At 40.3% G+C, this 61,047-nt stretch overlaps 3 protein-coding genes across 4 annotated transcripts; 2 read left to right on the forward strand and 1 right to left on the reverse strand.

Moving 5' to 3' along the window:
• Nucleotides 1–10,175: 10,175 nt before the first annotated feature.
• LOC119648360 (protein phosphatase inhibitor 2) lies at nucleotides 10,176–34,481 on the reverse strand. Of its 2 annotated transcripts, none has more exons than XM_038050075.1 (5): nucleotides 34,287–34,481; nucleotides 33,825–33,968; nucleotides 33,609–33,776; nucleotides 33,471–33,550; nucleotides 10,176–11,119 (listed from the first exon to the last, which is right to left on the reverse strand). In XM_038050075.1, exons 2-5 carry the CDS (start codon nucleotides 33,908–33,910, stop codon nucleotides 10,890–10,892), a joined length of 564 nt encoding a protein of 187 aa, XP_037906003.1. In that variant the 5' UTR covers nucleotides 33,911–33,968; nucleotides 34,287–34,481; the 3' UTR covers nucleotides 10,176–10,889. The 2 variants fall into 2 exon arrangements, with proteins under 2 accessions (XP_037906003.1, XP_037906002.1); XM_038050074.1 differs by having other exon boundaries at nucleotides 33,825–33,981.
• A 5,759-nt stretch (nucleotides 34,482–40,240) lies between these two features.
• Nucleotides 40,241–40,660, forward strand: LOC119648495. The gene has a single exon (XM_038050261.1). The coding sequence runs from the start codon at nucleotides 40,241–40,243 to the stop codon at nucleotides 40,658–40,660; it is 420 nt and encodes a 139-aa protein (XP_037906189.1).
• Nucleotides 40,661–42,038: 1,378 nt separating this feature from the next.
• On the forward strand, nucleotides 42,039–55,022 carry LOC119648310 (transmembrane protein 209). Its single transcript, XM_038049990.1, has 10 exons — nucleotides 42,039–42,150; nucleotides 42,206–42,510; nucleotides 42,566–42,667; nucleotides 53,385–53,607; nucleotides 53,681–53,829; nucleotides 53,883–54,001; nucleotides 54,068–54,199; nucleotides 54,261–54,360; nucleotides 54,424–54,521; nucleotides 54,605–55,022. Exons 1-10 carry the CDS (start codon nucleotides 42,131–42,133, stop codon nucleotides 54,959–54,961), a joined length of 1,605 nt encoding a protein of 534 aa, XP_037905918.1. The 5' UTR covers nucleotides 42,039–42,130; the 3' UTR covers nucleotides 54,962–55,022.
• Nucleotides 55,023–61,047: the final 6,025 nt, after the last annotated feature.

The following is a 61,047-nucleotide window of genomic DNA, read 5'->3' on the forward strand; positions in this document are numbered from 1 at the left end:
CCGTGTTGGCCAGGAGTGTAAAAGCTGCCATAATGATTTCAGCACCGTATACGCATCATAGTTCTGTGAAAAATATGAACGGTAAGCTCCGCATTCTTGATGATCAATAGCATATGACGTGGAAAGAACACTTGGCAATGGCTTTAGAGCAGACAACATCAGTGAAAGTCCCACCTTTTGGGGTTGGAATGGCTAGCCACCGTAACACGCAATACGGGCTGCTTCACCAAATGAAAGTGAAAACACCGCGGTTCCTTGCAGCAGCATATTTTCCTTGACTGCTGCTTCAACCAGTTCATAGATACTGTGAAGCTAAGAGCTTTTTCAATCTAACAGGATATCAAACTCTGAATAATATGATAATAAGATGATGATGATTGTTCTAATCCAAATATTGTAATATACCAACCTAAATATAAACACTAACTAATAGAAAAATTCAGCAAGTGCTGCAATTTGATTCAACACAAACACCGCGGATACGACGTTTCGTTTTAAATATGGAAATGCTGGCACCTCAATGGCAACATCAAGTTAAGCTAGCTTTACGCGAAAGTCCTTTCCAATTGGTCAGCACTTGCCCTCGCCGTATCACCAGGCTACCCCAGACTAACATAATTTCAACGTTGAGGTGTTGATAAAAAAACGGAAGCGACATGTAGCGCATACAAATTAGTGACTCTACTACTGGCTATACTATGCTGTGGAATCGAATATCCATAATGAGAAGTGGATCGCCATAGAACCACTACTTAAGCACCACGAAAAGTTGTGACTCTAGCTACATACTCGAATATATTGTCGAATCTGAAGAGCCTACGTCCCTATCGCACAATTAAAAGTTTTCCAGAAGAAGTGACTACAATGATTCCATATATGATACTCTACCGTTATCGCAAGCAACTCGGAATGACTGGAAACTAAGTCAAACGTGACCTCGAAAGTTATAGCTCCTTTATAAACTCAAAAGTATGTAAAGTACAAGTCGGAATACCGGAAGCTCGCGCTTCGAGTATAAAGGTTTTGTGTTCATCTTATGTAAGATCCAACATAATCCTTCATATTTTTCCAAACTACGAGACATACCTACATATTACAGCCATAGATATTACGCTCACCCTAAACAAACAAACTGCCTATTTCCGAATACTGTACACATATATGCACGTATATAATTTGATCGTACCCATATTTCCGATTTACTTCTTATATCTATTTGAATTAGGCACTACCCGCAAAGTTCATTAGCACGCATATATTATATACCTACAGACATGTCTGGTTGACAAATAATTAAAAAACTAAAACAAAATAATTCTCTGGGACCCAATTCATAAGTACTCATTTCGTTGTGGTATTGACGAATTGATGCATGATGATGACGTCATGCAGGTTGTAAAGTGCACGAAATTCACAAAAAAATTGTAAAGTTTTACCCCCTATAACTTTGTTAATAATAGTTGGATTTTCTTCAAACTTGATCAAACTGTGCATTATATTCTTCATTACAGGCGTGCCAAATTTTATACTTCTGGGATGAACATAAGGGGGGTGCCGGGTAAATTTCTAAAATGTGGAAATATACTATTATTAACTTTATTTGTGCAGATATCGGAGCCGGATATATTTTGAGGCCTAGATTTCGTAGAGATACACCACTGTGATTTTTTTCAGATTTTTCGGTTAGATAGGTTCTGAGAACGAGACCTGTTACACTTTTTGGGGGTCATATTTTGGGCCCTCACTCCCCTATGTTTTACCTAATATCAAATATTGAGCCAGTTTCGAAAAGTACTAACTGAAACCTTTCATTTGATACCCCACATGGCTACATTCTGTGAAAAAAGTTTACACCCTCCATTCACATGTATGGGGAGCCCCCCCTTAAACTTAACACAAGGTGGCGCCACTTACTACATGTAAAGGGAACACCAGATTACATACTCTCACCAATTTTCGTAATAATCAGTCCAGCCGTTTCCGAATAAATCGGGTGTGACAGACAGACAGACGGACAGACAGACACCGTCTCGATTCTAATAAGGTTTTGTTTCACACAAAACCTTAAAAAAGTAAAGTATGTAACAAAAAATTTCCTCCAAATAACTTTAGATGCCTCTACCATAACTGCAGCGGTTTGTGAAGCAAAATAAAGAAACTCCTTCTTGACACTAAATCTAGTCATTTTAATGAATTTTATGAGGGGATGTTCTTATCACCTTTCACAATTCTTTTCCAATTCCAATAAGATATTTGAATACAAATTTGTCATAGTTCCCTCAGGCAAATATCACCTATATATCGGTGTTATACAACCCTGCTCCAATGAAACTGCCTATAGCGATTTATGTAACAGTATTTTTTCCGTCATCCCTACTGATGAGGTGGGTGCGTTTACCCACCGATAAGCTGAAGGAAGAAGGAATCAGCCTAGGTTCTTGTACCATAAGAGCCTGAGTTCGTCTTACGTACGATACTTAACTGATGCTGTCAAATTCAGCTCCACACAATCACAATGTAAGATCACCAACCTTAACCAACACGAGAGAAGCAATCGAACTTCTGAAGCAAAGGAAATCAACACAAGAGAAACTACCGGCTCCTTGTAGCAAAAGGAAATAATCAGCACATTTTATGTTAACGATTCACAACAGTGTATTTCCACTTCTAACCGAAAGGGCAAATGGTTGAATCTAATTTTCACTAACTTTCATAACAAACTACTGGTTAGTTAGACCACCAAGAATCTTTTCCATTTGCCATTATTCCACCCTCACAGTTCAACTTATACATCTAGGAATCTTTCTTTAACTCAATCGTAAAATAACAAAATTGTATATATTTAAATGCTGACCAAGAAATCATTAAAAATTATATAAAAGTAGATTCTATAAATTGAGCTATCTACCTTTCAGCATTAAATCTGGATGATTCTGCATCTCCCTTTCACAAGACAATCTTCAACGCCATCAATGTCAAAAATGAAGAAACGCGATACGCTTACAGAGCCCTGGTCAGACAGAAAGCAAAAAGTATGAAGAGTTAGCCAAAGAATTTTCCATAAAATCCTCCAAACCATATAAGTATATGTAAATATAGTAGGAGAGAAAATCATCACCGACCCAGAAAAAATCTTCGACTTCGTTAATATGAAACGAAAAACTACTGCTTTCCTGCCCCATGTTCGAGGGACCGCTATTTACACTTTCCCTGCTGGAGATCTATGACTTTTTTACGGACCACCTTCAGAGCAACTTTTGCCCACCTATATCCTCGAACTCCTGATTTTATCCCCACATTCCTTATTAGTGAAATCTTACGCATTCGGCAAGAAATCATTGAAGCTATTTCAGACCTAACCGTCAACAAAGGACCAACTGCTCACTCCTCTGCAAATAATATTTAATAAATCGCTTTCTCGGGATGCTTTCACGCCTTTTGGAAATGCTCACATCTCCCACCTATCCATAAAAGCGGTGATTAGGGATCAATTGATAACTATCGATCCGTTGCTATTCTTTCAGTAATCCTCAAACACTTTGAGAAACTGGTTTCTGACAAATTCACCACTATCATCGACCTACTCGTGCCAATGAAAAACATGGATTTCGAAAGAGCAGGTCCACTACTACTAACCTCATAATTCTAGTTTCTGATTTAAAAAGGAAACGTGTCGTGGTTTGTACAAACTTCAGCAAAGCGTTTGAATGAGCCAATCATCAAATTTTGGTTCTCAAATTATGCAAATTTTAGATCACTTCTTAGTTCGTTCCGGTCCTACCTTCAATTTTGAACTCACTATGATTAACTACCAAGGACCAAGATTTAAAAGTTGAGTTACGTGGTACAAAGGAAAGCCATCTAGGTCTTATTTTCTTTCATATATTCATCTCTGACCTATGACGAGTGCAGCGATCGAGATGGTTGCATGTCGGCCTGTAGGCTTATCACTTGCACAGCGTATAATGTGATGATATTGAAGCTGAAGCACAGTCTCATTAAAACCTGAGACTGGATGCCCCATACTCCACAAAGGAGTGAACAGAAGTAATGCATAATTTCAAAACCGATCACGCTTTCCGTGTGTAGAATTTCAGTATTTCACGTGAATGTAAGGTTGAAACCACTCAAAATATATGGTAAAGGGTTCTAACGGTATCAAACTAACATATTAATGGCGCATCACGAGAGTCTTTCAATAAGTTTATTTTTGCATAACTGATTTGTGTTGATACCCACGCTGATCGTTTTGTGAGAGTCGCACGAGAAAGAGCAAATGGATAAAATGCACGGGAAAAAGCAACATCTAGATTTCGCACAATATGACAGAATTCTATTCATGGATAATAAGCAACTCGGTTTCATTAAGAGACGCGCTAGTTACATCCGGCGTAACAACCTAAGCCCACATCCGGCGTAAATGCCCAACTAATTTTGTCAATTTTGCAAATTACGTAAAATAACCTGAATTTAATACTGCTAAATGAAACGTTGCACTTCGTGCAACCAACCTAAATATTGCATCCGGCACATGCCGCAACGTAAACAGAAATTCTTAAATAAATTGAACGATTGACTGTAAACTTTGCGGGTAATTTTTATAACTTTGTCCAGAAATAAACGTCTTTAAAGTTTAATTCGGTTTTTTTTTTAATATTCCTATACCTGGATATCGTAATTCGCTCGTGCGGTTTCTACATGAATATGCGCACTTTGTCTGAAACCCAGCGCATGAACTACCCTGCTACAGATTCGAATCTATTCAAAAACAATCTACGCTTCTCGCATTGAGAGACTTTACGACTCACTAGACAAGCTGCATGTTTTCAATTAAATGAACCTTTCATCAAAATGGGCATTGTCCTGCGCCTGTTTCACGTTTGACATCTGACCGCAATTCACGTTGATGTTCTCTCCAATCAAATCAACCAAAGCGAAATAGACAACTTTGCTTAAGGGGTAATGCATATTACCTTGTATACATGAAATCGAGGGTCATTTTCTAATATTTTTTAATTCTATATGTTATCGTTAGATTTAAGATATAAAAGGAAATTGTTTACAAATCCCTCAAAAACCAAATAGCGGAACAATAGTTGATAAAAGAAACCCCTATTTTTTTGGGAATGATCTTCACGCGCGAAAACCTGCAGGCCGTTATTTTTTATCTAGAACTTCCTAAAATAGATATAAAAAGCTATTGAAGTACGTAAGACCGGTATACGGTTTAGGCCTGCCTTAATAAGGAACTCCAGACATCCCGGTTTTGCGCCGAGCTCCACCAATTCGATATCCCTAAAAGCTGTCTGGCATCCTGACTTACGCAGGGTCTGCCTCGTCTTCTTTTTCTACCATAGATCATCCTCATCCATACGGATAAGTTAGCCGCCCACCGTAACCTATTGAGCCGGATTTTATCCACAACCTGACGGTCATAGTATCGCTCATAGATTTCGTCATTATGTAGGCTACGGAATCGTCCATCCTCATGTAGGGGACCAAAAATTCTTCGGAGGATTCTTCTCTCGAAAGCGGCTAAGAGTTAGCAATTCTTCTTGCTAAGAACCCAAGTCTCCGAAAAATACATGAGGACTGGTAAGATCATTGTCTTATACAGTAAGAGCTTTGACCCTATGGAGAGACGTTTCGAGCGGAACAGTTTTTGTAAGCTAATATAATATTGATTTAAAAAAAGCGTCAATTTGAAATAAAAACTTGTTTTTTTTTACAAAAACAATAGTCTAAAACAGATAATCAAAAAAAATCTTAAGTGCTTCACTAAAAAATGTTACTACGAAGCTATAATTCACATTTGAATTTGATTAGTTGTAAATTGGAAGCACTAGATTTTCGCCCAAAATTTAAAAAAGAGAAAGTGTTTAAAGTTTCGTGCTGTTGAAATTTGATAGCTAAGCCATACAATAGGTCGTCGAAAGGAGCATTCTCAGGCCTCTCGCCCTTCCTTGGTGGAAAACATGTGCTACGGGCTTCTCTAGCTTCTTGAGTAAGGGAACGCTCCTACTGCACTATACGCGTGGCATCAGCTTCTGACCAAAACTTATAACAAAAACATTCCATTCCATCATTGAAATAAATTATTGCAATGTTCACAGTAACATCGAGGACAATTTTGCTGCTGAGAACAGATTTAGGACATGCTAGAGACATCTAGTGACCTATTTCAAAAGATTAATAAACACCGATAGATCTAGACTCAAATGGCGAAATTAGCTTTCAAATTATCTGCAAATCGATACCAAAACTTTACTTACAAAATCGACTTACTTATGAATATAACTTTTGAATAGTCAAGAAACCAAAAAAAAGGCTAAAAAACAACAATGTGGCTCTTAAGAAATCCCCTCCCTGACCTTCGAAAATTCAATTCAATAAATGTCAACCATTCTTCGGGTTTCTCTAAATTTTCCTTCAAACATAACCTAACCAGGGCCCTCCCGACTTCCTAGTATACTTAAATCAACCCAACCTAACACAAGTCGCGTAAAATTTAAAACAAAAACAATTAGTTAAATAAACTATCTTAAAATTCTGATTCAGAATAATTTACCAAAAAGTATTATCCTATATTTTTTGTATAAAGTATATTATATAAGATGCCTTGTTTGCTATAAATAAATAAATAATAATAACTATTAGCAAATCACAAATGAATAGAATAATCTCTGGCTGAGCGCAATCATTTAAAATGAAAACCAAAATAAATGTGATCTCACTCCTCGCTAAATTGCGAGATCATTCAAGCGAAACTGATATTAAATAAAATATACCCATAAACAAATCGTTAAAATTTCCATTCAGTATTTAGAAATCTGCATAGAAATGTGATTTCATACTTGAGTTTACGTTGCGCTTATGTGTCTAAGCTGTTTTTGACGAAATAAATTTGAATTGATATTTGGAATTGAATAAGTTAAATTCGTTTCTCATCATTAGGATGTTCAAGATAGATGGAAATGGTTGCTACGATCTAATGGATGCATGTAAAAATGGTGTGTAAAACTGTCAAACAGAATCGATCAGAAAAATACAAAACTTTTAAGCTAGCCCATCGTATTTTTAAATAAAAGAATGGTTATTGAGATTTCTTAAGGGGGTTATCCTGTGTGAAGGCCGATTTTTTTGGCTTTTTTCGAAAACTTTTTATGAAGAACTGGATAAAGATACAAACACGAATTTCTTACCATAGATTTATTGATATCTTGAGCGTGCATAGTAATTATTTCACCCCGTTAGCGTAGTTGGTTATTGAAATACAGGGCAATTTATGCACCCGTCTCTAAAAAAGGTGTTTTTCTGCTGCCACGCTGGAGGGCGCTGTGATCATCTTAAAGAAAAAAGTAAATGGCATTTTAACGTACAGACTTAACTACAGTCCGCAAACTAGGATTATTAAAAAATATTAAAAACTAAATTTTGTTTTTTACGGCTTCTTCGATGAATAAAAAAAAACTACTAAATGAATCGCAATTATCCTAGTTTGCGGACCGTAGAAATATGTTCTGAATAAGTCGTGAAAATTTCAAAGAATTGCGTTGGATAGATTTTGGGTTATGGTGGCAGTCGATTTTCAACATGCAATTTCGAGAAAAACGCATTTAAAAAGTAGAATACGATTTTTAGCCATAAAACTTTAACTGACCATTAATCTGCTATACCTAATCCATAAACCTTAGGTTTCTTGAAAAAACACATGCGCAGCCTTGGCTTCAAAGTTTGACCTTTTTGCGAAATCATTCGAACGCCATTCGGATCGATAAATACGTGCTTTATTACGGCAATCGACATAAATCTGGCGTGTGACTTATCACGTGTTTAACACTATAATTTCCAAATGACTCCGAATATCAAAAAATCACTTTGCCCATATATTCTACACTATATCTAGATACAACTGATGCCAAAAAAAAAAATTCGATTCCACGAATCCGACACACCCCTTAAGGGGGTCATCCCGTGTGTCGGGTTGGAGAAATCGATTTTTTTTTGCATGAATTGTATCTATATATAGTAGAGAATATGTGGGCAAAAGAATTTTCCGATATTCCGAGCCGTTCAGAAATTACAGTGTTAAATAGGTAAGGAGTTTGCAGCCGCGGCTAGAGTACTCGATGAGAAAGAGCACCGGATCCTTTTTTTACCTGTTAGTTTTTTACCTGAGCCTTATAAATTTGAACACAGGTATAAATACAAAAAGATGGAAAACCAATCAATTGTCTAAACTTATTTGCTGTTTGGAATAAAAAGGATAATCCAGTCTAGAGTGAGCACTGAAAGGCTTTCAAGTTATACTCAGTTATATTTTGTTGTAAGTATTGTGCTGTTTGTGTGTTCAGTGATTTTTTTAAAGGGGGGAGATCGCTTTAACGTTCAACGTCATGTTCGCACTAAAAAACGAGTGTTTCATGGGAAGCGATACTTATCAGAGAAGAAAAAGGACTTCGCATCAACATCAGCAAAGAAACTTTTAGCAAGCATGAACACGGATGTTCCAATTGCGATAAGTTTTGCATATTGTATATTGGATTTTGCTGGAGTTTTCTCCGGTAATTCTGCAAATTTCTGCAAATAATCAAATATACGTAGTAATAAAAAAGGAATGCGTAGGACATGTCGAGAAAAGAATGGGAACGCGGCTTAGAAATGCAAAGAAGAATCACAAAGGCATTGGTGGAAAAGGGACTGGAAAACTTACTGATAAGGTTATTAACGACCTCATTACACTTTTTGGGCTAGCTATTCGTCGACACGCAAATTCGATAGAAGGAATGAAGCAAGAAATTTGGGAAACTTCCATAAATGTTCTACAGACGAAAATCCCCAGCATCAAAATTGTCCAGCAGGCGAGGACAGTTGGTGCAAATGGCGCAAAGCGGAAGCTAAAGGAGAGCTGGATAGTTTCCACCACGAGAAGGCACCTTTGACTGAAGAAGTTCAAACAGTCATCAAACCAACCTACGAAGATTTGTCACGAGATGATCTCTTGAACAGATGTTTAGGAGCAGAGACCCAGAATAACAATGAGTCGTTAAATGCATTGATCTGGACTTTCGCTCCTAAACACCTTCATTCTGGGGCCAAGGTCGTAGAAATAGCCACCTTTCTGGCTGTAATTATTTTGAATTAAGGATTCAATGGCATTCTCAAAGTCGTAGTGACAATGGGATGTCAAGTTGGTCACATATGTCAGGTTTATGCCGACCGCCGTAATGAAGCGCGAATTTGGCGGTCCGAACGACGATCGACTGACCTCGCTAAAAGAGCCAGAATTGAAACCAGAGAGCAACAATCGGCCTTACAAGACTTTTTTGAAGAAACGGAGGGTGCTCTCTATGGACCAGGTATAGCATATTAATGGTGAGTTAAAATTTTACTGTTGATAATTACATTTAAATTTTCAAATGCGTTTTTCTCGAAGCTGCATAATGAAAATCGGCTGCCACCGTAGCTCAAAATCGATCCAATCAAATTCTTTGAAATTTCCATGACTTCTTTAATACATATTTCTACGGTCCGCAAACTAGGATAATTGCAATCGGACGAGTCGTTTTTTTTTTTATTCATAAAAAAAGCCGCAAAAAAACACCAAAATCCAAAAAAATAAGTTTCAAAGCCCACCAAAAATTTAACTTTTAATATTTTCTAATTAGCCTAGTTTGCGGATCGTGGAATATTGTCCACATTAAAATTCCGTTTAGTTTTTTTCCTCAGATGAACACAACGCCCTCAAGCGTGACAGCAGAAAAACACCTTTTTTTGGACATGGGTACATAAATTGCCACGTATTCCGAAAACTAGATACGACATCAAGCTCAATCAATTTATCACATATACTAGAGATATCAATAAACATATGGTGAAAAAATCACGTTTCTATCTTTATCCAGTCCTCCAAAATAATTTTTCAAAAAAAGGTAAAAAAACGGCCCTAACACGGGATGACCCCTTTAAAGCGTATTCAAGGCAATAAGAGAGTCAAAAAATTATTAGAACATCTTATTTAGACCAACATCACAAGGTTTTGAGGATGTGAAGCACGCGATTACTTTATCAGGATGAGAGCTTCCATAGAACTATTTTGATTCACTTCATATACCTTGCACCTGAGGAAAAACTCGAAGTCATCTAAGATTGGGACTACAAAAAACACGATAACATTTCTCCTTTCAAAATACACTATAATCACTAAAACAACAGTTTAACAGTTGTCAGCTAATACAATCACATTAATCAATACAGAATGCATAACTGTATCTTTTATTTTGAATAAACATAAACATCGTCGTTTCATTTGCCTTCTTTAATTGTTCAATCTGTTGCTTAGGTTTCCTTTTATTACTACAATTAATATTATCATTTACTTAACAGTCAAATCAATGAAATTGTTCTTCAACTCTGGACTGATTGTATGGAAGCATATATGTATGAGTAGAATGACGATGACTCGTTTAAATAAACGTAGAAAAGAATGAGAGATGACTGGGTTCTTTCTGCAATTTTCCCGCTCTTTTTTTAAAAAAATAAGAAATATTCTCTAGATTTCATACCGCGATGTAGAAGAAATTCAGGTCAGACAGCTTGTCTTTAAGTATTACAAATAAATTAAAAAAGTTTTATATAAATGTGGCACTATGGTAAAAATACCACAAAAATATGTTTTCAGTATTTTACTTATTAAAAAAGTTCCTTGATAAAATAAACTAATTTTAAGATTCTGATTTATATTGCTTAAAAACTGATAATTGTATTTCTTGCAATTGTTATTATTCCTTTCTTTCATCTTGGTTTCAATTAATATTTTAAGCTTATTGTTGTTTTGTTGTTGATGTTGCTGTTGTTGATTATTTTTATTGCATGATTTAAAACATAACCTAGTGTTCTGAAGATGGCGAAGTATTTTGAGCATCTTCTTTTTCCTCGGTGTCCATGTGATCCTTATCACTACCGCCATTCTCGTCATTGTCTTCTGGTAATTTATTGCTTGCCTTTTCTTCATCTTCGTCCTCGTCATCCTCCTCTTCTATAAGCTTCCGTGCGAGTTTAACCGCTTCAAATTCATTGTAGTGAGCTTTACGACGTCTTTCAAATTCTAATCGACGAGCTGAAATGATCAGATAGTGTTACTCAAGTGCATTCATACACAAAAGCTAAAAACAGAAAAAAATATTTTAAGAGAATTAAATCCTTGTAAAATTCAGAAAACTCTAATAACCCCTGCGCTGGGAACTAGGAATTGTAAATACAATACGCCAAGGGAATGGAAATTTGTCAGCTATGCATCTGCAAATTTTGACGTTGGTTTGTGAAGATTGGGATCCATTGAGCGTGGGCTTAAGAATACACCCAAAGTATCCTCAGCTTGTCATGAAAGACAACTAAAACCTGCATATTTCGATACTACCTTGCTACAGACCCGTTAACAGCTTCTCGAATAAGAGCTACCTTCAATATGATCTTGGTCTATCAAAAACAATTTTTGATTAGTTCGAGGCTATCTATTATATAACATCCGGTGAGGTTCTTCCCCTTGTTGGTGATATGGCAAGCTTAACATACGGATACTGGTTGCCTCTCCAAACACAAGTGAATTGAGCCAGAGCCGAAGCCAGTTTTTTTTGGAAATGTTCTGCAGCTCCTGCACAATTACTATTTCGCCATATGGAAAAATATATGAATGTGACAATTGAAGAAATATTTGCGTGCTTGCTGCCGTCGCAAAGATAATAAAAATAAGCAGTGACGCAAAATCAAATTTGTATTTAGCCTTCGAAACGTGTTAGAGCACTTCACTATAAAATCATAACGATACACTACGCTCGTTTGGGATTTATACCCTGATTTGACTCAGGTTTTCATTCACAGCTGAACCGACCAGTATCCGACATCCATTCATGATACAAATCCTTTTGGCTTTACATCAAGGAATACAGGTATGCCCCACTTCGCACGTACCTGCAGAAGCGAATTTGTTATAACGCAACTTTTTTTTATAAATTTTTCCTCTTATTCTTTCAGGTTAGTCAATTGAATAATATAACGTAGACGGAAATAGAAGACAGGGATCTTCTTGATGATGACTAAATAAATATTTTTTTACAACTTCATTTATTATTGTATCTTCCACTTTTCGTAAAACTAAAAATCGAATCTTATTGACCAAAAAAACATAAATTGATCCCTAGCGGTTTAGAATTTTTTGATTATCTATGGTAAAGGATAGATTAATCTTGCCATCCCAGTGAGAACTAATTAACAATTTTCTAGAAAAATATTTGAGTGATCTTTCAGTTTTTCTCCATATTTATTAGTTTGAGTAAGTATTTCATCACCTATGAGAGGACTATTTAGATCTCATCTTCAAAAGGTTTTGTTAGAACAGTTTGATGTTGAAAATTGTGGTTGCACATTATAACTGAATTCCGTAGAGCCAGATAGGTTTAAATAATGATTTGTACAAAAGTAAATTGTCCAATGATCAACTCGAATTTCGGTTGATTAGCCAGTAAATAGTTTTTACTTTTAGCTTCACTTGCGTTCGTTTAGCTTCGCTGTGTGTGCCCCAAGTAAGACGTCGATCGAAGTGAAAGCCAGGATATCCGACATTGGAATATTGATTATATTTAACGAAATGTGCGGGCACGTTTTCCGATTCAAAGTGAACCTAACGTGACAGCTTTTGCTCTCGTTAGCGCGGATTCTCCATGTAATTGACCACTGTTCAAATTTTTTCAACTAAAACTCCAGAGATTCGAAAGCATCCTCAGGGTTCTTATGAGAGCTAAGCATCGCCGGGTCGTCCGCGAACGCAGCTATAGGCAGACTATAGTCAACTGGCAGATCTGAAATCTAAAGTAGCTCAAACAATTGATGGCGATTTTTGGATTTTTACTTTGAAACTCAATCATAGAAAAACTAATATTTTCTTCAAAAATGATTTATTATAAAGCTAATAAACTAAAATATAAAAAGAGGTACAGTTTCCCGTCCGCAATATAAAACATACATAAAATAAGAAAGGATCTTCATCGTGGTCAGTGCAAGAGGATTATAGCCAGAATGGGACATTGGAATACTTTACCATTTTAAACAAATGTTAGTTGGGCAGCTTAAATTCATCGGCTGTCTCTTCCGAAAATAATGAGCTTAGATAGTTTTACGCATTGATGCAATCAGCTTACAATCGACCTAAAAGCTTCCCTATGAAACGCCATTAAAGTGGCTCAGCAAGTTCCTTAATCGGGTTATTGAGGAGGATAGAACAGCATCTGACTGGCAGAAAGGTAAGACTGTCCCAATATGGAAAAAGAAAGGTAGTTCAGCGGAATCTTCAAATTACCGTCAAATTCGATTGTTATCCCATACTATGATGATTTTTTTTAACTATTCGCGACATCGTTCAAATAACCGCGAACCAGGATTTGTCGAGAACTGCGGAACTACTCACGCAATACACGTTAACTTGCCCTCTCTACATTGCATTCATGGATCTAGAAAAGACATTTGGGCGTGTGCCATAACGACTTATCCGGTATGCTTTGCAGTAACACCCAATGTCAGAGAAACTCATGCGCTGAGTTAAATTGCTCTATTGCAATCCGAAGAATGAAGTCCGAAGTGTGACAAGTAAATAAACAAGTAAATAAAAATCACTTCGCACCTGATGTTTTCCTATCATTTCATAACAAAGCTGATCTCGAGCAGCTTATCCAAAAGTGGAAGGATCACTGTTCGGCACGATCTGCCACATCTGAATAAAACAGAATTTTTGACGACCGACCCTAATAAAAAAGGCATTGTTACCGACAGTGACTACGGTCCGCCGAGAGCTGAGTGATTTAAATATCTTGAATCAATCAATCAATAGAATTGTTTGCGGACGGATGGATGAAGCGGTATTTGACAACGGAACAACGAATATCTCAAATCCAAAATTTACCATAGTGTTGTCCGGCCTGTCGTCCACCATAATTTTGACGGCTGGCCGACTATCAAAGACAATAAATCAGGCCTCGCGGTAATAGAGACAAAGATGCTACGTTGGACAAGTAGCGTAACATTGATTATGCGATGGTACGTGATACATATTAAAAAAAGCAGACGCAAATTTTGCACCGAGTTTGTTGGTTGGGGAAATAACCAAGAACTGGCTGTGACTTACGACTTGGTATGTGAAAGTACGAACAAAATTATAAATTTAATTTATTTTTCACGTAGTTTCCCAAAAGCTCGACACACTTGGTCTATCGCTTTTCTAAAGCCTTAATACCATTGAAAAGTATAATCTTCTGCATCAGAAAATATCACTATAAAAGCCATTTCCCCGCTTTTATTTCCAAGTTTCATCTGGAGAATAAGAATATCATAGAATCATGAATCTTTACAATAGTATAGGCTATGAGCATGATCCTACCAAGTTTGGTGGAAATCGAACTATTACTATCAAAGTTATAATAGGTTAAAATTGTCGCTTCACTGCAAATTCTAAGACTTTGAATGTCAATAGCCCCTAAAAGTAGATATTCTGACATAATATACATATGCATATACATTACGTGTTAGGGGGAGATGTTTTTATAAATACACAAAACCTTTTATACCTGAATAGGCGACCTTTGCAATGCTCACTTTCTGTGTGGATACCTTACTTAATTTCCTGCCTACAGTGTGAAACTCTAGTATAAGTGGATGCAGAGTTCTCTAATGTTTCCAACAAGTCAGTGTTTATTTTCTTTGGAGATACAATTACATTTGCCCTTTACTTCCAATATTTGCAATAAAATTCTATTCATTGGAAAAATTTCCAACAATTAACATTATTTTGTACAGAACCTTCCGTGCAAAATAATGCAAGGTTTTACAATCTCGCTGAATATTGTGCATATGACACAGGCGACCACGATGAACGTGAAAATCTCAATCGCTTCCCAACTAACTTGTAATTAAAGCTCTCATACCCCCAATACGACCGAGATAATGATCCGAACAAAGAAAAAAAAAATCCATAAATTATTCAAAATGAAGACTACGGCAGCCATTCTGAGGAGAATTATTTCATGGAAAATACGCCATTGAGTTGCACGTCTGCTAAAGCAACCCACATGGAAAGTTTAACACATGAGAACTGGTAGGATACCTAGAAAGATAATAAATGAGAAACGAAGCAAACCCATAAAAGGAAGGAAACCCATAAAAGGAAGCAGAACCATAAAAGACTGCAAAAAACGTGTGGGAGAGGACATTATAATAATAATAATCGTTGGCGCAACAATCCATGTTCGATCAGGGCCTTGAAGTGTGTTAGTCGCTGTAGGTGCTCTATACCATCTTCTAACAACGCTGGAAGATACCATCTATGCTATTTACTTTGTACTGTTGGAATGGAGGCCTCCTTTTTTACCGGTAAATCGATGATCTCGCAATGTCCCAGTTGCTATTGCTAACTTTACTATCTATATTTTCAAAATTGCAGAGATTGCCAGGAACAACCTCAGCATCAAGAATCATATATTACCTGTCGACCCTGAACATCTTGCATACATAAAAAGGTCATAGGAGCTGGAAACTATGTCCTCAAAGTCTGCATCCTTATATAAAAAATACACACAACCCTTCATACCCCAAGTGCCAAGACGGTTCCCGAGTGGATTTTTATAATTTGATTTTTTGTGGGAAATCGGATCAACGGAAGAAACTTGAACTTGGTGGTTATTTATTGAAAATTAATTTTTCAACATGATCGAGCTAATTTTCTGATTTTGACTATATCAATGCTTTAGACAAAATCCTAAATTCTAAAAATAACTTAAGTTTGAATCTATAGACTAAATATACTAAATTCAATAGACAAAAGCGGTTTTCCACCAGGCGGCCTTTATCATCTATCACTCTCCTGAAATAACGAAGGGGAAGCTGATGTATGTAATAGCACATACCACCTTGAAGTGTACAACCACCTAACATCACCGCATCATTAAAGTGATGATGATATTACTCGTGTGATAGGTACTGGAATCTAACACCCCGCTTATGTAGGAGTTGTGAATACAACTGTATTATATCATCCCAGTTTTTACAGATTCCTTGCTGAACCCCAAACGCAAGTAAAGGAGGAGTCTGTGAGGCAACGTATTTAGTACTATCCTCAGTAAAAAACGTGATCGATGAGCAAAAAGTGGAAGTGGACCTCCAGCTCAGTTGGGATAACTCCACTATAATGCATCCTACCCGATCACACCGCTTTAGCAATATGACAATGATCTAATACGTGATCCTCCAGATTGGGGGTTCGAAGCAATGGGCATGCAACCCGTCATCCACGAGAAAAAACAAATATCATGTACAGAAACAGGATGAACAGCCTAGGACCGGATTGATACCACGGAAAAGACCGCGCAATCAAATGGATGACTACGCTGTTGAGTCTTGGAATGTTAGATCACAAAACGAATCTCATGCTGTCAAACACCTACTTCAACAAACCAACAAGTACAAGATCACGGTTCTAGTAGTCCAGGAAAGGAATTGTAATTGGTTTCGAGTTGACCAGGCAAACGAAAGTTCGCTTTCATCGTGGAGATGAGCTTTAAAGCAAAGGTTATTGACTCCAAATCTATACACGAAAGATTATGTGAACTTCGCATCAAAGTAAAATTTGTAAATACATGGCTTGTCAATATACACACGTCAATCGGAGAAAAAGATGTAAAAATCAAAAAACAATTTTACCAATTTTTGCTTCCGAATGATGTCAAGATTGCTCGCGGATTTCAAAGCAACAATTAGGAACGAGGATATATGTTGGAGAATGTGCTCCTTCATGATATATCAAATGGCAATGGCCAGCTCCTGATTTGATTTGCAAGTAGCAGAAATTTAACTATAAAATCGACATGCTCCCCACATGACCGCATTCACAAACGGACAGTAGGTTCTCCAGATACTTTCAACCAGATATACCACGTTCTCATCACCAGGAGATGTCCTTCCAGCATTCATAACGTGAGATCTTTCCAACAAATCTCCAAACTAAGACTCTACTAATCGGGGCCATACTCAACAGAACTTTATTTGATGAAAAAAATCTACACACCCCCTTTGCATGCATGAGGAACCCCCTTAACCTTAACGTGGAAACATACTACTGTGATCAAAAAGTAAGATGAATTGGTTTACAAAATGTAAATTCTTTATCTATTCTTCCAAATTTCTTTGATTTCATCCCCTTCAAAATAATCCCCGTCTGATAAAACGCACTTTTGCCAGCGCTTTTTCCAACCCTGAAAACAGTGAGAATAGTCTTTTTTCGGTATAGCCTTCGAAACTTTCTTCGATTCGGTTTTGAGTCGTCTCCAGTAATGATGCATTTCAAGTGGTTCTAATAGTCAGACAGCAAAGTTTCACACACATCAATGTACCGCTTTTTTTCCAAAAAATTCAGCGATTTTGGCACCAATCGAGACTTGACCCGTCTGAGACACAAAACATCTTTCACAATGGTTTGGGGGCTGAGCCAAATGATATTCCAACACTATCAACGAAGTCTCTAATTATCAATCGGCGAATTTCAAGCACTAATCTTTGATTTTTTGGACGTGGCCCTCGTCGATAGAGGTTGATGGCCGTCCAGAGCGCGGTTCGTCTTCAACGCGTTCTCGACCCGCTTTAAACTCGTTGTACCACATATAAACATTTTTGTGCCATAGTTTGATCACCAAGGGCTTTCCGCAACATTTTCAACGTGTCCGCACAAGAATTTTCGTTCCACAAACAAAATTTGATGCAAGTTCTTTGCTCAACAAAATCACCCATTGTAAAAATCAAAAAATTCACTTTTGGTTCTTTACAAAAACACGTGTAACTCGCAGATAATTAAACCTTTTGACAAACAGACGCAAAGGTTATAGACAGTCCTACCAACCTAGGGAAAAAAATTTACTTGCCTTGCCTGTGCGTGACAGACCAACAGACAGACAGGCATTGAAGTGATGTTAATAAGGTTTTGTTTTACAAACAAACCCCTAAAAAATGACTACAACATTGTAAACAAGAACACAAGACAAGCCTACAAAGTAGCGAAGAGCATGAGGCGTGGATATCTATCTGCTCGCAAGCAGCCTTCTACTCGGTCCTCTTATATACAGGAAAACAAAGCTCCGAGTATACAAAACGATAATAAAACCTATGCTATGCTACAGATATGAACTGATACCCTAATACAAATTTCTAAGAAAACGATACAAATGCCACTGCCACGAGTCAGATTTGAACCGCAGCCTTCCGTACGACTGCCTTGTGCTCTAACCTAGGTCAAGATGGTTTGAAAAATTTGAAGTAGGCGATTTTGACTTTGCCGATAAACCACGCTCTGAGAGACCGTTTTTGATGGACGATGATATTTTGAAGATTGTTTTAACTCAGGAAGTCATTCACGGCTGAGTCGGCTGGTATCCGACTCTAACGACTGAGATATCGGGACACCACGTTAGAGGAACATCGTTTCCTGACAACATCAGAGATCGCGGAAAGGCCCAATTCAGCTCGGAGAGATGGGTGCCACATGACTTAAGTAATAACGGAAAAGCTAAAAAAAACATAATATTGTTTCATAATAACGGCAGGCCACACGGTGTGTTAGAGAGTCGTAGAAAACTAGCAGAACTAAGCTACGAAATTCTACTGCATCTACCACATTCTTCGAAGGTAGCACCCTTCAACTTGTTTCTGCGTATACAAATTTGTTGCAAAAAAAAAAATCAAAAACGAAGAGGATGTTAGAAAAGCACTGGTGCAATTTTTCATTTCCAGAGATAATACATTTTTTTACAAATTGCCGTCACGCTGGCATGATGTCGGAAATAATAATGGAAATTATATTCTTCAATAAAATTTATTCTATGTATGAAAAATTGGTTAGTTTGCTCCGTTTATAGGACTGAACTTTCTGGTAGACGTAATATGATGATGATCATAGAATATAATACATTCAAATGAAATAAGAAATCTTCATCTCCTATAAATTTGGTAATAATAGTTGGGTTCCCTTCAAACTTTCGAGAATTATGCTTTATATTATCATTTATGCTAATGCTACTTTTGTAATCTTTCGATGAACTTCACATACATTTCTAAAATATGGTAATATACCATATTTAACTTTATTAAAGCAGCGATTGGGATGGGATGTATGCATTTTGAGATCTACATTTCGAATAGAAGAACCAGTATGATTTACAAACAAGTCGGGAAACCGGTAGCTAGACGCTTCAGGTATGAAAGGTTTTGTGTATTTCTTTTATAAAGAGATTTGAGTGTGCATTTGTCCCATTAGCATGTAGCACATAAAATATGCATATATTATGTGAAAATAGCCAATTTGCAGAGAAGCGACAGCTTTGACCTAGTATTACTTTGTTAGTAATAGTGCGATTTTCACCAAATTTGGCAGGATCATGCCCTATGCTGTAGCCTATATTTTTGCAAAATTTTGTGATTCTAGGGTGAACTTAAGGGGGGTTTTCCTGTCAATTACTAAAAATTATAGTAATGTACTATTATTGACTTTATTTGAACAGGTATCGGTATGGAGGGTATTTCGGAACCTAGGCACCATATAGTGACAGCCCCCTGATTTTTTTCAGATTTTTCGGTTTGGTAGTTTCTGAGAATGGGTTCGTTAAAAAAATGACCACTTTCAACCTCCCGCACCCCCCACCTTTTCAACAAATGTCAAAACTAAGACTGGCTTCGAAAAGTACTAATCGAGACCTTTCTTTGTTTTACAAACAAAGCCTTAAAAAAAACGACTTTTGGATTCATCCAGGACGGAGGCAAATTATCAGAAGCTGCCTCACCTCTGCCCTGGGAGAAGGATGACCCAAAGGGTTACTAGGTGTTCTTTGCCCCTTTATATAATACATAATTCATAACACGACATGGGTATGAATTATATTCATGACAAACGCAGCCTAGTAAGTTCAGACCTCACCCGGCTAAAGCTGATCTAGATTTTCCACCTCTGAGGAAGAATGTTTCTTTCCAATTACGCCATTAAGTGTATGTCGCACTCAAGACTCACTCAATATGTTTGTTATGTTATAGGAACATAAAACGATGGAGTTAAGTGCTTAATTACGACTGACTTTATTTTCTTGGAGTTAACTAAAGTATGTATATGTTGTACTGAATATGAAATTTAAGTGCAGCTTCGGGCAGCCTTTTCGTCGCTTACCGTTGACTTCGATGTTCAGACCAATATTGGGAAGTGAATTCTCGTTAGCGCAAATTACGTGACCATACCATCGAAAACGCCTCAATCGCAGTTTTTCAACGATCGGACCAACCCCATATCGATCGCGGATATCCTCATTTCGGACGAGATCAAAACGTGTCACGCCACCAGAGCAATGTAACATCTTCGTCTCCATTACCGCAAGACGCCGTTCACGTCTTTTATAGTCGGCCAACGTTCAGAACTATAGACAGCGGTAAACGGACGACATTGCGGCAAATTTTAGATTTGAGACGTTCGCTGATAAGTTGATCACAAAGAACACTAATTGTAGAATCCCACTTCATCCAGGTCGCATTAATGCGGTTTCCCGACTTGTTTTCAGTAATGATAAACAACATTTGGGTAAAACAATCTAACAGACCATACATTAATAACTTTTGAAAAATGACCATTTTTCAACTATAAGCATTTTCAATTTGCACGAGGTACTTGAAGTCAGAAACCGTGCTGAGAAACGTAAATGAAGCAACGATTCCTCCCACTGCACCATCTCCATAGCTTTCACTATTAAATCCTGGAATCAATTTATGTTCAAATATTTCGAAGAATCATTTTAATTTAACTTTAATTTGACACAGCACTCACACAAAATTAACTCCGCGAAACTGCAATTCCAAAAGTATTTTTTATCAATGCCAATACAGTTAACATCCCAATCGAATGACCTCTTGAAACTAATTCGGGCTTGCAAATTTTTAGTTTAGTTTACAGTAGGCTGATTCCCGCGTATTGATTTCATAATTGTTATGGTTGGGGTACTATTGATTGGGCATTCCTGGAAATTATTTCGTTGCGAATAGAACTTCTAGCTCCCGCGAATTTCGCCTTTAAATATATTGACATCAAATAAAAGCTGATGGCACATGCATTATAGTCGAATCCTCTCTTAGCGAAAAAACAAGAGTTACACAACAAAGTTGCATCCATATTTGTTATTAAACCGAAAATAGTGTTCAGTCTCCACATCACACTTTGTTGCACACTCAATCATACTCGTATTAGCGTTTTCGAACAAATCAAACACAGTCATATGAACATGTCTGAATAACAAAACCAAAGATTACTTAATTTTCGACCCAAACAACAAACATTCTTGTATCCATGACTGCGAATAAATCCCAGCAAATGACCTAGTGCTCGCAATACCATATTTCAAGCAAATAAGCGGCGGAAATACATGCATCCACAGAGACCGAATTTATTTGGATTTCCTGGCAAATAAATCGCCGAATATAACAATCGGCGCCGATGTAAACATTTTGCTATATTAATCCAATCCAATTACTGCCTTTCGCCGATTAAAACAAGTCAATCAATACTGTTTCGCATTCTTGTTCCAGCGAAATGAACCCGCGTTCAACATTGCATACACGCAATATAAACATTCATTGATTATTACAAACAAACATCACAAATAACCGTCTATTACAATGCTTATGAATAAGCTTTCAACAATTGTTTGATGGCGTATAGCGTATGTGGTGCGAGAGTATTACGATTAAACAGAATAACAATCTTAGATTATTTCAATTAAGAAAGCTTCTCGAATGATTAGGAGAGCCATGCATTCAAGATGAGGTTTGAATGGAAGATATATTTAATTGGGGCGACTCGAAGTTTATTAAAGCTGGCTTGACGTTGATAAATGTTGAAAGCAATTAGTCTGATTGGTAGCAATGAATTTATTACGACCGTTACTCTGGTTTCTGAAGATTTTGAAAAGTGCTTGTACTGAAATCACATAGATCTGACAAAGGCTAATAAATTAAATCAACTGCAAATCGGAACGACATCTGCTTTCTAAGCTTTCAACTGACTAATTGATGCTGATGACTTAAATTCGGCTACGAGACTTCGATCCAGAGTGAATATCACAATAGTACAGTGCTACTTATCAACGGAAGTTGCCTACACCGGAACCCGGGAAAATTTCAATTTCGATTTAATATTCCATCTTTCGAAAAAACGTGCACATAGTGGCAGATATTTCGCGAATGCAATCAAAGATATTAATGGTGGAGTTCACCCACAATGTCAACACATGCAACGAACAGAAACGAAATCATTTTGACCTATATGGTCATCGCCGCGGCATCATTCCTTACAACACCTGCGATTTCTGCAAAACTACGTACTTATTTGAAAATAGTGGGGAACTAAGATCCCAGTGAATGAAGGGACGTAATTATTGAGAAACCGAATAAACAATCCTGATTGCAAAAATTCAAAAAAAAGAAATAAAACGGGAGCAGGCCCCGCTAGGTTGATCGGAAAGGGGAAGCCGAGTTATGATCTGGAGATTCCTGCACTGACTAGTTCGACATTGCATTGGTCATAAGACATGGAGGAGTTCAAGAGGTCGGTAGAAATGAACTGCAGACTAACAACAATGACGAAAACAATCTGACATCTTATCGTACTGTGCCTATCGATACAAACTAAGCCAAAATGATCAACTCCAATACAACGTCGTTGTAATGTTCGAAACAAAGATAATTTCTAATGAAGAACTACTTCTACACGTTACTCTTGGGATAGGAACATTCCCATCCGACTAAAACTTGAATAAGAGTTCCATCGTCCTGTGTCTGATAACAGGAAATTAATTAATAGACGTTTAAAAACGACAGTGGAAAGTAGATGACACATCTTTGCCATTATTAAAGCAACTATTCTATCTATTTTAGCGAGAGAAGTGCAACTACAGAACCTGCAGATCCGGAATAGCCAATATTACCGGGCTTCTCTCTGGAGTTAGAGAAAACAAGATTTCTTGGGGCCCTCGATACTGTTGATAAGGAGCATGAGCACATTTCAGAAACGAATCAGCTCCTACCTGATGCGCGATTAACTTTCCGTTACCAAATTAGTTTCAAAATTTGGATATTGCTACCCCACAAATTTCCTTTTAGTGGCCTTTTAAGAAGTTAACGCCACTTGTGACTTTGAAAAGATTGATTTTTTAAGTATAACTATACGAGCATACCTCCTTCAAATTTCAAGTCGATCCGGATAAAATTGTCTGAGATATCGTAGAAAGTACTGAAACGACCTCAAGTTGAAATTGAAAACGAGTTTGTCTACAAAAGGCATGTTTAAGAACGGTGAACAGAATTACTCGGAAACTACTAACTTGGCAGGCTTGCTCAATATATAAAAAAGTAGTGTAATCCTACATTTTTTTTTATAAAAAATGGTGGTTTTATTCCCCAAAAACGACCGTTTTTTAGTAAAAAATCGAATTATAGCTTTCACTTTCCACCATTTTATGAAAAAATCAAATTTTTCGATAACACAATAGTTTGTTGTCATTTAAATAGATCCATCGACATCTTTTGGTTCAGATGATCCAGTTTGCCACAATTTTGGTCACCGCAAAACATAAAAAAATTATTTTCTTTTGTTATTTCACAAATATCTAGGGGTTGTTGAGCGCCGCGCGTTAATCACACAAACTCGTCCTACAAGCTTTCAAGATGTTTTTTGGTACTTTCCGGGATAATTTCAGCTAATATCTTCGCGACAACAGGAATGAGCGATGCGCTCACCAACGCTCGTAGTCACCAACCGAATTCTGAACCACTATCTTCATCGTTTCTTCAAAGCTAAGAAGGTCCTAAGATCGGAGTAAGAATTCTATAAAACTAAGCTTGGCCAAAAATGCAATTCACGAGAAGGGTAACACCAACAAATGTTGTGTGGTGGTGACCCCAGATGTGAGAAATCTGTTCTACGCGGGCAATTGGAGCCTGACACGACAGTCCCTGGTGACGATTGGTGCTCCTCGCTGTCGATGGCTAGAACGAAGGCTTTGATATAGTCACCGATAATGGGCCCAAGGAATACGTGCTCTCCGCAGGTATCACACAGCGCTCCGTTCTAGGCTGTTGTCGAACATAATGTACAATGATGTACGCAATCTTTCGATTCTGGAAGAAGCGACGCGGTGATGCGTTTAAGCGGACTGATATTTACAAACGAAAAAGTGGTTCACATTACCAACCATCTTAAGAGACATTACGAACGCATTAGGATTGAGCTACTTGGGCTCTCAGGCTACTTACAAAGGGTGGTGGCTTCATCTTGCTACATATAGCACACATAAATTAAGTGCATTCTAAGAAGAGTAGCCTTAAGATTATGATCCGCTTACAGGACTGCCTGAAATCATGCGACTCTCGTCATTTCACGAATTATGTCGATTAACATTTTAGCAGACCCAACGAACATATAACGCCAAGTTATATCCATCATCACAAAAAAAAAACACCGAAAAAAAGAAATATAAATATAGATGGGAACAGCAGTAGAACTGCTTGAAAAAGAGTCAATGGGCACAGTTGCATTGGTGAGTGGCTGAGAAGAAAGCATGGGGAGATCAATTATAAACATCGGCACCTTTAAAGGTTCTAGTTGAAATTAATGTCCAAACAGTGATGGGTTGCTGGAAAAGCCTACCTATTCTGTGATTCATGGAAGAAAGGGAAAACCTAGAGGAAACCAAGGAGGAAACTATCCCGACATAGAAGAAGAGATCCAAGTAGTAATGGAGTCAACGACCGACAACGAACTCCCCAAGAGACAACACCCAGATCTCGCAGCAAGTAATCGTTAGACTGATGAAGTACTGCGCAAGGAAAACGCTACCACTTCTCCGCTACGATGCCAATGCACATAACGGGATCAGAGGAAGCGACGACACCAATCAAAGAGATGATTAACTTCTTAAATTTATCCTTGACAACAAGCCAAAATTATGCAATGGAAAAAGCAAACCAGCATTTGTGACCAGCATCAGGCAAGAGTTGATAACCCTACTACTTATTAGTTTATTACCATAGGGAATTCTTTCAAATGGGCGAGGATGTCGTAGGAACCCTCCATGTCGGATCACAATAAGAACAGAGAACCCTCCAACCAGACGAAACAAACCGGAGACTGGCCGAGGTACGAAAACGCACTGATGACATACGGGATCAGAGAAGCAAAGCGAAGCAACTTCGAGAAACTCTATGAAGGGATTGAAAAACTTCATGCTGTTACATGCATTCTGCTACCGACATTATTTCTTTTTGTTGTCGGTGTTTTTCATGCTGCAACATCCGAACGATGTGGAAAATTTCAGTCAACATTAACATCTTTCCACAAACACCTCGACTATGCTGATCTGTTTGCTCTTTCACCCAGTCATGAACCTTAGCCAAGTGGCTCTGGATTTGAAAAGAGAACCAATTAGAGTCGGGCTGTAGATAGACACTAAGAAACCAAAGTCCTCTGTCTGATTAGTCAACGCAATCTCCCTATCTTTTTTAATAGAGAGGACCGAAGGGTTCATCACATCACTATGTATATCTAAAACCCGTCGTTTCTACCAACGGTGGCAACCAATTGAATGTCGGTCGACGCATTAACAGCGCTTGATCCTTCCTTGATCCAAGATCAAGTTGAGAATGATCTATGCTAATATTCTTTCTATGTTGCTATATGGGAGCAGCAAGTGGAAAGTAGGTCCCCTCTTACTCAAAAGCTCCGAGCCTTCGTCAACCTCTGTCTGCAATGTGTCTTCGGGATACACTGGCCTAATTGGGCAGAGCACAGGCCAGTTACCCGCCGACGATTTGATCAGAAGACAGAAGTGACAATGGATAGGCCACAAAATAAAGAGGAACAATAATTTCATAACTGTCTACGTCATGTAGTGAAATCCATTCTCCCAAGATTGCCGAGAGTGAATCTCCCCAGGAACCTATGACGGAGTGTAGGCAGTTATATGTTATATGTATATGCAAATATAAGGACCCTCTATGTAACTTAATCTAATTCGAATTTTGATGAAGGAGGCCCGGGCTGTACATCCATCCAGCCAAGGTCAACACTGTACCATTCAGTAGGAATCGGAAGAATGATCATATGTCGGGAAGATTTTAATGATTTTATGATGAAAACGGTGAAGAAATGCAAATACACCTCGAAAATACTACGCTAGATATATGCAGCAATAGTAAGGCCAGTGACCACCCATTGGACGGTAATCTGGGCTAATAAAACAAAACTCGGCACAACAGCACAACTGCCTATAAAATCATTTCCAGAAAATTTGACATTTAGTGCAGCTTTTGGCAGCGCCGCATTCCTCAAGGTACCTTAAAGTACGACCGCATCTATGCAAAATATTCCCTACCAGGCAACTCAGCCGCGTCGCGTCACACAGCATCGCTCAAATTTGTATCGCTGACTACAAACTCATATAAAGATGTTTTGACAGGCAGTGTCATGTCGCGTAGCGTAAATGGGGTCGCACCTTTGAAAATACGACGGCATATATGCTACGCGGTGCGACACTACTTTCGGCACAACTACCATGACAGAGCATGCTTATATTTCACTAGCGCGACAGCCAACTGCAAGCAACTGGAATTTTTTGACATTTTAACAAATAGATAGAAACCAAAACTCGCCAAATTTTAGCAATTCTCTGGCAGGCAATTCGGTCGCGTCGCATCGCTCGGCTGAATGTAGTGGAGCGCAACGTCCAATAAGGGCTGGATACTCTGGGACCCAGGCCATATTGGGTTAGAAACAATGAGGCAGCGGATGAGATGGCGAAGAAAGGAACAGGAACGCTATATGGACTAGGCGATCTTACCAGGAACAGTCCAAGGTTTTCGTGGGACGATACAAACCCAAGCGCTCACAGAATCTTTTAAACCTCACTAAGAATAATAATAATAATAATCGTTGGCGCAACAATCCATATTGGATCAGGGCCTTGAAGTGTGTTAGAGCACTTCATTCAAGACCGTAACGGTACACTACATCACTATGTTGCACTGCAGGAGGCAATGTGGTCGCCCAAGATTATTACCCTTGATTTGACTCAAGTACTTATTCGCCGCTGAGTCGACTGGTATCCGACGTCAAATCACGATACACAATGCAAACCATGCCGCCAGTGAGATTTGAACCGCGACTTTCCGTATGACAGCCTTGTGCTCTAACCACTCAGCTATCCGGACACACTAAGAATAGCCAGATAATATTCGAGATATTCACGGGCCACTGCAGATTCAATAGCTACCTGGGGAAACTAGGGACATTTGCGAACACTGTATACAGATTCTTTGGAGAGAGTTTTTCACTCTCACCCTCACTCTCGCCTCCATATATATTCTGGGACAAAGTGCGGCAGTGTTGCAAAATAGGTTATGGCACCTGGCAGAACAATTAATATCAGATGCTAGGCTAAAACATCTAGATGTAGGAAATATCACGAAACTCCTGTCGACTATAGGCTTGATCGACATATTAGGCCGGGTCCACGTGCTTGCCACTTGCCCCAAACACCAAACTTTCAACAAATATTTACCTTAATTTTGTGTATCAACATCTTTATCGTGTGCAAATGCGTTACACTAGCCAGAGAAGTGCAACCATGTTGTCGACCAAGTTGTTGGTTGGCGCAAGATTGCACGTCTGTAGGCAAGTATGCGATTGCCGCAACCCGATCGACCAAAGGCACCTTGTTCACAGACATACAATCTCGCTACAATCGCAAGTTGCCGACAAACGTGAAATATCCCTGCAACCAACAACTAACTTGAAAACCTGCTTGCAAGTATGTGGCTAGTATTAAGCCGACTCAACACTTTTGCCGCTTGCAACAACCCAGCGGGAACCAAAAGCAGAGCTTGCTTAAAGATTCATTTAGGATTAATGGCAATTGGTCTCAATAAAATCTGTGAGCGAATGATGCTTCAAAATTGCTCTTTAGGAAACTTGGTAGAAGTACACGCGCATATAGATTTTTATTCTTATTTCTGTTTTCGCGCATGAGCTTTTTGGAAAATTGTTAATTGATCTAAGGGCAACGAAACAAAAAAAAGTTCTAAGTACAACAGTGCATTGTTATAAATATTGACTTCATTGAGTAAGTGGCGAAATTATATTTTGCAGGTATATTATAGTCGTACGGAAAGTCGCGGTTCAAATCTCACTGGTGGCAGTAGAATTTGTATCGTAATCTGACGTCGGATACCAGTCGACTCAGCTGTGAATGAGTACCTGCGTCAAATCAGAGTAATAATCTCGGGCGAGCGCAATGCTGACCACATTGCCTCCTAGTGTGTACCGTTACGGTCTTGAATGAAGTGCTCTAACACACTTCAAGGCCCTGATCCAACATGGATTATTGCGCCAACGATTATTACAGGAAAAATACAAGTTTCATTTTCGAAACAAGTAAGCAAAGTATTTTTTTTTAACCACGCGCGGTAAAAATATTTTGATGCACAAGTTTTCTGCTGAGAAACTCCAAACTTCCAGAAACGTGCGAAGTGAGCTGCAACTCGCTTGTAGCTGCATTGCACAATGAATATTCCAGGTCGGCGAAGTTCGTTCCAAGTCGGCAAGGTCCGTTAACGAACTACATTTCACACTGCTCCTTTATCTCGCACACACAATCATGCACTCTTTGATTTCTGCCGAAAAACCGACATTCCATCGGATCGAACGAGCAAACGTTCCACATGTTTGCGTTACCACGGTTTTTTGAGATTTGTTGAGCACTTGAGTTGCACTAACATTGCAGAGAAGATCCAAAGGGTAATGCTATTGGCTGGGTGCCTGCTTTCGGTGGCAGAGTGGATAAAATTATGCATATAAAATCCGCATATTCTCAGTTCTGGGTGAATCCCAAACTTGCTTCCCCAAAACTACGTATTGCAGTAGTTGCCTCCGCTTATTTACCCTATGATTCTTTGTATCCTTCACCGACGCAAGAGCTTAGGGATCTGGTGACGTATGCAGAATCAACTGGTCTCGAGCTCTTAATAGGTTGCAATGCGAATGTTCAACATATTTGTTGGGTAGCAAATGCAATCCAAGAGGGGAGAAGCTATTTGATTTCATCACTTCAGCTGGTCTTATGATTGCAAACGTAGGGTGCGCCCCTACGTTCGTGGGACCGCGAAGAAGCGAAGTAATTGACCTAACAATCTGTACCTCAAAATTGTTAGAATTGATTACACACTGGCGAGTGCTAGACGAGGTCTCACTGTCAGATCACCGATATCTAAAATTCAATCTGACAATTGCGAGCGAACAGTCTGCAGTACAAAGGCGGAACCTTAGGAAAACGGATTAGGCAAAGTTCAATGAACTTCTTGGCAATAAAGTACAGTTCCCTAGGCGACTAAGGACTCCCTTAGCGCTGGAAGATGAATTGAAAACTCTGAACTGCACACTGTTAGAGTGCTATGAAGAGGCTTGTCCTATTTCCCGAGGACAAAGCGGTAAAACGGTTCCTTGGTGGAACCGAGAACTGCAAAAACTCAGGAAATCAACCAGGCGACTTCTAAACCGTGCTTGCAAAAGTAACAAGAACGAACGGTTAAATTTCAGGAACTCACAGCGTGAATATAAGAGGCTCGTTAGGTGTTCGAAACGAGACTCCTTTAGAGCGTACTGTGAGGAACTGGAAGACAAAAGAGAGACTTCAAGGCTGTGCAGAGTCCTCAAAAGGGATGAGTCGGCCAAGTTGGATTCTCTTAGAAAACCCGACGATACTTTCACGAGCTCCAGACTGGATTCAGTACAGACCCTCCTGGAAATACACCACCCAGGAGAACGGGTGAGAGAAGTGGTAGGGGGAGAGTTGACGGTTCTTGCAACCCCTTCAACACGCAAGTGTTGCAAGGGAAACTGGAACACTGCGAAAACGGTTGTTACCCATGAAAAGGTGAGAGCTCCCATACTGTCCTTTGAACATTTCAAAGCACCTGGCATGGATGGCATCTATCCGGCAATGCTAAAGGAGGGTATGGAGCATTTAGAGCTACCTCTAAGAAATATTTTTCGAGGATGTCTTGCCCTTTGCTACGTGCCTTCTTCTTGGCAACAGGTTAAGATAGTCTTCATACCGAAACCTGGGAAAGATGACTATTCTAATCCAAAGAACTAGAGACAGATCAGCTTGACTTCATTCTTGCTGAAAGGTTTAGAGAGACTGGTGGAGCGTCACATTCGTGGAAACGCACTTAGGTCACACCCACTTAGTGAAAACCAACATGCTTTCCAACGTGGAAAGTCCTGTGAGTCTGCTCTTTATTCTTTGGTCACAAAGATAGAGGATGCAACTTTAAATGGTGAGTACGCGATGGGGGTGTTCATGGACATTGAAGGGGCTTTTGATTGTGCGCCTTTTCAAAAACTTTGTGATGCCACCAGAGCGCATGGTGTTGATGAAACGAGCTCTCACAGCTTATGGGCTGTGCAGATGGACCTTTGCCTCGACATGGGAACTCAGGCCTCATGTGGCAATGTGGATATACGTTGGCATCGTTAGGCCGATGTTCGTATATGCATCCGTAGTGTGGTGGGTGAAGGTGAGACAAAAAGGTTTTCGCTGTAAACTAGCTGCACTGCAAAGAACTGTTTCTGGGTATCACTGGTGCCATGAGCACGACATCAGGCGCAGCTCTGAATGCACTACTCAATTTGCAGCCCCTGGATATATTTTTTCAAAGCACTGCAATGAGAGCAGCTCATAGACTAATTCGATTAGATCCATGGGAAAACAACGGATGTGGGGGGCACAGAGCATTGGAAGAGTTACTGGGAGGACTGAATCCAGCTCTTACAATGCCTTCCGATTTTTGTGTCCCCATACATCTGTTTGGTAGAAGATATGAAGTTACCCTGAAGCGTAGAGAGGACTGGGAAGACCCAAAGGAATGCGTGGCGGGATATACGGAAGTCTTCTACACCGATGGCTCAAAAACAAAAGAGGGTTCTGGAGCCGGAATCTACCTCTCGAATAAAAACGAGAAGGGCAGGTGCATCGCAATCTGCAGTGACAGCCAAGCTGCATTGAGGGCATTGAGCAGTCCTTTGATCACCTCGAAAATTACCGAAGATGATACGTGTCCCTCCTGTAATAAGGAAGCGGAATCCACGGAGCATTTCCTATGCACAGATCAGGCATCAGATCTTTGGTGCCGATGTTCTCCAACTGCGACGGATAGCATCACATCCACTAACGGAAATTATGCGATATTTTAACGAATCCGGAATATTCCGTTAGACGGGGGAGGCGAGTACAATGGGCCAATACGGCCTGAGTGCTCTGAAGCTGTAGCTTCTCCCCCACCATACACATACACACACACACGTATTGCAATCAAAAACTACTCACCCTTGATAAATTGCCCTTAAAGCATGCCCGATTTAAAATTTGATTAGCCCATATCATTTTGATAATGTTCTTAATTTATTCTCATAGATTTTTTGAGGCCACCCAATGATATCAATATCAATAGCTTTTGAATTCTCGATGTCAATATTGTGCCACTTGAGCGGCTAAAATAAACACTCACTAAATCTACAAGAACATTCAATGCCAATCAGGTTCTTTTAACTTCTAGTAAAATTTAGGGTGGTAGCACGAAACTACTTTTCCAATCTCAAATCGAAAATAATTTTCGTAGAAAGGCGGCAGCCACTTGTTCAAATAAGAAATAAACCCATGTTCATATCTGTTTATCTGTTTACTTTTTTCGTGTGCGTACGATTTTAGAATTTCCCATGACCGCATGACAAACTAATCAATTGCAGAGAAAAGGAGGCGAAATCTTTTATGAAATAGTCTGAAATAACACCGAGCAATTTCAGAATTGGCCCATACCCTCCTATGCCACTCTCCGCAGTAAATCAAAACCCTGAGTTTAACTTCCTCCCACTTAATTTCGTAAACAATTTCCTACAAAACTTCTCCAAATTCCCAATCGAAGTACGTTTTGGCTTTCAGTGCCAACGCGAATAGCTAATCGCAATGCAAAATATTACCAAAGCCTAGTGGACCGCAGTTAAGCTTCCTCAATGTTGCTAAGCTCTACGTTGCCTCTTCTGTGACATAAGAAGCCACGCGCATTCAAAGTCCATCCGAATACTGGATAACGCGTTTCTGCTACTGCACTGTTCCATTCAATCGATCATTGTGCATTCCAAACTCTACATTGTCAGCAATATTGTCTCCTTGGAGGCCATCTGCCGTAATTACCGACTCTGCACGCAAAGCGCAACCCACCCCCACCAAGCATCATGCGTCGATTGTTTTGTCAACCTATATACAAGTATTAACGCTGAGCCGATAACGGTTGCCGCAAATATTTGCCCAACACAGTGCATCATTGGCAGCGAAGGTAAACAATTTTCGCGCAATAGACCCGCAGCAAGATAAAGCCGAAACGTACAATCTCAGAGGCTACTATCATTATCGATTAGTATTCGGAGTAGTTAATTTCGAGTAGTGTCGCCTCACCCCAATGCCCTTCTGCTGCAGAATGAATACAAAGCGTCTCCAGTCCCAACTACAACGAGCGCCAAAAGCGTCGCCAACAACGAGCCAAATCACTTGTTAGCTCATATGCAACTCAATCATGACCGCGGTGAACTTGGGAACATTCCCAGAGACTGCCAATCAGTCGACTGTGTGGGGACGTACTGCGATGCAGTAATCTAATTAGACCTACGAATCGCTAATCGGCAAAATATTAATCGATTTGCTCGCCCAGCAGATGCCACCGGATATTGCTCTCGATAGTGTCACATTAGATCCAGAGCAAAACGTGCCAAAGCAGTCGTCCCTCCATTAGAGAATCGCGCGAAGACACCTCAGAACGATAGTGAGCAGAGACAGCCTTGGCTGCAGGAACTCGGGCGGCAAGAGCGAGTGTGCGACCCGAAATGAATGCGGTGAGATGCCGCCGACAAGCGAAGCGAATCAATTATCCGCCGCTATTTTTAGCTGTTATTTATATTTGGGATGTCGGTGCTCGGTGGCAGCACAATGTTGACGTAGGGAATTCCACACAGCGAGTCGTAGGGTGGTAGGGAGGGCGGTTGTAATGACATTCAGAGGGCGGGATGGGATGCCGACACCGGCATATGTGTGAATCCATTAGCACACGTTGTGATATGGAAGGCACACATAACAGAGCGAGGAACTTGTCACTACGGAAATACGAATCTAAAATTGGGCAACGTATGTTCGAGGACCGCACGAATGGCACTGGGTCACATAATAAGCGGAGGCACCGCAAAGGACGCGCTCGTTCAGGTGGAATAAATTTGGGTGATATTTTGAAAGCACACGGCGTAGACTCACCTCTCTGCTCCTCGGTCTCCTCCTCGTCCTCTGATGAATCCTCGTTGGAAGACGTTCGAGAATCGGCCGCCACCCGCAACCTGCGAAACCAAAAAACCGTCAAAATACGCAATTTCGCTGCACCTTCCGGGCACCTACTTTTCGGCTAAGAGGTCAGCGTCCAGCTGGTCGACGTTGTTTAGGTCTGGGTCCTCGTAGTTGTACGGGGTCTTGGGCTCCTCTATCTTCATGTGGCCGTAGTCCTTGTCGGGCGGATGGTATGTCTGCAGGACGTTCAGTTCGTCGAATTTTGCACTTTTCCTACGACTAAATGGGAACTAAAAATGCGCGTCGGGAGCAATGGGCGCGACTCACCTGGCAGCCGCTGAATGTTTGTCGAAGCTACTCGATGTCTTCAGGATCCCCTTGCAGGGCTTCTTGGCGTCCGGCGATCCTTGCATCTTAACGGTCGTCACTCCCAGCGGTCCTCTCTGTTTTAGCGCGGCTCACGGTCCAATTCTAGAAAGGGAATCTGTCACGAAAAAGCATTTAGCGTGTCCGCTCCCGCTTGCACGCATTCAGAGTCACTTGCGTTCCCACGAAATCGCACTGACTTCAACCCAACGGATGACTTCACCGACTCATCACCCGCAAAACTACTCAACTCCGACTCACCGCACAAATATTGCGAAATGTATTCAAATTTACACGAAGACGTTTTTGGAATAAATTTGCGACGATTTGGACGCGAGACACGGTAAATCGCGGCGCGGACTCCGCGGAGTTTCTGTCAAAGGTTGTGGGTGACGACAAGTGGGATTCGGGTCGCAAATTTACCTTTTCTCTTGTCGAACGCTGTCTTATCGCAGACACATAATAATTCGCGATCCACGCACACAATGTTTGCAGTTTTATTTATGAGTCAAAGCGACAGCCAGAGTCAGCCCCTTCGCTGTTTTGATTCAATATCACGAACCGTGCGAAAATTCTCGCGGACACCGCAGTGACAACTCTTTTTCGTGCAGTGTATAGTTTAGCGAAATGACGTTTAGCCTGCACGGCGAGTAACGTAATGTCTGGCGAATTCAAAGAAAACAGAGTTGCCGTTTACTGGATGGATTTAGCGAAGGCCATTCACCTGTTATGCAACTTTACATTTCATTTCGAAATCCATTTAATCAAAAACTTCTTCACTGCATGGCGACTGACCACTGGGCGAGAGGTTTCTTGGTAATTAATTTATGAGAGATAAAACGCTGGGACACTGGAGGACTATATTCTCGCTCTTGCAACATTGTTGTATTGAACTCTGGAAATTCTGACTGAAATAAACGCGAATCCGACGTCGGACCAATGCTTACGGTTATCGCAAAGCACGCGCTCGTTACCTACAAACCGATTTCTGACAGGATACTCACAGCGAGATTCTGATCCAGAAAGAGGAACATTTCAGTAGCACACTTGATGAATGTCAGCATAATTTTCCGATACAGAGCAGGAGAAACGCCTTCTATCAGAAAATGGATGCAATTCAGAGGAGGCTTTCCAAAGGTGTCATGTGATGCAGCAAAACGATCTTGGCGATAATGATACGAGATTTGTAAATTTCTGGAGGTTCTATCGCCTCGTCATAGGCTCAACATTGTCCCAGCAGAGAACTTCCTACAAACCCATTTAGGTTTTAACTGCTAGACAACGGAGAAGTAATCAAATCAACCGGATTACATTCAGTGGTAAATTTAAGAGTTGTCTTCTGGATGTGGATAGAAGGAAGGGTACTAACTTCCATCTCCTCCCATGGATGAAATGGTTAGTCGCCCTAGTACACGAATACGTTCAGTTCCTCTAAAGTAGGAAAATTTCTTCGACTGTAAATATACTCAAACAGGGCAAAGGTAGCCGCATTTGACAATCTTCTTGCACAACTATTCTTGGAAACTCCTTTAGTTTCTGCAGAGTTGCTGCTTCCACCCATTCGTGAACCCTTTGATGACTCAATGGTACATAGCGTCTGTTTGCTCTATCAGCAAGGCAACAAAACCAAACCAAATGCAGGTATCTCAACACCACATCAGGTTAATACTGATCCATGCTAATTTTACTTCTGTACATATGGAGACAGTACACAAGAAGTGGAGCTCGAAGCTTTAATAAATTCACCTCTACGGCTTCTCATCGCAGTATTTTAGGCTTAGCCACATCGTCACGGGCATATTGACTTGAAAGTCAAAGGAGGGGCATAATACACATTAAGAAAGGGCGGCAGCTCCATTGCGAACAAAAGTTAATATAGGTCCCAGGACGAAAAGAAGCGCCTGGTGAACCAAAACAGCTCACTACCGAACCCTATCTCCACGTCCACCTGATGATCTCTGGAAGTTATTTTTTAATGAAAAACTGTAGACGGAGAAAAATGAAGGTGTCTTCGGCAACTAAAGACGGAAAAATGGTACCAACTGTTCCTCTTGGTTTGGAATTGGGTAGGGCGGACAAATCTGCACAGAAAACCACCTGTTACGGAGCCATTGAACAAATTTTACAGCAATCAACCCGGCAACCAAAATGGACAAACGGTTTGCCCATTTTTTCAAGGAACGTGCGAACAGTAGCTAACCGAAACACTATCGTAATATAAGGATTATTGAGCTAGCAGCGCCACAGCGCCGGAACACGTCCACTAACAAACGTGGATGTCTTCAAATGGGATCACTTCCAACGAAATTGACCATCTACTAATCGAACGCCGCCACTTTTCAGCTTGATGAATGTCAGCGCACGTAGCTCCCTATGAGAGGGTGGAATTTAAACTCGGCTCACTATCTCGTTGGTATGTTATTCCGGGCTAGAATAGTAACGCCACCTCGAATCCCCTCTGATAATCAAGTGAGAGTGAACGGTGAAGTCATACACAATAAAATCATTCGCACCACCTGTTAGCACGAAATAGATACCGCAATTACTACCATGAACAGTGGCCCTAGAGATGATGCATCGATAGATTATCTTCACAACCGACTTAAGAACGACTGATTGGACGATGAACATGAGATAGTAAGAAAAGAAAAAATATCGCATTTCGAGCAATGCAATACTTAAGAACACGGGCACACACAGAGCCATATCACGCACTTTTTCGAACAAAAAATTGAAAAAGAAAGCCTCGAAATGTGCAGAAGCAACCGCACCAAACGGCGAAATTTTACCAACAAGTTAAAAAGATAAAGCGATATACACCTCGATGATCATCTTATCGAGACGAAATGGCAAATCTGATTTCTGACCGCATGGGCATATTGAAGCGATTGGTTCAAAAAACTGATGAAGTTTGAATATTAGCGAGTTTCTCAAACTGAAGACGATGGGCAAATACTGCCACCACTAACTGTAGAAGAAATAGTCCATGCAATTCATCGGCTTACGAATCATAAGTCGCCAGGAGCCGATGGAAATTATACCAAACTATGGTGCATCAACTTATGATTAAAGGCTTTTCTGTCAAAGGGTAGTATAAGTCCCAGGGAAAAACGCAGATTGGTACCCACGATGGAGCATCAAACCTGGGAAATGCCTTCTGAACTAACACCAACACCTCTATTACCAAACCCTATCTCTACCTCCACGTGGTGGCCGCTAGGAGCTCTTTCTTAACGAAAAGCTGCAGACGGAGAAGGATGAAGGCGAGTCTCCCGCGCCTAAAAACGGGAGAAATTGTACTAGCTGGTCCTCCAGGTTGGAGGTTGAGTAGGGCCGACAACCCTACACGGAAAACAACATGTTACGAATACACAAAACGACAAAGGAATAACGATTTGCGCATTTTCGGATGGAACGTGTGCTCCCTGTACAGACCAAATGATGCTGAGCAGCTAGCCCTGTCCCAATATAAGGCTGATATAACAGCGTTGCAGGAGATTGGACAGGGACCGGTTTCCTGGAGAAGGAGATGCCCCAATAACCGCAGCTAACAGATGTCCTGGAGACGAAGTATCAACAATTGATCTTCACATTCACTTGAAGAACATTATCATAAATACGGCCACAAATATACTTGGTCCCAGCCGCAGAAAGTGTTGGAACGGCTGGTTCGACGATGAATGTAAGTGAATCAACGAAACGAAAGAATGCTGCATACCGGGTAATGTTGCATTCTCAAAGGACGCGGGCACGGCCGGAGACTAATAACGAGCTACGTCGAGCGGAAAAGCGATTTCATAGACAGAAAAAGAAAGCCTGTCTGTGAACTCGAATAGTATAGGGAGCAATCGCACCAGGCACAGAAGGTGGGAGTTTTACCAACAGGTCAGCAGGATGAGACCTTATACACCTCGATGCTCATCCTGTCGGGACAAAGAAGGAAATCTGATTTCCGACAAAATGGACATATTGGAGCAATGTGATAAGTGGGATCAAGATTAACTGCTCAACAAGCAAAATAGCGGCGAGTTGGAGGTCCCGCCAACTGAAGACGACGGACGAATCCCGCCACCACCAAGTATAGAAGAAACAGTCCGTGCAATCCACCGGCTTCAAGATCATAAGTCACCAGGAGCCAAAGGAATTACAGCCGAATTGATTAAATATGGAGCGGCCAATTACTCCAAGCGGTTTGTTGTAGGATGCTCAAAGTGTGCGACAGCGAATCAATGCCTGACGACTGGCAACGAAACATCGTCTGTCCCATACATAAAAGGAAGATATCACGCAATACAGCAATTAAAGAGGTATCACGTTACTGAGTACTATCTATAAGATATTCTCAGCCATCTTGCCAGGTCGGATAGCCCCATACGCCTAGAATAGCATTCGCCCATACTAAAGAGGCTTCACTTCAGGCAAATCGGCAACAGATCAGATTTTCTCTGTGCAGCAAGCGATAGAAAAATTGCTGGAATATAGTTGCACCATCTCTTCATTGACCTTAAGGCCGCCTATAATATCATAGCCAGGGTAAAACTGTACTCGACCATGAGAGAATTCAGTATCCCGACGGAATTGATAAGACTGATTTGGTTGACCCTGACCAATGTACGAGGCCAGATAAAAGCAGCAAGATCGCTCTCGAGACCAGTCGACATCAACAACGATCTAAGACAATGGTTCCTTATTAAGGCAGGCCTAAACCGGATACCGGTAATTGTGCCGTTGATGATGATGATGATTTGCGGCAGCGAGTCAATGCCTAATGGTAACAAAGCATTATCTGCCCCATACATAAAAATCACACACAATATAGCAATTATAGAGGTATCAAGTTTCTGAATACCATCTACAAGAACATCATCAGTTCAAATCAAAGAGGCTTCACTCCAGACAAATCAGCAACAGATCAGATTTTCTCCCTGGGACAAGTGAAGGAAAACCGTTAAAACATGGCCTTCAGTTCTACCATTCTTTCGTCTACTTTAAGGTCGCTAGAGTAAAACAGCCATGAGAGAATTCCGTATCCTAACTAAATTGATGAGACTGATTAGGCTGATCGTAACTAATATGCGAGGCAAAATAAAAGAAGCAGGGCTACTCTCGAGAAGATCAACTATCAACAACTGTCTAAGACGACTCCCTGCCTTATAATGTATCCTTTGTAACCTGACCATTATATACAAACTACCTTCATCCAGATCAAGGAGGTAGTGATCGGCGCGAGGTTTTAGACCGCACGCTAATGAAAGCAATGAATTGATGGTGTCAACGTCAGTACCAAAAACGAAAGAGACGACATCATCAAATGCCACACCAGGGCTCGACAATCACAACCAGTAACAACTACGACGACGAAATCAACGCACGTGGCAGCCGACAGCATACAAAAACTGTTCCGCTCAAATTGACCAAGGAGTCGTTGAAAATAAAAATTGCGAACTTTTAGTCGCGTTCGAGAGAAGAATCCTCCCAGGAATTTTTGATGTCGTAAAAGAAAATGAACGATTCTGCAGGCTACATGAAGACGAAATTTACGATCGATGCCATGACCATCTGGTCATGGATAAAAAGTTGCGGCCGCACATTCTTATGGGTGAGGGCGATTCAACCTAGAAAGTCTATAAGGGCAATATCTATGGTAAAAAACGGTAGCTCAACCCGCCCTAGTTGGAGTAATGGCGTACGTCAGGACGTCGGATAGTCCTTCGGGATATTGAATTAGTGGACCTCGATGTGAAACTGGGATATCTGGATTTTCTACTAAAGCAACTGTTCCGCCGCTGGTGATAATGACTTTCAACATTAGCTAGATGATAAGGGAGTTAAAACCCGAAATGGGCGCATCAGAAACTGTAATAGTCTCGTTCTCAGAATCGTATATCCAAGAAGACTGCATACAGGAGGAGTAAATCGATGTTCTAGCCGGCACGGAGTGTCATTGCAAATACGGTAATTGGGGTGTGTGTCGATTAAGCCAAGATAGTTTTCTTGTGTATGCTTTCCCATCCCATGTATCATATGCATGATACTACCACCAAAGTAAATGCGTAAAATTTTTCACGCGCAAGTGATTGAAGAAAGTGCAATGCTTTTCTCTCACCATAGAAATTCAAGCACTTGGAGGAGCCCAAGGCTAGATTACTAACGGCTGAAACAAAGGTAACACCGCTTGCTGTACAAACCATACCACGACTTGAGCTTAATAACGCAATATTGTTGGTCAAACTGATGAATCAAGTTAAGACCTCAGATGTCAGTTGGACTGATACTGCCACCCACTACTGGACAGATTCAACGATTGTGCTCTCTTGGTTGGTTGTGGAACAAATTTCATAGCAGCTAGAAAGGAAATAAGGACCATGTTTCAAACTATGACGCAAGAAACGCACGCGTGGATGGCGAATGACCACATCATTCCACACATTCCACCAAGTAGTCCCCATTTCGATGGATTATGGGACGCCGGAGTCAAATCTGTGAAACGACATCTCTTGAAAACCTTTGAAGAATCCCTTCTACACATCGAAGAGATGTACACCGCCCTCGCTCAAGTCGAAACATGCTTAAACAGCAGGCATTTAGCACCGTTAAGTAGTGATGCGAGCGGCGAAGATGCGCTCACTCTTGCACACTTCCTAAGCGGAAGTTTTATGTTTGCACTACCAGATAAAACACCGGAAAATGTCAAGGAACTACGACGGTGGCAGCTAACACAAAAAGTGTCAACTGAATTCTGGAACCGATGGCATCAAGAATACCCGTCCAGATTACAGGAACGTCCAAAATGGTAAAAACCAATCGCCAATTTACAACCGTGGTATGTTGGTATTGGTAAAAAGTGAGAAAACTCCTCCCACAAAGTGGTCCTCCTACTCATAAGAAAGAACATCCAGTCATTCTGTAAGACGCAGCAATGATCTCAAACCCAAGAACCAAATTGGTACGATCCAACACCAGCAGCTAACAATGAAACAAGTATCTAATAACCCAGAGGTTCTTGGTGGGCGGTATGTTCGAGAAACAGATCATCGAACAGTTGTCGCTGTATAAATCAAAAGAATTAATTCACATCAAGAGATAAATTGAATTAAATATAAATGTAAACAATTAAAATCTATTGCAACAATTCTTGCCGGGCACTAGCAAAATCAAACAACAATTACCCAAGAAACAGGTCATCAAACATTTTTCGCTCCACCGCAAAATGTTTGTGATAGCTAGACGACACCCGCACAATGCCTCATACTCAAGTCAGCGACCTTCACCTTGCATCACAAAACGTGCTAACCAGGTACGAATCGACCCATATCAACTATGCTTGCAAAAATATAGGGAACAAAACGCTGACGGAAGTTCATCATGGTCAAGGCGACCAAATTCCAACCAAGAATTTTTGTTGAATATGCAATTTAGCTTTTTGCATAGAATTATAATTTCTTGATTAAGCATTTAAACTAAGAAATAATTTTGTATATAAATCAGAAAGAAATGAATAATCCAGGCTAGTCGTAATCAATCCGTGGTTTTTACTAGTCCCATTACCCGTCCCAAGGATCAGTAATCTTTGTTGTGGCCTAAGAGCCTTAAGCAATTATATTAAGGATTTTTGCTACACTCCGATACCCAACAGGCTGAAAAGATTATTTGCATTTTTAGCTAAAAATTTGACAAAAAAAAAAAAAATCTGTATTTTGGAAACCATCTGTTCTCTTCTTCAGGGTTTTCTCTTCTGTTGTTTATTTTATTCAAGATTTCTTCACTACTCACTGAAGGCACTCATTCGGTATTCTGTGTTACTTTTGACCAGCTCCTATTATATTGACAACCTCCTTTTCCTTCACACTTTCGAACTCTTGTAGGTCCATTCACGAAACCCTTGGGGTACTTTGAACCGCCTTCTTACAGTGTTATATACGTGCAATCGTCTGCAAGTTTTACATTTCTTGAAATGGACAAATATTTTGGAAAACCCGACGGAAATTATTGATAAGAAGTGCGGACATTGGAGGCAGATTGCCAAATCTAATGAATTTGGGCTCCCAGATAATAAGATTTTTTTAAGCTCAAATTTAAAATCGTAAGTCAAAAATACGAAAAGTTCGAAGAGTCACTTTTTGCTTCTTGTAAACCCAAGTCCACTCATATGGCACCACTGCCTATTTGTCATAACTCAAATTGAAAACAACTTTGCACCCGGTAAACATTTTGAGTGCGCCAATTTTCGCACGTGCGGTTCCTGACTGAAAAGTGATTAATTTCAAATGAATACTACAACGTGTTGGTGAGAATTTAACGACACAAGATAATAACAACTGGACTAACTGTCTCCTCCCAAGCACTCCAAAAAAACCCAGTGAAATAGTTGCGAAGGGTCTCGAGCTCCAACTGAAAGCGAAGCAAGCCCGCCAGCACCTAAAATGGGGCGCTATTCACCTTGGGATCCTTGCCGTTTTGCTTTTTGATATTTTCAACAAGTGTCCTTATTCGTTTTCACAATGGTATTATGTGGAGTACACCGCTGCGGTCCTCGTGGCGTTGAGTGCGTTTGTATACTTTCTGCGGTATCTTTTCTTTGCGTTCAGTTTCGAGCCAATCAAGGGAACCTTAGCGCAACGGGATTTAATGCAGTTTGACGAGAAAGGTAAGGAGCAGTAACACTTTTAGAAAGTTTTTCGTTTCATTTACTTCACTTTTAGACAAGTCGTTTGTGTTGTCAACCCCCCAAGCAGGAGGCCCAGAAACCCATGAGGCTCCCATGAACGCGACGCTTCTAAGCTGGCATTCTTCATTCAACGATTGTGAGTATAATTTCACTTTGCCTGGGAGCAGAAACGTCAGAAATTTATATTTTCTGAGGAAGGGGAAGTGGCGCTAGACTAGTCAAAAAAAGCTGGCATATTACTGAACTGAAGAACGAAGTAGCCTAGCCAAACTTGTAGGGCAGGGTGGTGGTATACTCTGAACGGATGAATAGGGTGCTTTGTGTAGCATTAGGTTATACTGCTTGTTTTATGTCCTGTCAAACTGACAATATTCACTTGCTCGGGCTCCTCTTCAGAGTTTGATAATGAAATATGGGAGATTGCTTCTCCTTCATTGTCTGCATATTAGCTCTTCAGTGGAGATCCTTATCGTGTGCATAGAGTATAATGACTGGTTGCTAGGCCAACCATTGGCTTAATTCTCAGTTTGCTCAGTTTAAGTTGTTTTAAATTGCCTTCAGCCCACCGATGCTTCGCAACCCTGATCCCATGAATGATGATTCACATCCCTTCCGTGCATGTTTGTCCGCCCTCTGATTCGATATATTCCAACCATCCATCTGCCCACAGTTTGTGATTCTTCATAAAGTTATCATTCCTGTGATTCTAGTTCTAAATCACTACTCATTTTCAGAGTTGAATTTGAGATTGCCATGCCTGTATTCATAACACATATAATGCGGAGACAGGCGGGTTTCTCAAACCAGAGAGATTTCATACAGCTTCCCTCCGTTCCACCTTTGGCCAACATACTAGTGGTATTTGGTATATTCAATATACCATGTCTTACCTACGAACATTTTTAATTTTGTTCAAAACAAAACCTTATTAAAATCGGTTTACTGTCTGTCGTCCGTCCATTTATCCTTTTTTGATGATTTGGAAATCTTCAAAAGACACTGGCTTCGGCACGTTAGTGTTTGATTTTCACCCACTGCAACTACCCCGACTTCTCCATGTCTCGTAGAACCACCATAAGCTATTACATCCCGGGGTAGAGTCAGCTCATTCTAGCGTTGTCAATTTTCTTCTCTACGAGACGTACGTAACTGTGGTTCTCCCGTTTCCTCTGCCTTTCGCAGTTTGCTGTGGATAGATGCAATCATGGAGTTGACCGATTCCCAATCCTCCTTACGCGCTAGCATTCTCCCACTAGATTTTCTGGTATCAGCATCTTTTTTATAGTCACCTCTAAGTTCTTCCTTTTTTCCACAAATCTTGAACAGTGGAAGAATCCGTACTCTGCGTCCTCTGGGATTCCAATACAGTTCGGACAATCGGGTGAGGTATCCCTGCCCTGTGAGAAACTTGGTAAGATTATAATTAATCCCACCGTGCCATCTCTTCAGCCATTCGTTAATGGCAGGGATAAGCCTGTGTGTCCACCGATCTTTTCCGAGTGTTCTCTTGGCATCTATTTGCAGATCTCTTCCTTTCCGCGCTCTTCGTTTGCGATAAAGGAGAGATAGACTTGGCATTGTATATGTTCGTCATCTCATCTGTCAACGCAACACTGTCTGTTTGTCTGAATTTTTGCCTGGTTCGGTTAGTACTTTTCAAAGCAGATATCAGTTTTGACGGGAGGAGTGTGTTCTCAGAAACTCCCGCTGATTTGCACAGACTATCAACAAGACTCCGTTGTCCAAACAGCTGCTTACTTTGACACTAAGACCCCGGTCATCTTTAGAGAGGTTTCGCCTGGCAGTTCCTCGGTCGTCTGAATGGGATTTTGGAGTCGTTAGCCAGCAGCATTTTAGATTCCAACCTTCTCCATTTCACTTGGTTTGAAGTTTCGTTGATCACTCAGGTGTCCGGCGAAGGATAGGAAGTCCCCTCTTTCCCTTGCACATTCTTTAGTCTTTTTCCCGGATATCGTAAGTCTCCCCATTCCAGATGTAGTTACCAATTTGTGAGGGTTAAGATTTCGTTTCGCCCTCTGCTGCGCAGGGGACGATTTTTCCATGTTGTTGTTTTTCGATAGTTGTTTTTGTTGTTGTATTGTTGCTGCCCGGATAGCTGACTGCTTAGAGCACAAGGCTGTCGTACGGAAGGTCGCGATTCAAATCTCACTGGTGGCAGTGGGATTCAAATCTCACTGGTGGCAGTGGGATTTGTATCGTGATTTGACGTCGGATACCAGTCGGCACAGTTGTGAATGAGTACCTGAGTTTATGCCTCGCTGCTGCTAAACAGTATTGACGAATTATCTATTCCGTTTTTCCAAGTATCCCATACTGGATATGCGTGATAAAAATCGTTTTAGCCAATAACGGAAAAATTTCTTTAAACATTGGCTAATAAATTACTGCAAATTTAAACTATGAAGAGAATAATAATAATATAATGGCGCAATATATGTGGCATCTTAGAGCACTTTATTTAAGACCGTAAAAGTTAAATAGTCCGCCAGCAATGAGATTCGAACCGCGACTTCTCAATGCGGTAGATATTTCTTTTCCAGGCTCTATCCCATTCAGAAGCAAGTTTGGCTCGTCTTGATCGGATGCGCAATTTTACTCGGTTAAAGGCCAGATCTGGATAGATTCGCGAAGCTCTCAAATTACCATCCAACATATCAAGCTATCGTTGTTTCGGTCGGAATTTTAGTCATTTTCCCTTGACAAGTGAATCCCCATCAAAGCGAATAATCTGTTCGTTATCGCGAGACGCCGTTCATTGTACTTTATAGTCAACTTGCACTCGCAACCATAGATTACAAAAAGCGCCCGTTGTGAAACGCCAGTTCATCCAATTTTCGTTGTTGCGTGAACTAATTTCGTAACGCAATTCACCATTGGCTGATAGCATTGATCGGAGATATTTAAATTGCTTAGTCTTCAGCAGACTGCCGTAATCGAACGTCGCCTTTCAAACCCTTTGGTCACAGAGAGGTTTGTACAGGACAGTAGAGTGGGAATGCGACTGTCTCAGGATATCGTGGGATGAGCTGCAGGGCATTTCAGGTAATCACGAACGATCGTGCGTAGGTATGGTTGACTCGCTATACCACACCAAGGGTGAATGACAACCATATATACAGGGTGGTCCAAAAGTCTTTTCACAGGGTCCAAAAGTCCCTTCACATCAAAATAAATAACCGATATATGGAGGAAGCGCGATTACAAAATGTTGCTTATGGTCTATTGTAAGTTTTTGAATTGCGCGCCGTCGCAACTGATGCAGTCGTCGAGGCACTGAGTGCAGTCTTCCAGAACGTGTTTTCGCACAGTGCTACCATTTTCGATGTTTTGAAAATTTGAATTTTTACTGTTTTCGTACAATTTATGGTGTTAGCAGAGCATTTCTCGGCGGCTCAGAACACAGAACACAACTTTTCCAAAAGAAAGGCTTGTATTGTAGGCTAGGTGTCAGATATCTAGCGAGGAAAAAATAGTTCAATGCTGACAACATAGCCTCCTAATGTACCGTTACGAAATAGCCTCCTAATGTACCGAAACGAAATGTTCTAATAAATTTTGAGACTTAACTCAACGACACGTCAAAATATTCATTTATAGATTTTCAATATATACAATAAACATTTTCCCTTTCTGTACATGTATAATACATATAGGAAATGAACTGTAAATTGCGGCTTGTGTACACAAACAGCCTTGGCCAAAAGTTTATGTTTTAGAGATAATGATATGCTCCCTTATTTATTATTCTGTTAAGGGAAAGTCGCACCGCGTCCTTGAAGAACTCTTGTGCACCTTTTACTGGTTATAGTGTACCTGTTGATCATAGTATCTCAAGCAGGCCTGTAACCGTTAGGAACTTTAATATGTTCCCCACTTCCAGAAGTTTCAGCCTTGCATCTGGTACCAAGCGTTCTCCCAGATGTATCGACCTACTTTGCACAAGTGCCGGACACTGTCCCAGGACGTGCATAGAGGTTTCGTCCCCCTCCTCACAGAACCTGCAGGCAGTGTCCGTAGATATCCCCAGCTTCCCCAGGTGATAGTTCAGCCGACAATGACCAGTGAGAATTCCCACTATGATTCGGAGGTTCTTTCTGGTGAGGTTTAAGCAATCCTTTGTACGCATGGGTTCGTATCCCCCAATAAGCACCCTGGACTGCTCCATCCCTGGTAGGCCCGCCCCATATAGTTCCCTCAACCGTTTCTCTTTGTTTCTTAGATTCATAGCCATGAAACCGTTTCTGATTCCACGGAAGGGTTCTGGCCCGTGTAAAGGCATCCCTGCTCCCTTCTTGGCTAGTTCATCCGCTGCCTCATTGCCTTCCAACCCAGCATGGCCTGGAACCCAAAGCATCCAGACTTTGTTGGACGAGCCGAGTGTATTCAGTCTCTCAAGGCATTCCCATACCAGTGTAGAGTTCACCTGGTTGGACCTAAGTACCTTGATCGCTGCTTGGCTATCGGTGAGAATAGCTATGTTCTGCCCCTTTGTTTGTTCCTTTGTTCCTTTGCAGATTAAAGGAGGCACATTTGTCTATGGCGTAAATTATCGCCTGGAATATGCTAGTGTACCTGCCCATTGGCTCAAAGTACATTTTCCTTGGACCAATGACACCGGCACCCATCTGTCAGTATACCAAGTAATTAGTTGCTGGTTTAAGCCGTATGTCGCAGCCACGCTCTCCCAATTTGCCTTGTTACTCCAACTTCTTATCGAAGTGAAACCTCGTTGTCATGTTGTCCCTCGGTATCAGTAATTCGGGATACCGCCTAGAAAGGATATCAATCTTCCTTCGATTTAGGCAGCTTCCCGCCTCACTCATACTACCGGCCATCCTGAATATTGATCTTCTTGCCTGCATCTGTATGTGCAGATGGAGAGGGGTTAATCCCACAAGGACCTCCAGGGATGTCGTTGGGCATGTCCTCATTGCCCCACTGATACACACACAAGCCAGCCTTTGGAGCTTATGTAACTCCCTGCCTTGTGTGCTGAGTTGGGTTCTTTTTGCCCAGATTACCGCTCCATAGGTAATCATTGGCCTTACTATTGCAGTATATATCCAAAGTAGTATCTTTGGGCTGCAACCCCATTTTTTTCCTGCTATGGATCTGCAAGTCATCAGAGCCCTCGTGGCTTTTCGACAAGTGTTTCCGACATGTGTCTTCCAGAGTAATTTTTGGTCTAGCGTGATTCCCAAATATTTGACCTTATTTCTCGTTTCACCTCCATATTATGTAATGTTATGGCTTTCAGGTGTTCCAGCTTACGCCTCCTAGTGAATGGTACTATGGTGGTTTTGGTTGGGTTGATCCGCAGTCCCACCTTCCTGCACCAGGCACTAGTAACCCTTAATCCAGTTTGGATTCTATCACATAGGGTATCTTCATATTTGCCCCTACAGATTAGAACAATGTCGTCCGCGTAGCCCTGGATACTCCCTTACTTCGTGCTGTAGAATACACCAAGAGTGTTCGATGGGGTCCAGATCTGGGGACTGAAATATGCGAAGCGCGGGTCACATAGTACGTGTGAATGAATATAATCTGGTCGGAGAAGCTGTTAAGGCCCGTAACGAGCGACATTCCATGTAGCTGCATTATTGGGCTCAATACCGTCGCGTGACAAACTGAACGATTCTTCTGCGTAATGTTTCGTGGTACGAAATTGTCTCTAGATCTACTAATGGTTTTTTGAACGCTTCGCTGCTACCACCTACGCGAAGCTTGGTTTTATATCAAATGTATGAGGCACTTCACCTACGAAAATGGCAAATGCTGCATCTTCCGATACGGTCTCTAATAACACACCCGTAAAACGATCCTTTCAAAACTCTACTTTTTCTATGCGGGCTACGATGCTATGGAGTGCCCATCTCCAAACGGGTGGTACATAGAACAAGGTAAAACTGTTTCCCGAGTATGCTTTATTGAAAAAAATTCAAAATCTTTATTCTGACATTATTTTATATGAATACTCATTTATTACACAGTGTATCTCTTCCGTTGTTAGGAATTGCTTGGCAACTTCTTGATTTGGTTTCGGCAACCCTTTCGACGTAATCTGCCGCAAAGTAGCGTCATTTTTGTCTAATTTGTCGAGAGAGTTGCTTATCGTTGAGACCACTTCGAACTGCTTATCATACGCAGCAGTCATTTTGAGTCCCGTAATATGTTTACAGAAAAAACCATAACGGTTTATAAGCGTGCTGCGGGCAACCAAGGAGATTTCAGTCTCTGTCGCAATTTTCTCAAAGTTTCTGCTTAAAATTTAGTTTGCTTTTATGTCTTTGCACCAGTATTTGATGACTGAGTTGAGAAGCCTCTAAGTTCAGTGAGAACGAAAGAGCGTCTACGACACGTTATGATAATTATCGCTTCCATTTGTTCATCGACGATTATCGCTGCAAACTCGGCCTTAACGCCGTCGCACAATAAAATAGAAAATATTTCCTTTTTAAGGTTTTGTATGAAACAAAACCTTATTAGAATCGATTCGATGTCTGTCTGTCCGTCTGTCTGTCTGTCTGTCTGCCACACTCGATTTATTCGGAAACAGCTGAACCGATTGTCACGAAAATTGGTAGGAGTATGTGATCTGCCGTTCCCTTTACATGCAGCAACTGACGCCATTTTGTGTTAAGTTTAAGGGGGGCTCCCCATACATGTGAAAGGAGGGTGCAAATTTTTTTTTCATAAAATGTGGCCATGTGGGGTATCAAATGAAAGGTCCCAATTAGTACTTTTCGAAACTGGTTCAATATTTGATATTGGGTGAAACATAGGGGAGTGAGGGCTCAAAATATGACCCCCGAAAAGTGTAACAGGTCTCGTTCTCAGAACCTATCCAACGGAAAAATCTGGAAAAAATCTCAGTAGCGCATCTCTACGAAATCTAGGCCTCAAAATATATCCGGTTCCGATATCTGTACAAATAAAGTTAATAATAGTATATTTCCACATTTTAGAAATTTACCCGGCACCCCCCTTATGTTCATCCCAGAAGTACAATTTGGCATACGTATAATGAAGAACATAATGCACAATTTGGTCAAGTTTGAAGAAAATCCAACTATTATTAACAAAGTTATAGGGGGTAAAACTTTACATTTTTTTGTGAATTTCGTGCACTCTACAACGTGCATGACGTCATCATCAGATATCAATTTGTCAATACCACAACGAAGTATGAATTGGGTGGAAAAGAATTATGTTGTTTTAATTCTTTAATCATTTGTATATGAATATCAATTATTCCAACGAGACATGTGTGTATGTAGGTATATAGTATATGCGTGCTAATGAACTTTGCGGGTAGAGCCTAATTCAGATAGATATAAGAAGTAAATCGGAAATATGGGTACGATCGATTTATATACGTGCCTATATGTGTACAGTATTCGGAAATAGGCAGTTTGTTTGTTTAGGGTGAGCGTAACATCTACGGCTGTTATATGTACGTATGTCTCGTAATTTTGTAGCTATATACGGATAGAAAAATATGCGTTGAAATTTCTTAGATAAGATGAACACAAAACCTTTATACCCGAAGCACGAGCTTCCGGTATTCCGACTTGTTTATTATTGGTAAAGCAAATGGCTATTTTTGCAGATGTAATCATTGGTTGCCCGATTTAAGGGAATCGAACGATCCCTTCCATATTGCGTTTTAAAATGCCAAAAGTGTTGTATAAGTTATTTATGTGTAAAAGTTCTGTTAATACTGCGGCTGGTGTTTACTAGAGAGTTATTAATCAAAATCTACGAAAATATTTAATACCTCATAACCCATCCTAAATGAGCAATATTTTGCTATTATTTAGGATTTAACTGGAAAATAAAATGCAGTGAAGAAAGTACCATCTAGCTTCAAAAATTATATAGAATAAGAAAACTCCTTTTAAGTTCAATCTAGGAGCGCACAACTTTTCAGCTCTATAAAGTCCAACCTAGGTCCTTATACTGGAAAATCTAGTTCAGATCATGCTATTGTTAACCAAACTGTAGTGATTCCAACTTATACAGTGTAAAAAATGGGCAGATATCAATCCTTAAATTGGTATCTATTCAATAATTCTTATATTGTTGATGGCTGCCGGGATAGGTACAATAATCCTCAAATTATTGTACGCTGAAGGAAGCAAGAAGAAAATACTGCTTTTCACTTTTCTTTGGCTTGTGGCGTGGTTTATTACTATCACTTTGTTTTATACAAGAAATCTTATAACTAAGCAATTTACAATTTACACATTTTTGCTTACATGACCTATTGATTCATTTCTGGCACAAGCGCATGTTCAGCATTTTTTTGAACTGCTATTATGTTGTAGTAATTAATATTGATTTGTGCGAAAGTAGACCAATGTGTCGATGCATTTATTAATTTTAGCTTACTGCTTACATAGCTATTTCTGTGTGATTCGAACATACAGTGGCAAAAAAAAAAGTGCTCAAAGTTTTTAAAGGTGTTTTCCTTTAAAAAAGCGAATGTGTTTTTAATTTTTATATTACATTTTGTATATGATTTTGTAGCATATTATAAAGAGAATTAGATGTGTAGTTTTCATTTTTGGAAAAAGTTGTCATAAGATAACTACTTTCTTTATTGTCAATTTTTTGGCCAGAAAAGAAAACGTGCTCAAAATAATTTTTCCAATCTTCATTTGATTTCATTTATCGAAAAAAATGTAGCGAAAGTAATTTTCTTAATTTATTGTGTTGTTAGAAAATAATTGCCCGAAAAGTGTGGGAAGATAAGTTTAAAATGTTGTCCACATGTCTCAGAATAGGACGACAACTAGTGGAAGCTGGGAACCGCGCCACGTACGGCTAGAATTATTTTGCGGTGGAAAATGAAATTTGCTTTTTTTTTTTTTACTTATTTATGTTACATTATGTTGTCATATTTCTATGTCTATACTTTCCGGCCCTTTCGATCGCTTTCACCCATTTCGCAGTAATAGCTGTCAAAAAGCTTAGAAATCAGATTCATTGGAAATCTCGCACACTCCTACTCATTGGTTAGTTGTTTTCGTGAAATTGTGTTTCTTGATCTTTTTGTCAACGATTTCCCAAAAATGTTCAATGAGACTAAAATCAGCAATTCAATGGTTGTCAGCCAGCAAACTTTGTCATTCGAGCTTTCGGATTATTGTCGCTTATCAAAATCCAATTGTTGCCTAATTTGCCATGAGAATGAGATAGCATAGATCCCAATAATAAATTACAATATTTGGCACATGACGAATCTGTCCTGTTGAAAAGAACATCAGCTTTGATTAGTCGAACCATAAAATACGGCGGTCCAGCCTCTGACACTCCATTCATGTACTCTTTCGCGAATCATAATCTTGCGTAACAGTTTTTTCTGATGTTAATGGATTTCGTGTGGGTCATAAAACAATCGGTTTCGCATGCTTGGACATGCGACAACATAATGTAACAGAAATAAGTCATAAAATTTAATTGTCTACCGTAAAATAATTCTAGCCGTACCTGCCGTGACTCCCCGCTTCCACTAGTTGTGGTCCTAGTCTGAGGCATGTGGACATTTTAAACTTATCTTCTCACACAATACGGACATGCAGACGTCCGCCACCCTTGATTAGATCCTTTTTGTATCACGTTAACGGTATGAGGCTTCAGCTTTTCGGGCAATTATTTGCTAACAACACAATAAATTAAGAAATGTAAAAATTTTTTGTTTGGGATGAGTTGTCCTGAGCCTTGATGGCGGGCTAGACATATTTGAGATGCAATTTACTTCTGCTATTCACTATGCGGACTACTCAGTTCGTGGGCGAGCGCCCAGTACTTTTAAAAATTCGGTTTCGATCGCAGGGCAGAGGCGATCTCATCAGACGCTGCCTCAGCGCCTCTACCCTGCGGAGCAGCGTGACCACCATCAAAAAATTTCATTTTATTAGCTTAAAGTTAGTTTAGGTTCTAACCAGGCGATTTCGGTTGTTATAATTCATACCCTCGTCAGGTTTTGATTTCAATAAAAACGAGCTAAATGCCACCCGTTGCCGCTTCCGGTCACGATGCTCCGCAGGGTAGAGGCGAAACCGTCAAAGCCAAAATTATAATTTCTAAGAAAATTGCTTTCAGCACGTTTTTTCAATAAATTGGGAAAATTATTTTAAGCGCTTTTTTTCGGCCGAGAAAATTGAGGAAAATGGCAATAATGGAAGTAGTAAGTAATTGAAATTATACAGCTAATTCTATATAAGGTATGCTACAAAATCGTATACAACATATAACATAAAGATTAAAAATACGTTTGGTTTTTTAAAGTAAAACATCTTTAACGACTTTGACTTTTTTTTATGAGACTGTCTATATTTCACAATTTAATTTAATCATTATCACGCTGCTGCAATAAGGGACTTCAAACAGCCCGGCTTTGCGCTGAGGTCCACCAATTTGATATTCCCCACAGCTGTCTAGTCTCCTTTCTTGTGTATGGGGCAGAAAATGCCGCGTTGCCTGTCATCCTCGTGTGGGTAAAGTTTGAGATACTTTCACACCACAATCGCACTCTCGCAAGAAGACTTTAATACGATTTACGATAGATATACATTCGAATTTTCTTCTGAGAAGCTCGGCAGGATACAACCCCACAAAGCTTCAATACGCAATGGATGTCAGCATCTCCTCTAATAATGCGAGAATTAATAGACATTACTTCTCTATCTATCAGGGAACTTCTTTCATAAATTGCACGCCCAGAGGTCTCGAGACTCAGATCGTAATTGTGTTTGTTTCCTTTATCGCCTCCATAGCGCTCAAGTAAAGTGAGAATATTATGAAGAGTTATTTTTTTACTCCAGCTAACCGTATGACGTCTGCCAATTGGGCATATACACGATGTACACCACCAGGAGCTGGCACTAACACAACACAAAACACGTCCTGGAACTCTTCAGTTCACAATGATTCATCACTCAATACCAGTGCTTTGAGTGCGAATGGAATATTTGCAACGTCTTACAAAACGTATGCGAAGGAGAATGTTGTGACGGATGAAAGAGGTTTACAACAGCTACTTAAAGAGTAAGATCGCAAATCTGATACATGCATGAGCGTATATACTATACAAATCAAAATACTTCACATCATCTTTCAGGGAATACTCAAAACAGGAATATAATCTTTCTGAAGCGCAGGTTGCACAAAAAACACTAAGTCCCACTTCTATAAATTCGTTCTGGAATTATTGTAATAATGCTGCAACTCTACTCAAGACTTCCCTATACCAGTTATCTCCTTCGGCAGGTAAGATCAATCTATCATTTTACACAATTTGTCTCGAACTTTGTAAATTATAGCTTCTCCAAACAAACAAAGCACAAAAGACGAGGGGGGCATGTTCGATGACGGGAATTCAGAAATAATAAAGAAAATTCCTTCTTCGCGGTTGTCTCAATACGTAGCGAATTTGAGAATGGTAAGCCAACATTTAGGTGAAGTGCTTTAGCATTTGATGCTCAACATTTTTTCTTATCTGTCATAGTGGATATCGGGTACAATTTTGCAAAGGATTGAAGCTGAAATCAACAAGATTGACGAATCGTTCAAATCGAGAGGATTCTCAGATATCCAAATCGGTAGTGTTGGACTTGAGAGATTGAAAAAAACAGCAGAGGTTTGTTTTCGCATGCAAATCTTAAAACTATCTGGTAAAATAATGTGAAAATTCTCCCTAGAATAAGCAATTTGTGTCATCCCACGTACCAATGCTTCCACTCATCGTGCCATTTTTGGAAATGTCCACAAACCAAGAGTACTTAGTCCAGAGAATAAAAGGTACAAAACCAAATTTTATCGAAAAATTAACTCATTATAATTACGTTCATTCCCCACTATCAGACTTAGCTAAAGGAAGCTGCATTGCGGATTATCGATGGAATTCGGGATCATCATATCACGGGTTGAATTGGGATGAACATCTTCCAACGGATTCTGCTGTAAGTTCCTGATTGTATAAAAATGGAATATTGCTCAAAGTTTTAGTGTACAACTTTTATTATTTTTTATTTTGGATCCTTAGATTCTCTTCCACCTATTTTGTACGTACTTGGACAGTCAACTAATGCCTCTGCCACAACCTGGCGGTCGGCCGTTTTTCAACAGATATGTTGTTATCGGCGATAAGAAGACTCCGAAAGAAACTATTGCCGAAGTGAAAAACAAATCAAAATGTGCCATCTTATGTACTAATCAATTGAAACCGAAATTCAACTTCATAAGCGACGATAAGGTTCATAATTGTGCATATGATCGGAACAATTTATTTTATGTGATCATACAGTTCCTTATTTACATGAAAACGAATCACGAAGGCCTTTTGGAAGGTGTGAATTTGGGCAAAAGTGGCATAAATATTTTGTGTGTAATTGAAGATTGACGTGTAGGGTTAAGCTTATTGTATTTTCATAAAACAAATAAATGAATTTTCTAGTTTGAAATGCGCTACTACTATTATTCCTCGACAATAGAAGAATAGTGTTGAGATAGCAGCGTGGTTAGAGCACAAGGCTGTTGTACAGAAGGTCGCGGTCCAAATCTCACTGGTGGCAGTGGGACTTGAATCATGATTTGACGTCGGATACCAGTCGACTCAGCTTTAAATGAGTACCTGAGTCCAATCAGGGTAATAATTTCGGGCTAGCCCAATGCTGATCACATTGCCTCCTACAGGGTACTGAAATCCTGTAGTGTACCGCAGACTCAAGGCCTTGATCCGATATGGGAAACGTTCGTTTCGGCCCAAACAAATGAACAGCGACAATTCGCCGCTACCCAACTTTTAACAAACAACAAATTTTAATGAGTTTATGGAGTTAAAAATTGTCACAATTAACTCCGGGTTCTTGGTCTCACACGCCCAACGTGCCACCGCACAAAATTTGGTAGATTCTCTGAAAGCGAACTTCTGCTGTGTCTCAGAGACACTATTAAAAAGCAGGCACATGGTTCATTTTACCGGATATAACATTATTCTGAACCGCACCAACTGCGGTACCGCTCTTTTAGTCAGAAAAGGCTGCATTTGAGGAAGTCTCCATCAAAAACCTGCAAACCTGTTCCGCGGTAACGGCTTTAGTTAAAACTAACGACAGTAGATGCATCCTAATAGGTGCAGTCTATATAAAATGTAACTCACCCTCTGAACAGCTGGGCCAAGACTTACACATCTTGAGCGATCTCCAGTCAAAATCTAAATACCTAATTTTTGGTGGGGATTTTAACTCACGGCACACTTCCTGGGGCGATTTGGCAAAAAACCCAAATGGGGTTACCCTCGAGAAATAGATCCATAATCAAAGTGAATTGGACCCGCTTGAGATGATCTTGCTAGACACACCCACAACGCCTGACAATCAATGCATACTTGACTATTCTCTAATGTCCACAGACGCCACTTACCAAGAATGTCCGATCATTTTGCAGTTGAACTCAAACTCTCCTTAAACTCTCAACGGCAAAAGCGAGTACCCAACACAATTAGATCATTCGCTCATGCTAACTTGGATAAGTTCAGGGCAGAATTAGCACCACAGTTAAACCTGGAAAAAATCACTGTCTCGCAAAATCGAACGGACAAAGAGATCGATGAGGCCATCATTTTAGCTACTGCTGCCATCAATTGTGCTACACGCAGTTCAGTTTAATAAACTGCTGCACGAGATAATAAAACATCTGAAAGTCAGGCAGATCTGGCACAAATCTCAAGTGAAACTTCCACAAAAATGGCAACAAAATGTAAAGTGTTAATTTCTCAGGTTAACTGCCTTAGTACATTAATCCGTCAAATGGTGGAACAATTCCGTAGCCAGGAACTCACCCACAAGCTAGTAGATGTGAAACCCGGATCTAATATGTTTGAACATATAAATTGGCTGACAGTCCGCAACAGATCCAAAAACGTCGTTCTCACCAAGAAAGGAAGGGTCAAGTACTCGCGGAGTCCTTCCTAAATCAACTACACTCTCCTTCGTCTAGAAACAACCAGGCCGTCAGTTCGATTGTAGACACGACAATCAAAGACTTTCTTCATGAACATTCACTCAAATTAACTACCTTCTCCACCTCTAATCCATCCTGCAAACCAAATGGCCCAAAAACCTTTTTGAGCTTATCACAGCTCGCAGCCATCACTAAAAGCCTTAACGGCAAAAAATCAACCGGACCAGATGACATAGCAAATATTGTTATCAAAAACCTCCCCAGGGCATCAATGAAGTCCCTTCTTGCAGTCTTCAACAACTGCATCAATAATGGCTACTTTCCCACTACTTGGAAAGTAGCGAAGATAGTCGCCATTAAGAAAAAAGGCGGCTCTCACGAACCGCAAACTTCATGCCCGTCTCTCTCCTTTCCAACTTGGGCAATCTTTTCGAAAAAGCATGGACAGCGGGATAAGTCCAACATTGCGATCGGAAAAACATTATTCCGAACCATCAATTTGACGCACGGGACTCAACACGCACTAAGCTAGCTTCACGACTCAATGAGCAGCAAACTTAACGTCAATAACAAACCCACAGTATTATGTGCGTTAGACCTTGAAAAGGCATTTGATTCCGTGTTGGTTAACGGAATCATTTTCAAACTAATCAGCCTTGATTTCCCTATCCCAATGATCAGACTTATAATAAATTTCTTCGAAGATAGGCATTTTTACGTCAGCGTGAGAAATGATTATTCCGATCTCCTACCGGTCACTTCCGGAGTACCGCATGAATCCATTTCAGGACCTACACTCTACAACATTTTCACGGCCGACGTTCCAATCTCATAGAGCGGCACAGAACTATCACAGTTCGCTGACAATATGCTCATCTTCTCGGCGAGCCTCCGACCCAGTAAGGCAGCTTATGCTATTGAGAAATACTTATCAGATGTCTGCATATACTACCAGACCTGGGGGATAAAAATCAACGAGGCCAAAACACAGGTTCAAATTTTGAGACACTGGGTCGGCTTGTCGTACAATTGGGAAATTAAGAAGTGCGGCCGCAACGCCGAAGTATACAGGCGAGCAAAAGTTAAACCTCTTCGAGAGTTCACTATCAACCTGTTAGAAAGATTCTTCGGAAGAATGGAGAATCATTCCAATACACTCATGCGGCAATTTTATCTGGAGGGTAGCTCGACCCCATTGGCCACATCCTTAAGGCCTGGCCTTCGACACTTCTTGCCTGGTAGGGGTGCATAGAGGTTAAGCGCAGAATTGTAAGCGCTGTTAAAACATTAGATTTAAGTATTATTTATTAGATTAGATTAAGTTAGAATAAGTAAGTAGATAAGCCTTCTCGCGCTCTAGGTGTAGGCGCAGTTTTTTTCAAATATATGCCCATTTTTTTCAATCATAAATTGTCAAGATTAATGTGTAAAGTAAATATACCGTAAAAAGTAAAGTTAGAGAAGGTTGGGGAGGCCAAACATTGTAATAGCCACCCGTTTCTTAATATATAATTATGATAGATACGCTGCATTTAGGCTAGAAATAAGAAACAAACGTTATGTATTTAATGTAAGACACTGGTTTTTTAAAAATGATTTTAAAACGAAAAACGAATGGGGAGGAATGATATTAGAAGCGAACACGGATCTTGACTTCATCACGAGGTCAAATAACGGATGTATTATAGATCACATGGACTTAGTCCGAGACGCAATATCGAGAAGTCTGGAAGGCAGATAGTATGCCTTTTGCGGAATTCATCGATGAAAATTTAATTTTCATGCATGATAGCGCAAACCGGACACCATTGCTATTATATGCCAATTTTATGAAGAGGTGAATGTACTGGTAACGTCATGGCCAGTTCGAAGCCCACATTTTAAACCAGCAGCAGCAGGAGCATTTATGGGATGAATTAATAAAATAATTAAGGTATAAAAGCTTTTGTCGATTGTTTATGTAAGAAAAAATTGAGTACAGTGTATATACCTTGAATATATACGATATTTAATCACATGTAACACTGATATTTTAACTTTTAGGAAGTATTAATTTGGAGCGAAGTAGGCATCTTTGGCCTACTATAACTTTGTTAATAATTGTAGGATTTCTCTAAACTTTCCAGTATGGTGCTCCGTTTAAAAAACCATATTACTGCATGCAATTTTACAGATCTCTCATGAACTTAATATAGTAAAATATTATAATATATCATTCTATGTTACTAATACCTTTATTATTTCTCCCCCTCGGACACCACTCTGTCGTGGTGAGGGAGCTTGCGGTAGTTTACTACTACACTAAGAGTGCCCAAACACACATGAAGATGGAAATGAAGGATTGTAACTCTCCAAGTGGAAAGAAGTCACAGACTTCGAATCCACCCGCGACTCTGAGAAATCAGGTCGTGGCCGAGGCACGGATTTTGGAGACCTCACTTAATTCATATTCCCCTACGGAGAAATCTGTGGAATACAGGTTCTCCACTTTAGTGGAAAACCTACACCCGGTGTCTACGACGTGGTCAGCCAAAAAGGATACAGCAACTCCCTTAATGTGAGCAACAGGAAATTTGACTACGGCCGGTCGGTCGGTGACAGTGTTACCTATTCTGTTAAGGGAAAGTCGCACCGCGTCCTTGAAGGAAGGCTCGGCAAAAGGAAACTTCAGCCGTAAAGGAGAAGGAACTACAGGCTTGCATGTCAAAACCTTCTCCTCCACCTGTGTTCGGAAAAACGGAAGAAAGGGAAGCTGGTAATGTGAACGCAACTGGTCTAACGCCGGTATGTGAAAATAGATCCATGCAGCCCGGACTGCGTGAACCTGGGAGGGCTTCTAGTCGACGACAAAGGAAGGCATTACGAAAGAAGGCGAAGTTTCTTGGGAATATATATTTCTGGTCCAAGGTCCATGGGTTCGTTTTAACAGAATCTGTGGCATTGGATCAGTCAAAGGGACCAGGATCTTCTTCGATGAAAGATCCTCGAAACCGAGGGCCTGCGTTCTGATGTCAAAATAGTTAGAGACAATCATGCTGAGACAATTCTGTTCACAGGACCTTGTTGCCGTCAACTTACAATACCAGGTTAATGGTAAGAGGAGAAACGTTATAGATGCCTCTGCCTACTTACCCTAAGATTCTTTGTGCCCTCCGCCGGCGCAAGAACTAAGGGATCTGATAGTGCATGCAGAATCAAGTGGCCTTGAACTTTTAATAGGTTGTGATGCAAACGCTCAGCATATTTGTTGGGGCAGTAGCAAATGCAATCCTAGAGGAGAGAAGCTGTTTATCACTTCAGCTGGTCTGATGACCGCGAACATAGGGTGCGCCCCTACGTTCGTGGAAGTGAAGTAATTGACCTAACAATCTGCACTTCAAAGTTGATAGAGTTGATTAGAAACTGGCGAGTACTAGATGAAGCCTCACTCGCAGATCACCGTTGCTTGGAATTTAGTCTAACTATTGTAAACGAACAGCCTGTAATATAAGGACGGAATCCTAGGAAAACGGATTGGACAAAGTTCAATGAACTTCTTGACGACAAAGTTGAGCTCCCTAGGCGACTAAGGACTCCCTTGGCGATAGAAGAGCAATTGAAAACTCTGAATCGCACACTTTTAGAGTGCTTTGAAGAGGCTTGTCCTATTTCCTGGGGCCAAAGTGGTAAAACGGTTCCACGGTGGAACCGAGAACTACAGAGACTCAGGAAATCAACCGGACAACTTCTAAATCATGCTTGCAAAAGCAATAAAGATGAAGACTGGCTAAACTTCCGGAACTCACAGCGTGAATATAAGAGGCTCATAAAACGTTCGAAACGAGACTCTTTTAGAGCCTACTGTGAGGAACTGGAAGGTAAAAGGGAGACTTCCAGGTTGTGCAGAATCCCTAATAAGGATGAGTCGGGGAAGTTGGACTCTCTTAGAAAACCGGATGGTACTTTCACAAACTCCAGAGTTGAGTCTATACAGACTCTTTTGGAAGGACACCACCCGGGAGAACAGGTCTCAGAAGTGGGAAGAAGATAATTGGCAGTTTCTGCGAACCCTTCAACATGAAGGTGTTGCAAGGAGAATTGGGACACTGAGAGAGCGGTTGTTACCAATAAAAAAGCGAGAGCTGCTATACTATCATTTGAACACTTCAAAGCATCTGGTATGGATGGCATCTACCCAGCGATGCTAAAGGAGGGTATAGGGCACTTAGAGAAACCTCTAAGAAATATTTTTCGAGGATGTCTTGCTTTAGGCTACGTGCCTTGCTCTTGGAAGAAGGTGAAGGTAGTCATCATACCAAAGCCTGGGAAAGATGACTATTCTAAACCAAAGAACTTCAGACAAATCAGCCTAACATCATTTTCGCTGAAATGTCTGGAGAGATTGGTTGATCGTCACATTCGCGAGAAGGCGCTAAAGTTGCACCCCCTAAATGAAAACCAACATGGAAAGTCCTGTGAGTCTGTTCTTCATTCTTTGGTTTCAGAGATAGAGGATGCAACTCTGAAGGGTAAGTACGCGATGGG

This window comes from Hermetia illucens, chromosome 2, assembly GCF_905115235.1.
Source record: "Hermetia illucens chromosome 2, iHerIll2.2.curated.20191125, whole genome shotgun sequence".
Classification (NCBI taxonomy): Eukaryota; Metazoa; Arthropoda; class Insecta; order Diptera; family Stratiomyidae; genus Hermetia; species Hermetia illucens.

Excerpts from the sequence above, each read along its gene's own strand:
- LOC119648360 (XM_038050075.1), bottom strand. The coding sequence starts at position 33,910 with ATGCAAGGATCGCCGGACGCCAAGAAGCCCTGCAAGGGGATCCTGAAG. Across the intron at positions 33,777-33,824 it reads AAACATTCAGCGGCTGCCAG|TCGTAGGAAAAGTGCAAAAT; the intron begins GTGAGTCGCGCC and ends GTTCCCATTTAG. Across the intron at positions 11,120-33,470 it reads GGAGACCGAGGAGCAGAGAG|CTCGTCGATTAGAATTTGAA; the intron begins GTGAGTCTACGC and ends TGATCATTTCAG.
- LOC119648495 (XM_038050261.1), top strand. The coding sequence starts at position 40,241 with ATGACGCAAGAAACGCACGCGTGGATGGCGAATGACCACATCATTCCA.
- LOC119648310 (XM_038049990.1), top strand. The coding sequence starts at position 42,131 with ATGAATACTACAACGTGTTG. Across the intron at positions 42,151-42,205 it reads ATGAATACTACAACGTGTTG|CACTCCAAAAAAACCCAGTG; the intron begins GTGAGAATTTAA and ends TCTCCTCCCAAG. Across the intron at positions 54,361-54,423 it reads CTTAGTCCAGAGAATAAAAG|ACTTAGCTAAAGGAAGCTGC; the intron begins GTACAAAACCAA and ends CCCCACTATCAG.